The 66,038-nt window shown below is 41.5% G+C and overlaps 1 protein-coding gene across 2 annotated transcripts; it reads left to right on the top strand.

The window, feature by feature from the left end:
* Window positions 1–30,202: 30,202 nt before the first annotated feature.
* plekhb2 (pleckstrin homology domain containing, family B (evectins) member 2) lies at window positions 30,203–63,254 on the top strand. Of its 2 annotated transcripts, XM_072255647.1 has the most exons (8): window positions 30,203–30,300; window positions 32,798–32,853; window positions 33,647–33,799; window positions 34,638–34,740; window positions 36,001–36,040; window positions 37,976–38,068; window positions 50,968–51,088; window positions 61,364–63,254. In XM_072255647.1, exons 2-8 carry the CDS (start codon window positions 32,817–32,819, stop codon window positions 61,492–61,494), a joined length of 678 nt encoding a protein of 225 aa, XP_072111748.1. In that variant the 5' UTR covers window positions 30,203–30,300; window positions 32,798–32,816; the 3' UTR covers window positions 61,495–63,254. The 2 variants fall into 2 exon arrangements, with proteins under 2 accessions (XP_072111748.1, XP_072111750.1); XM_072255649.1 differs by lacking the exon at window positions 50,968–51,088.
* The last annotated feature ends 2,784 nt before the right edge of the window (window positions 63,255–66,038 follow it).

Raw genomic sequence — 66,038 nt, 5'->3', positions numbered from 1 at the left:
TTGGTAAAAGTTATCTGAGAGCTCAAATCTCTTGGGGTGCCTTGCATGGTGCTCCTTTCCTTTTTTCCACTCTAAAATTGTACAAAACAAAAATAATCTTGCTTAAAATGTTGAAAAGAATGTTTCATCTTTAACTTTATGACTTTTGGAGATCAGTTCATCTTCTACTCACTTAACTACTCACAGTAACAGAAATATTTGCATGCCACTATACCTTGGGACTCAGTGCAATCCATCGTGAAAAAGTGGAAAAAGTATGAAACTTTAGCCATACTACCTAGGCCAGGCCACCCCTGTAATCCTAATCACTGAAAAAGAATTGTATTTGTAGGAGGGGCTGATGTGACGACAACAGTCACTCTGAGTGAGCTGCTGAAGTCAGTGGCTACAACTGGAGATGAAGTTCATGACTCCACATTCTCTAGGGCCTGCACAAAAAGGGTATTTATGGAAGAGTGGTAAGAAAGAAGCCCTGGCTAAAACAAAAGCACATCTTTGCCTATAAAGACTTTGCAAAGAGTCACTTAGAAGATAATGTAAGGATGTGGAAGGTCTTGTGGTTGGATGAGACTAAAGCAGAACTTTTTGGCCTCAACACGCATATATGCTGTAAATCTAATATTGTGCAGCAACCAGGTAGCGCTATCCCTACTGTAAAGTCTGGTGGAGGTAACATCATGCTAAAGGGATGCTTTTCAGTAATAGGGACTGGAAATCTGGTCAGGATTGATGGGAAGATGAACGTTGCTAAATACAGAGAGATCCTGGATAAAAACATTCTAGCCTCTGCCAATAAGCATAAACTGGGGAGGAAATTTGTCTTTCAGCAGGACAATGACTCAAAGCACACTGTCAGAGCAAATGAAGAATACTGATGTCCTAGAGTGAGCCAGTCAGAGTCCTGACCTTAACCTGATTAAACATCTCCGGCAAGAACTCAAGACTGCTGTCCACTGCCAATCCCCAACTAGCCTAGCACAGCTTGAGCAATTTTGCAAGGAGGAATAGGCAAATCTTGCTCTATCACATTGCACAACACTAATAGAGACTTATCCAAAAAGACTACTGGCTGTAATAGCTGTGAGACGTGGTTCAACTAAGCACTGGTCAAAGGGGATGAATACTTCTGAACGGCTGAGGTTTCAGGTTTTGAATTTTTAGTTTTTCATGCTTTACAATTTTCCCTTTCTTGAGGAGCCCTACTGTGAAAAGAGGAGCATGTGAATTTTAAATAAAAATTCTCAGTTAAATAGATCAAATTCCCTGGTAACTCCATGTATATGAAAAAAGAATCGGTGGGTTAATACTTTTACAAGGTACTGTATCGTGAAAATCTGATGTCAGGCCATTTGAGACTCCATGCTCCATCACTGCATTCACCTCTGTGACCAACAGTGGAGAAGTGACTTGAACAGACAGTCAGGCCTCAGCTTTTCAATCAGTCCTGTCATAAGAAAGTGACCTGTTTATTTGAATAGGCTAATTTTATTTTATTGTAAAATGATAGATTTATTTATCTATGTTTTGATGTGGATTTAATGAACTTTATAAAATTAAAAACTATATGTCTTATATTTTATATATCTACATGAATACCTTTATCTCCACTCTCAACCTGGCAAAGCAAAACTAACTGGAGATCGCAGGTCAGTGAAATGGATCCACTCCAAAACCTTCCTCTTTGACCAAACTGAATACTTGTCTTTGGAAAATAATGGGAAGCTACCTTTCACTGAATGAATTTATAGATAATTGAGTGTTCTTCAGGAACGTAACCTTGTTAACTGAGAGGGAATTTCTTCCCCCTTTCCTTGAATGTCTCTGAAACTATGCCTCTGGCCCAAGTTTGAAACACATACCGTCATATTGTCATGGGGAGCGGACTGCAGAATTTTGGTGTGCTAGGGGTCATTTTAAAATGATGCTGTGGTATTCATGTTTAATATTTTTTACACAATCGACTTTGAAATGTAAACCATCGTGTTAGCCAACATTTTTAACCTCTTTTTGCCTGACCCCATTTAAACACTGGAAATATTTTGAAATCTCAAAATTACGTATGATTATCTTGCCAATTTGAAAAAAAAACTAACAGACTAAAATTATACTCTAATAACTTCAGAACATCATTTTTATCTTTACATTGCTCTACTGGGTTGTGAACGCCGCGTCAGATTTTACGTGGATAAGTAGTTCTCTGTTGGCATTTTGTCACTGTTTTCAATTCATTTTGTTTGTGCACTGATTATGGATATCACTTCGCCACAATGCCATATGCAGAAGAGTCCACTCAGCACAAATGGCAATGACAATAATATATGAGAAGTAGCATTCATAATCAGTAACAGTATGACTGATTACAAACCCAGATTAAAGGTTGTCAGCTAAATCTTTCTGAGAATATGAAACTCATAAAGATTTCTATTGTCTGACATACATGATTTTTTGTTTAAAGATTGCAACCTGTATTACATTTATTTATGGCACTCGAAAGTAACCATTTCTCCCCACAGGATTAAATTGTTAGATTTCACTTTTGATGACAACACTGAACAAATGCTTAATCTCTCTGCATAAGATTTCTCTCACTCATCCCTAAGACCACAAGGCACAGGAGCAGAATTAGGCCATTTGGCCCATCGAGTCTCTTCCACCATTCTTCCATGGCTGATTTATTTTCCCTCTCAAAACCAGATGTCTCCGTACATATTGGTACATAAGGAAGGAAAAGCAAAGAGGTCCTGAAGAGAGAATTTAGAGAGCTAGGTAGAAAGCTGTGAAGCAGGACCTCCAGGGTAGTAATTTCTCGATTGCTTCCTGCGCCACATGCCAGTGAGAGCAGAACCAGGATGATTTGGCAGATAAATGCATGGCTGAGAAGCTGGCGCAGGGGACAGGGCTTCAGGTTCTTAATCATTGGGATCTCTTCTGGGGAGGTATGACCTGTACAAAAGGGACTGGTTACATCTGAACTCAAAGGGGACCAACATTCTTGTGGGTAGGTTTGTTAGAGCTGTTGGGGAGGGTTTAAACTAATTTGTCAGGAGGATGGGAACCAGAGTGAAGAGACTCAGGTTAGGACGTATGGTGAAAAAGCAAAGAGAGTGTGTAGTCAGACTTAGGAAGGAGAGGCAGATGACAGGACAAAATTGCAGCCAGCAGGGTGAGTATCAGTGCACTAGGGATGCAAAATCAAAAAGGGTACAAATACAGTACTCAAAGTGTTATATCTCAATGCACGGAGTATAAGAAATAAGGTGGATGATCTTGTTGCACTATTGCAAGATTGTCAGGTATGATGTTGTGGCCATCACTGAATCGTAGCTGAAGGAGGGTTGCAGTTGGGAGCCGAATGTCCAAGGTGACACATTGTATCAGAGGGATAGGAAGGTAAGCAGAGGGGGTGGCATGGCTCTGCTGGTAAACAATGGCATCAAATCAGTAGAAAGATGTGACATGGAACTGGAAGATGTTGAATCCTTGTGGGTTGACTTAAGAAACTACAAAGGTAAAAAGGCCCTGATGGCATTTTATATATAGGCCTCCCAACAGTAGCTGGGATGTGGACCACAGATTACAACGGGAACTAGAAAAGGCATGACAAAAAGGCAATGTTATGATAGTCATGGGAGATTTTAACATGCAGGTAGATTGGGAAAATCAGGTTGGTAATAGATCTCAAGAGAGGGAATTTGTTGAATGTCTACAAGGTGGCTATTTAGAGCAGTTTGACGTTGAGCCTACGAGGGGAACAGTTATACTGGACTGGGTGTTATGTAATGAAATAGATGCGATTAGGGAGCTTAAGGTAAAGGAGCCCTTAGGAGACAGTGATCACAATGTGATTGAGTTCAACTTGAAATTTGATAGGGAGAAAGTAAATACTGAACTAGCAGTATTTCAGTGGAGTAAAGGAAATTACAGTGACATGAGAGAGGAATCGGCCAAGGTAAATTGGAAGGAGCTGCTGGCAAGAATGACAGCAGAGCAACAGTGGCTTGAGATTCTGGGACAAATGAGGAAAGTGCAGGACAGATGTATTCCAAAAACAAAGAAATACTCAAATGGCAAAATAGCACAACCGTGGCTAACAAGGGAAATCAAAGCTAATGTAAAAGCAAAAGAGAGAGCATACAACAAAGCAAAAATTAGCGGGAAGTTAAAGGATTGAGAAGCTTTTAAAGACATACAGAGAGCAAATAAAAAAAATCATTAGGAGGGAAAAGATGAAATATGAAAGCAAGCTAGAAAACAATATCAAGGAGAATAGAGAAGGCTTTTCAATTATATATAAAAAATAAGAGAAATGAGAGTGGAGATAGAACCACTAAAAATGAGACAGGAGAAAATAACAGGGGACAAGGAGATGGCGGATGAACTAAATGAGCATTTTGCATCAGTTTTCACTGTGGAAGACACTAGCAGTGTGCCAGTTTTTGAAGAGTGTGAGGGAAGAGAAGTGAGTGCAGTTACTATTACAAGGGAGAAGATGCTCAAAAAGCTGAAAGACCTGACCAGATGAACTGCACCCTAGGGCTCTGAAAGAGGTCACTCCACTCTTTAAGAAAGGAGGGAAGCAGCAGAAAGAAAAGTATAGACTGGTTAGCCTGACCTCAGTGGTTTGGAAGATGTTGTAGTCAATCGTTAAGGATGAGGTTATGGTGTACTTGATGACACAGGACAAGATAGGACAAAGTCAGCATGGTTTCCTTAAGGAAAAATCTTACCTGACGAACATGATGGAATTCTTTGAGGAGACTACAAGCAGGATAGATAAAGGGGATGTGGTGGATGTTATATATTTGGATTTTCAGAAAGCCTTTGACAAGGTGCCATATGTGAGACTGCTTGCCAAGTTAAGAGCCCATGGTATTACAGGAATAGTATTACTAAGATGGTTAGAGCATTGGCTGATTGGTATGAAGCAGTGAGTGGGAATAAAAGGATCCTTTCCTGGTTGGCTGCCAGTGACCAGTGATGTTCCACAGGGGTCGGTGTTGGGACTGCTTCTTTTTATCCTGTATATCAATGACTTAGATGGTAGAATAGATGGCTTTGTTGCCAAGTTTGCAGATGATATAAAGATTGATGGAGGGGTAGGGAGTGTTGAGGAAACGGGTAGGCTGCAGAAGGACGTAGACAGATTCGGAGAATGGGCAAGAAAGTGGCAAATGAAATACAAAGTTAAAAATGCATGGTCATGCACTTTAGTAAAAGAAATAAATGTGCAGACTATTTTCCAAGCAGGGAGAATATCCAAAAATCTGAGATACAAAGGGACTTGGGAGTCCTTATGCATCTAATTAGGAATAGGGATAGTCAGCATAGCTTTGTCAAGGGCAGGTCTTGCCTTACGAGCCTGATTGAATCCTTTGAGGATGTAACTAAACACACTGATTAAGTTAGAGCAGTGGATGTAGTGTATATGGTTTTCAGTAAGGCATTTAATAAGGTTCCCCATGCAAGGCTCCTTCAGAAAGTAAGGAGGCATGGGGTCCAAGGAGATCTTCCTTTGTGGATCCAGAATGGGCTTGCCCACAGAAGGTTGTAGATGGTTTGTATTCTGAATGGAGGTTGGTGACCGGTGGTGCTCTGCAGGGATCTGTTCTGGGACCCCTCTTCTTTGTGATTTTTATAAATGACCTGGATGAAGAAGTAGAACGGTTAGTAAGTTTGCTGATGACACGAAGGTTGGGGGTGTTGTGGCTAGTCTGGAGGGTTGTCAGTGGTTACAGTGGGACATCGATTGGATTCAGAACTGGTTTGAGAAGTGGCAGATGAACTTCAACCCAGATAAGTGTGAAGTGTGAAGTGGCTCATTTTGCTAGGTCCAATTCGAAGACAGAATATAATATAAATAGTAAGACTCTTGGCAGTGTGGAGGATCTGAGAGACCTTGCGGTCTGTGTCAATAGGACACTCAAAGCTGCTGCGCAGGTTGACAGTGTTGTTAAGAAGATGTATGATGTGTTGGCATTCATCAACCATGGGATTGAGTTCAAGAGCCTTGAGGTAATGTTACAGCTATGTAAGATCTTGGTCAGACCCCACTTGGAGTACTGTGTTCAGTTCTGGTCACCTCACTACAGAAAGGATGTGCATTCTATAGAGAAGATTTACAAGGATGTTGCCTGGATTGGGGAGCGTGCCTTATGAGAATAGGTTGGTGAACTTGGCCTTTTCTCCTTGGAGCGACTGAAAATGAGAGGTGACCTGATAGGGGTGTATAAGATGATGAGGGGCATTGATTGTGTGGACAGTCAGAGGCTGAAATGGCTAACACAAGGGGGATATTTTTAAGGTGCTTGTAAATAGGTACCGAGGGGATGTCAGGGGTAAGTTTTTCCACACAGAGAGTGGTAGGTGCGTGGAATGCACTGTCGGCGGCGGTGGTGGAAGTGGATACGATAGGGTCTTTTAAGATCCTCTTAGATAGGTGTGGTAAACCATATATATATGTTGTAACTGGGTTACCTATCTGGACACGCCCCTCTGCTGACTGCTCCTGTGGCTCCTCCCACAGACTCCTGAATAAAGGCGATTGCGCCATTGCTCTTCCTCCTCAGTCCAGGGCAGATACGCAGCATGATGGAGGTCACATTTTACTGCTGATAAAAGCCTTTCAGTATTTACTCTACCTCCAGTCTTTTGGAGTAATTGATGGTGCAACAATAGGTACATGGGACTTAGAAAAATAGAGGGCTATGCGCTAGGGAAATTCTAGGCAGTTTCTAGAGTACGTTACATGGCTGGCACAACACTGTGGGCCAAAGGGCCTGTAATATGCTGTAAATTTCTATGTTCTATGTTCTAACACCTTAAGGTTAACTTGCAGTTAAATTGGTGGTGAGGAAGGCACATGCAACGTTAGCATTAATTTCAAATAGTCTAGAATATAAGAGCAGAGATGTGATGCTAAGTCTTTATAAGGCACTGGTGAGGCCTCACCTTAAGTAATATGAACAGTTTTGGGCCCCTCATCCTAAAAAAGATATGCTGGTATTGGAGAGGGTTCGGAGGAAATCCACAAGGATGATTCTGAGAATGAAAGGACTATCATATGAAGAACATTTGATGGCTCAGAGCCTGTACTTACTGGAATTTAGAAGAAAGAGGGGAGTTTATTGAAACCTTGCAAATGTTGAAAGGTCTAGACAGAGTAGATGGGGAAAAGACGTTTCCCATGGTGGAGGAGTCTAGGACAAGAGGGTGCAGCCTCAGGATAGAGGGGTGTCCATTTAAAACAGAGATCCAGAGATATTTCTTTAGTCAAAGCATGGCGAATTTGTGGAATTTATTACCACAGGCAGCAGAGGAGGCCAGGTCATTAAGTGTATTTAGGCAGAGATTGATAGGTTCTTGATTGGACATGGCATCAAAGGCTACGGGGAGAAGACCAGGGAGCGGAGTTGACAAGGGGAAAAAGGATCAGCCATGATGGAATGGCAGAGCAGGCTGGATGGGCCAGATGGCCTAATTCTGCTCCTATGTCTTATGATCGGTCTTCTGGTCCAGGTTCTATTCAAGAAGTGTTCACTTTCCCTTTAAGTACACACAATGACTTGGCCTCCACAGCCATCTGTGGCAATGAATTCCACAAATTCACCACCTTCTGGCTAAGGAAATTCCTTCTCATCTCTGTTCTAAAGAGGCACCTTTTTAATCTGAAGCTGCACTCTCTGTTCCTAGACTCTCCCATTATTGGAAACATCCTCCTTACATCCACTCTATATAGGTCTTTCAGTATTCATCAGTTTTCAATGAGATGCCCCTCATTCTTCTGAACCCCAGCGAGTACAGGTCTAGAGCCAAAAATAATCATACATTAACCATTTCATTCCCTGGATCATCTGTCCAGCTTCTATTAAAATAGGAAAAGAAGGAACATCATACCACCCATGAATCACACACTTGCTAATCTGAGCAACTGGAATTCCTTGCTTCATCTACACTAGGGTTTTATGAGACATAAAATATTTGAAATTCACTACAGATTGACCAGGAGAGAAAAAAAAAACATGACATATTAAAGTATAGCATAAGAACAGGCCTTCAGCCCACATCTGTACCGAGCATCATGCCAATCTAACAAATCCCATCTGCCTGCACCTGGCCCATATTTCTCAACTCCCTGTCCAGCAGATATGAAAATGATACTTAGAAAGACACAGCTTACCATGTGTCTCTCTAAACATCGCTTTCATATCTGCTGCCACCTTTCAGAATCGGAATCAGGTTTAATATCACTGTACATATCGTGAAATTTGTTGTTTTGCGGTAGTTGTGCGTTGCAATACATAACAATAAAAAGATCTGTAAATAACAATGGGAAATATATATAGAACTAAATTCAATAAGTAGTACAAAGTAGTATTCCGCATTAAGGTGTTGGAGCTGGAACTGGATGAACTCCGGATCATTCGGGAGGATGAGGGGGTGATAGACACGACATCTAGAGAGGTAGTTACACTGGAGGAAGCAGGAAACTGGGTGACATTCAGGAGGGTAAAAGGGTTTAAACAGCCAGTGCAGAGTATCCCTGTGGCCATCCCTCTCAACAAGTATACCTTTTGGATATTGTTGGGGGTGACCCACCAGAGGAAAGTCTCTGGCACGGAGTCTGACTCTGTAGCTCAGAAGGGAAGAGGGAGAAGGAGCGAGCAGTAGTGATAGGTTTGTTAGTGAGTGGAGCAGAAGGGAGGTTCTGTGGATGAGAATGAGGTTCTTGGAAAGTATGTTGCCTCCTGGGTGCCAGGGTCTGGAACATAACGGATTGAGTCCTCAGCATTCTTAAGTGGGAGGGTGACTAGCCAGAAGTTGTGGTCTATGTAGGTGCCAATGTCAGAGGTAGGAAGAGGGATGAGGTTCTGCAAAATGAGTTCAGGGAGCTAGGTGTTAAGTTAAAGGACAGGACCTCCAGGGTTGTGATCTCAGGTTTGCTTCCTGTGCCACGTGTCAGTGGGGCCAGGAATAGGAAAGCAATGGAGTTTAACATGTGGCAATGGAGTTGGTATAGGAGGGAGGAGTTCAGATTTTTGGAACATTTGGCTCTCTTCCAGGAAAGGTGGGACCTGTACAGAAGAGATGGTTTGCACTTGAACAGGAGAGGGACTAATATACTAGTGGGAAGGTTCGTTTGTGCTGCACGGTGGGGGTGGGGGAGTCGGGGAGCTGGGAGCTTAAACTAGAGTTGCTAGGGGATGGGAACCAGAGTGCCAGAACAGATAGTGGAGAGGTAGTGGAAAGAGATGTTGTTAAGACCTCAGACAAAGTCAAGAATCAAAAGGTTGAGCATGAAGGGATTAATGTTCTGAGTTGTGCATATTTCAGTGCAGAAGTATGGTAGGAAAGACAGATGAGCTCAAGGCATGGAGCAACACCTGGAATTATAATATTGTAGCCATTAGTGAGACTGGGTTATAGGAGGGGTAGGACTGGCACTCAGTATTCCAGGGTTCTGCTGTTTCAGGTATGATAGAGTGGGAGAAATTAAAGGGGGAAGGGTGGCATTACTAGTCTAGGAAAATGCCTAGACTATTCAGTGCTCAATTATGACAGACTAGAGAACTCATTTACGTGAGGTTCTACGAGTAGAACTGAGTAAAGAAGGTATGACCATGTTAATGGAGCTACATTATAGACCACCCAACAGTCCACAGGATTTAGAGGTACAAATTTGCAGAGGGATTGCAAACTGTTACAAGAAACATAAGGTTGTGATAGTAGGTGACTGGGACTCCCATATTGTAAAAGGACTAGATGGGATAGTTTGTCAAATGTACTCAGGAAAGTTTCCTTAATCAGTACATAGAGGTCCCATGAGAGAGTGTGTGATTCTTGATCTCCTATTAGGGAGTGAAACAGGGCAGATGACAGAAGTTTGTGTAGGAGAATACTTTGCATCTAGTGATCACGATGCCATTAGTTTCTTGGTAATTATGGAGAAAGAATAGGACTGGTCCTCAGGTTGAGAAAGGCCAATTTTGTTGGTATCAGAAAGGATCTGGCACGTGTGGATTGGGACAGGCTGTTTTCTAGCAAAGGTGTACTTGGTAAGTGTGGAGGCCTTCAAGAGTGAAATTTTGAGAGTACAACACTTGTATGTGCCTGCCAAGAAGCAGGTTAAAAGGTTTAGTGAACCTTGGTTTTCAAGACATATTGAGGCCATGGTTAAGAAAAAAAGGAGGTGCATAGCAGGTATGCGCATGTAGGAACAAATAATATGCTTTTGGAGTATAAAAAATGCAAGAGAACACCTAAGAAAGAAATCATGAGGGCTAAAAGAAGGCATGAGGTTGCTGTGGCAGACAAGGTGAAGGAGAATACTAAGGGCATCTACAGATATTTTAAGAGTAAAAAGGATTGCAAGCGACAAAATTGGTCCTCTGGAAGAGCAGAATGGTAACCTATCCATGGAGCTAAAAGAGATGGGGAAGATCATAATTGGATTTATTGCATCTGTATTTACTTAGGAGATGGACAGAGAGTCTATAGAAGTGAGGCAAAGCAGCAGTGAAGTCATGGACCCAATACAGATCAGAGATTAAATCCCCAGGGCCTGACAAGGTGTTCCCTAGGGCCTTGTGTGATGCTATTGCAGAGGCCGAACAGAGATATTTAAATCATCCTTAGCAACAGGTGAGGATAACTAATGTTGTTTCGTTGTTTAAGAAAGCCTCTAAGAATAAACAAGGAAATTTTAGGTTGTTGAACCTGACATCAGCAGTGGGAAAGTTATTGGAAAGTATTCTAAGGGACTGGATATATGAGTATTTGGATAGTGACTGATTAGGGATAGTCAGCATGATTTTGTGTGTGGTAGGTCGTATTATAGAGTTTTCAAGGAAGTTAGCAGGAAAGTTGTTGAAGGTAAGGCAGTTGATGTTGTCTACATGAACTTCAGCAAAGCACATGACAAGGTACCGCATGGGAGGTCGGTCAAGATGGTCCAAGATGACCTGGCATTCAAGATGAGGTAGTAAATTGGATTAGACATTGGTCTTACAGGAGAAGCCATAGAGTGGTAGTAGATGGTTGCCTCTCTGACTGGAGGCCTGTGACTACTGGAGTACTGCAGGGATCTGTGTTGAATCCCTTGTTATTTGTCATCTATATCAACAATCTGGATGATAATGTGGTTAACTGGATCAGCAAATTTGCGGATGACACCAAAACTGGGGGTGTAGTGGACAGCAAGGAATACTATCAAAGCTTGCAGTGGGATTTGGACCAACCGGAAGAACTGGCTGAAAATGGCAGATGGAATTAAATGCAGATAAATGAGAGGTGTTGCACTTTGGGAGGACCAACCAGGATAACTTTTACACAGCACAGTAATCAGTAGGGCACCGAGGAGTGCAGTAGAATAAAAAGTTCTGGGAATACAGGTCCATAATTCATTTAAAGCAGTGTCACAGGTAGATAGGGTCATGAAGACTGTCTTTGGCACATTGGCCGTCATAGATCAAAGTATTGAGTAGAGGAGTTGGAATGTTATGTTGAAGATTTATAAGATGTTTGCAAGGCCTAATTTGGGAGTATTGTGTGCAGTTTTGTTCACCTACCCACAGGAAAGATGTAATTAAGATTGAAAGAATATAGAGAAAATTCACAAGGATGTTAGCAGGATTGGAGGACCTGAGTTATAAGGAAGAATTGAATATTTAGTACTTTATTCCTTGGAACATAGAAAATTGAGGGGAGATTTGATAGAGGTATACAAAATTATGAGGAGTATAGATAGGGTAAATGCAAACCGTTTTTTTCCAGTGAGGTTGGGAGAGACTACAACTAGAGGTTATTGGTTAAGGGTGAAAGGTAAAATGATGGGAAGGGTATGGAAGGCTACATGAGATGCAGTTCAATAGGACTAGACAGTTTAAATGGGTCAACATGGACTAGATGGGCCTCTGTGCTGCAGTTTTCTATGATTCTATGAATCTAAAATGACAGTTAAAAATGGAAAAAAAAAAGTGAGGTAGTATACTCGGGTTCATTGTCCATTTAAAAATCTGATGGTGGTGGGGTAGAAGCTGTTCCGAAACATTGAGTGTGTGTCTTTGAGCTCCTGTACCTCCTCCTTGAGGCAGCAATGAGAAGAGGGTTTGTCCCAGGTGATGGAGGTCCTATATGATGGTTGCTGCCTTTTTGAGGGACAGCTGTTTGAAGATGTCCTCACTGCTGGGGAAGCTCGTGCCCAAAATGGAGCTGGCTGAGTTTACAACTTTCTGCAGGTTTTTGTGATGCATACAAAATCCTCCAAACTCCTAATGAAATATAGGCACTGTCATGTGTTCTTTGTCATTGCATCAATATGTTGAGCCCAGTGTAGATCTTTCCGCTGCTGATCCCTCAATGAGGACTGGTATGTTTTCCTTGACTTCCCCTTCCTGAAGTCCACAATCAATTCCTTGTTTTTTCTGACACTGAATGTCAGATTGCTATGCCACCACTTAACCAGCTGATCTCTCTCACTTCTGTCCACCTCCTCATCACCATCTGAAATTCTGTCAACAATAGATGTGTCACAAGCAAGTTTATAGATAGCACTTGTGATGTGCCTAGCCACACAGACGTGGGTGTAGATAGACTAGAGCAGTGGTCTAAGTACGCATCTCGAGGTGTGCCAATGTTGATAATATTGTTGTGTTCTTGCGGGCATGTTCTGGGCTCCCACCACTCTGTGTCAAAAAACATGCCTTGTAAGTGTCCTTTAAACTTTCCTCCTCTCAGTCTCTAGTACTTGACATTTTCCCCTGTAAAAGGATTGACTAGGCCTCCCATAATTTTGTATACTGAAATCAGGTCACCCCTTGGCCTTCAGTTCTCCACAGAAGACAAGGTGATATTATCTGAACAATGCGATTATGAACCTGCTGTTAGTAAAATGGAAGTTCATGTAATTAATAGGTCAGCAGCAAAGTGGCTGGGAAACTGACTTAAAGGTAGACAAGAGTGGTGGTTGTTTGCAAGGTTGGGGTATTTAAAGGATAGTGGCTACTGCTGGGATGGATTATCTTTTTGTTGATGTAGTACAATATATGGAATAAAATTTCTAAATCTATGCAAGATGTGGTGTGGATGCATGTGTGGAAAGTGAGTGAGGCCTCATTCGGTCAGGGTCGACAATGGATTTTGCATCCTAGCTGTCCAGATATGCAAGCCTGGGCACTACGATATGGAGAGCAAGCTGTTGTCCATGTTACAAGTTCCCCCTCTCCACGCATCTGATGAACCCAAAAGAATGGTAGAGACTGATAGAGTTTGGTACCAGCAGCATCGCAGGAGTTGCCAGTCAGCGTTGAACTCCATGTAGGACTGCCTTAGGGACTCCAGCTCGGCAGTTTTTCTCAAGATTTACTCCCGAAGCCTTCCCCATGAGCGGGTACAGATGCAAGGCTGCAGAGGTTTGAGATTAGAGTTTTCCTTCTCCTAGATCAGCTGCCAACCACGGCTGACAACCCCCATCTCTCTGAAGCAACTGGTTTTAAGGTGCCAGTAACCACTTTGCCCTTTCTCCTGTCAGTAGAAATGGTTCCACTGGGCTTACTAGCGAAGCCACATGTGAAGGCCAGGAGCTGGAATTGGTTCTCAGAGGCTATTTGAGGTGCACGCCATTGGGAGTATTTAATAGGTAGTGAGAGCTTGTCCCCATTACCACCCCCAGCTATAACAACCTTAAGGAACCTGTGGTAAGGAGTGAGGAAGATTTTTAGGCACTGCAATAGCGGAAAATAATAACTAATTTAGATTGGCTCCACCGAGGGTAGCTGTTCCCATTAGCAAATAGTTCAAAGATCAAAGAGACATGCTTAAATTTTTGGGCAAAAGATACAAAAGGAATATGAGGACAAATACTTTTTACTCCAAGATTTCTCACCATCTGCAAATTAATGCTCATAGAGGTGATGGAAATAAATTGCTGCCTTCAAGTACAAATTGGACCATGGGAAAGAGGAGGGAATAGTATTGCACTAGTAAGGGCTGACACAGTCTCAGTGGGTTGAATGGCCTTCTTTATGTTGTATTGATTCTGTAATATGCAAACACTATTGAAATGGATGCAAAGAATTTCACATCTTTCTATAGTGGAGTAGTAGGTGAGCCTTAAGGTTTCTGACATGTAGAACATTTTAGTGGATGTGATGTTCGAACTGCATTATTTTCTTTTTGCCACCAAGGATGAACCTGGACATATTTAATTTTGGGTTATAGATAGGATTGACCATGCATCATTTCAGAGACATCTAAGTAGTGTGGACTCACAAAGGAAAGGTGCAAGGTGATCGTGGCTGCTTCTCAGTTACTGTGTACTTTCTTCTATTTCTGTAATGTGAAGCACAGATGGATCAAGATTAATTTTCTCTATGCAGTTATGTCATTTGGGATTGTACATTTGCACTCTCTGCCCCGAGTGACTGGGAAGATATCTGTGGTTTTCCTCCATTCGAGAGGTCTGAGCATAATGTTTAGCCTAATTCTCCAATGCAAACGAGAAACTGTCTTTGGATGAAGTGCTAAAAAGCAGCCACCTGAAATTGATGTAAAAACTCCCACAGCTCTATTTGAAAAAGAATAATGGTTGTTCCTCCTGCTCTGGCCAAAGTTTACTTATCAACCAATAACACAAATGATCTGATATTTGGCAAGTTGTGAAGCGTACGGTGCAAATATCATTTGCCACTCTTCTTGTGTTACAAGTCAGAACACTTTAGAAATTTTAAAATGCTTGGGAGGGTAGTGAAAGGTCCTTTTGGAGAAGTAAAATTATCTTAAATAATGGACCTGATTGATGCACATATAAATGTAAAGAGATTAAACAGATTTCTTGAGTTTTATCCAGGTGATTGCATCGAATAGAATTACACACAACTTACAATTCTGTGGTGATGACTGTGCTCTGCAAGAGCCCCCTCTTTCCTCATCAGCATGCTTTTTAATTTATCCAAGTTGATCTTTTTTGCCTCTACTCTTCTTTTTAATCATAAATTTCACAATTTACAGGATTAATTCCTCTCAAAATGCTCTTTGAATTTACTAGTGATTATCTGATACTTAAAGTACTGTGTTTTGGCCTCCCTGACAATCTTCTCTATCTCTAACGTTTCAAGAAAAAAAAAATAATTTTATGGATTAACTAGTTAACAGTTTATTTCTTACTGTTTTGTAATCCGTATTAATGATTTGAGTGACAATGTGGTTTGAATTTAATATGGTTAGTATTAAGTTGGTAGTGTAGTTGTCAGTGAAGAAAGTTACAACAGGATCTAAATTAACTAGCAAAGCAGGCCAAGGAGTGGCAGGTGGAATTCAGCTCAGATAAATATTGAGGAGTTTCATTTTGATCATTGAAATACGTACAAGCTTGCACAATAAATGGTAGTGCTCTGGGAGTGTTGTAGAACAAAGAGGCAAGGGTTACACGTGCCTAATTCACTCAAAATGGCCAACATAGGTAGATAGGATGGTAAAGTACTTGGCACATCTGCCTTCCTCTGTCAGAGTACAGAATACAGGAATTGGGACGTTATGTCACAACTGTTTAAGGTGTTGATGAGACCAGTCTTGGAGAATCATGTACAGTTCAGATTGTCCAGCTACACAAAGGATGTCATTAAGCTGGAAAGGGTCCCAAAAAGACTCACAATGATTTTAACAGGGCTGGAGTGCTTGAGTTATACAGAGAGGCTGGATAGGCGGGAGTGTAGGAGATTGAGGGGTGACCTTATAAAGGTGCATTCAATAGGGGCACAGATAAAGTCACAATCTCTTTCCCAGGATATTGGAGTCCAAAACTAAAAGGCATACATTTAAAGAGAAAGAAGGAAAATTTTTTAAAGGCACCTGAGAGACAACATTTTCACGTGGAGCGTGGTTAGCACATGGAACAAGCTGCCAGTGATGGCTGTGGAGGTGAGTATCATTTGATGGATAAATGGATAGAAAGGACCCAGAGTGATATGGTTCAAATGCAGGCAAATGGGAGTAGCTCTGATAGACAACATGGTTAGAATGGACAAGTTGGGCTGAAGGGCCTGTTTCCATGCTGTTTGACTCTATGACTAATACATTTGTCATTTTTAATCTTTTTAGAATTTTTAAGTATCTCTTGATAGATTGTAAAAACCAAAGAGATCAGAAATTCAACTTTGTAACTGCATGAAAGAGGAGGAATACAAAGTTAGAGCTATGAAAAGTCTTAAATAGTTTCATTAAAGTAAAATAATTACAAGCTAGATTTGAGCAACATTTCAAATCATGAGGGGCTTGGACAAACCAGACATAAATTGGCTGCTTCCAGTATTTGAAGGATTTAAAGAGAGCAGACTTTGATATAAGGTTAAATTTAACGGATTTGTATTAAAGTGGAATTGCAGCCAAATTGGATCTGTTTTTTTTCCTGGTGTCCACTCTTTCAGTAATGATGAAACATAAAATGCTTGGCATACCTTTCCTCCCAAACCCTTGAGTTTCAGGCCAATTCTGAACCCCCTCAAACCCAGATGAAATTAACTAAAACAGAACACATCAAAGAGCAAACCTACAGATTACATGGGAATGGGGCTCAGTACCAGAAGCACAGCGTGAAGATGGGAACAAATGTTACAGAAAGAATCTGTATTTACTGACAAGTACCTTTTATTTGCTCAGTTGGCAAACACATGAATTTACAAAACTAAGTGCCTGCGTGTACACTCACTAGGTTTCCCTGAGCCTCCATGAACACTCCAAGAAGGGACAAGGTAATACCCAGGAAAAGGAGTCTAGGCAGGCCAGGCATTCTTCTTGATCCTGATGCAGTCCCTACATCTCTGGTGTGGGATCATCCACTTCATGATGGTTAGTCTCCACAGAACTGTCACTGCCTGTATTCCCGAGATCTTCCATTCTTTAATATTTTGTACTTGGAGAGTCTCCTCGAAGAAATAAGACGATTATGCACGATGTTCCTACAGAATGGCTAGAAGGTGAAGGAAATCAATTAGGCTCTTAAAAGGGCCGACGGGAAAACCAAGCAACCTAACAATGAGGAGGAACCCATCGCTACTGCCTGTTTCCCTATATTTCCACTGTTTCTGGAAGGATCACCAGGATTAATACTATCCACAAATCTGTAAAGAAGCTCAAGTCACAGCTTAAGCAGGTCAAAGATGACCTGGGACTCAGAACAGCTGGCATTTACAGGATTCCCTGTGAATGCAAAGCAGTGTATATCGGCCAGATGGGACACACTGTGGAAATCCGCATTAAGGAGCACAGGAGGTATTTCGTTTGGGTTACCTGGAGAAATCAGTGATAGGAGGACATTGCATTCACAATGGCCATAAGATTGACTTTGATGGCACAAACTATTGTGCCGCTCTAATGGCTTTTGGGACCACCAGGTGAAGGAAGCCATTGAAATAAAACTAGAGGAAAAGAATTTTAACAAAGATGAAGGTCTCACTCAAAGCAAGAACTGGAATTTGATTGTAAGGAAGGTGAGACAGCAGAAACCTGATTGGATGAGGGCTAACCAATCAGAAGGGATGAACAATGGTTGTATAAATACCATCAGACTGCACATACCAGGCATCATCCCTGATGAAGATAGCACAGGTTGTCATCCAAATGTCAGTTTAAATCAATCCGGGTGGAAGCCTGAGACTTTATTTGTCATATACGCCAGGAAAGCACAAGATCCTTCTTCCATTCTTATTCTTGTCCTTATACGATTAATCTATAATATTTCAATTTTGTTGGCTCAAGGTCACCTGACTGACCAGTGGCTGATTCTCATTTTTAGTGACCCAAGGCTACAAGTGGTATTGCATTCTGGTTCTCCCTACAGCCTTGTGCCTTAGCTAATGTCTTTTATTCTGTCCAACTCAGACTGATTCAAAACCAGCCAAACTCTGGGCCCAGACAACCAGATGCCTGCTGCAAGCCTGCATTTTAGTAATAAAGAGCTTCTTATCTGAAGATGGTCACAGCAGAAAACTCATTGTGTCCATGTTCAGTTGCTCCGATTAAGATATCCCAGAACAAGAATCAGTTCACAAAATGGCAGCTCTAAGGACAGTCTTGTAAAATGGCTGCCTCCATTCTTGCAACCACATGGCAAGAACAGAGACTTTTGTTTGCTTCCATCGCCCTTGCCTCTTTCTTGTTCACTGATTTGTGGATTGTAGTTTGTTCTGGCCAACAGTATGATCATCTATGTTGACCTCAACGCCTCTTGATTCTGGCATGGTCCTGGAGGACTGGGAGATTGCAAATGTCACTCTACTGATTGATTATGAATATGGGATACCGTGATTGTATCAGTGTGATTTATATATAGTGCATTTTGTGCTACATTATTTTGATTTATAATAGGTATCCTTATGAATTCTGTACTTGTGTATATGAACTTTAATAAAAATATTGGAAAAAGAAAGAAAGGAAAGTGTTGGAATCTATTATTAAGGGTGAGATTTCGAGGTACTTGGAGACTAATGACAAAATATGTCAAAGTCAGCATGGTTTCTGTAAAGGGAAATCTTCAGAGTCCTGTGAGGAAGTAACAAGCAGGATGGACAAGGGAGAAGCTGTGGATGTCATTTACTTGATTTTCAGAAGGCATTTGATAAGGTGCCATACATAAGGCTGCTTAACAAGATAAAATCCTATGGCATTACAGGAAAGATACTGGCATGGATAGTGCATGGCTGACAGGCAGGAGGCAGTGAGTGGGAATAAAGGGGGCCTTTTCTGGTTGGCTAGTGGTGTTCCTCGGGGTCAGTATAGGGGCCATTACTTTTCACAATGTTTGTCAATGATTTGGATAATGGAATTGATGGCTTTTGGCAAAGTTTGTGGATGATGTGAAGATAGGTGGAGGGGTGGGTAGTGCCGAGGAAGCAATGCGATTGCAACAGGACTTAGACATATTGGAAGAATAGGCAACAAAGTGGCTGATGGAATACAGTGTTAGGAAATGTATGATGATGCATTTTGGTAAAAAGAACAATAGTGTGGACTATTATCTAAACGGGGAAAAGGTTCAAACATTAGAAGTACAGAGGGACTTAGGAGTTCTCATGCAAGATTCCTCGAAGGTTAATTTACAGGTTGAGTCTGTGGAAAAGAAGGCAAATGCAATGTTGGCATTTATTTCAAGGGGAATAGAATATAAAAGCAAGGAGATAATGCTGAGCTTTTATAAGACACTAGTCAGGCCACACTTACGAGTATTGTCAACAATTTTGGGCCCCATATCTCGGAAAGGATGTGTTGCCATTGGAAAGAGTCCAGAGGAGGTTCACAACGATGATTCCAGGAATGAAGGGGTTAACATATGAGAAGCATTTGGCAGTTTTGGTACTAAATGGAATTTAAAAGAATGCATGGGGATCTCTTTGAAACCCACTGAATGCTGAAAGGACTAGATAGCGTGGATGTGGAGAGGATGTTTCTTATGGTGGGGGTATCTAGAACTAGAGGGCACAGCCTCAAAACTGAGGGCCGAGATAAGGAGGATTTTATTTTTAGCTAGAGAGTAGTAAATCTGTGGAATGCTCTGCTACAGACTGCAGTGAAGGCCAAGACCGTGGGTATATTTAAGGCGAAGTTGATCATTTCCTGATCAGTAAGTGCATCAAATTATATGGCGAGATGGCAGGTGTATGGGGTTGAGTGGGATCCAGAATCAGCCATGATGGAAGGGCAGAGTGGACTTGATGGGCTGAATGGCCTAATTCTGCTCCTATGTCTTATGGTCTTATGGATCTGACCTCCACCACAGAGAGTTCCAGAGATTCACGTTACACTGCAACAAGACTTAGTCTTTGGCTGCTTGTTCAAAACAGACTTCATATTCCTCTTCCATTGACTGACATAAAACCAGGAAGCCTATTTGAAGGGCAAAGTCAAAGTCATGCAGCATGCTACTATATTCCTACATACACTTAATGGCCACTGTAATAGGTGACTCCTGTACCTAAAAGAGGCTACTGAGTGTATGTACCTAATAAAGAGGCTACTGAGGGACTTCTGCTGCTGTAGCCCATCCATTTCAAGGTTCCACATGTTGTGCATTCAGAGATGCTCTTCTGCACATGACTGTTGTAACATGTGGTTATTTGAGTTCCAGTCACTTCCTGTCAGCCACTGAGTGTATTTTGGCTGGGTTATGATTAGACAGTTTGCAAAAATCTACAATAGCAGTTGAAACAGGCCATCAGAACATAGTTTTAACCACTCCACATGATTCTGACAAGATAATAAATCATATTATCGGTGTCATGAGAAACTGAACACTGGAAAAAGTCTGCAGATGCTGGAAATCCAAAGCAACACACACAAAATGCTGGAGGAACTCAGATCTCAGCCTGAAACATCAACTATGTATTTATTTCTGTAGATGTTTCCTGACCTGCTGAGTTCCTCCAGCATTTTGTGTGTGTCGTGATGGAGATCAAAGAGTGCAATGCAGAATAGCCTTGATCTCTGAAACACCCAAACAGCTGTTACCGATGTTTCATTGCACCTAAACAAAATAATTACTTCAGAGTTCTGCAAGAAAAGATACTTATGTAACACAGTTAATAAATAAGGGCTACTGGCAGTATTCCCTAATTCCAATTGATCACTCATGAGCAAAATTAAATGATGGGTTGAAACAGGCTTTGATAAAATCAGAATGTAAATCATTGCCAGACAAATACTTTAGAAACTTCAGAGTTTGTGCGTCATGATGTATGATGAAACTAAGCTCAGTATCACATAATTTTCTTGCATTTTGTGTTGAATGTTCCATTTATTAAAGCCCTATAGCAATTAATCAAAAATTTACCAGAACAAACAGAAATTGAGGTTTAACAGCTGTAATCTTTCAGTAACCAGGCTGTCATCTGGAATTATTTCAGTCTCGGATGCAATGATCAAATGTGATGTGATCTGCTTAATAATATTTAATTGAAGAGACAGGATTAGAGTCCTGCTTTAACTATTCATCTCCTTTAAATGTGCGGCTTTTCTTTACTTTTAATCATTGGGTGCGGCTATCATGGGCAAGACAAACATTTTTTTTAACCTTTAAGTGCCTTTAAGAAGGTGAGCTACTGTTTCACTGTGGCATTCTATGTATTAAGCAACTCATTATCATGGGGTGGCAAGTTCCAAGATTTTAACACATCAACAGTGAAGAAATTGATAATCATACTTTTCCAAGTCAGGAGAGTTGAGGAGGGGACAAATTTCGAGGCGTAGGTGTCTCCATGTGCCCACTGGTGTCGCAGTAGATGTGTGCGTTTCTGCACTGCATCTTATAGATATTACAGGCTGCCATTCTGGTGTATGGGGGTGGAGGGAATAAATTTTTAACATGGGTACAGTGAACTACTAAGGTTAAAAATTGTATGAAGGTTTTTGGGCGATTATGGAGCAGAACTTCTTCAAGAATGTGGGAAATATTTTGGAGAACTGATTTGTCATTGTAAATGCCAGGAAAGGTCTGTGGGAGTCAGGGCACCGTTGACCTGCCCTTATAACCATAGTGCTCAAACAAAAAGTCGAGATAAGATTTGGTCAATAGTGGCCCCAAGGGTGTTGATGGTGGAGAATTCAACACTTTAAATGGCAAACTGTTATGTTAAATTCTCTAATGATGATATTATGGGCTGTCCCTTGTTAATATCAAACATTACTTGTAAACCATCAGGTGAAGTGTGGATGTGATTTAATTCTGGCTTGACATGGATGCAAACTGTACACTGTCAACATTAGAAAACATCCACAATTCTGATCTTCAGATGCTTGAAAAGTTATTGACGAATTGCTGAAGACGCTTGATACAAGGACACTCCTCTGAGCAATTCCTGCAGCAATATCCCAGGGCAAAGATGATTGGCTTCTGATAACCACATATCTCTTTCTAGGTGATTGGTATGACTCAAGCTATTGGTAAGTTTTCCCCATGATTCTCAAGGCCATTTATTTTGACACCTTAATTTCATGTTTATATTCTATTATGAAATACAAAATAGAAAGAAGCCAGACAGCCCACTTGGTCTATGTTAGCTCTCAGAGCACTCTCATCATAGGACCATAAGATACAGTATACTGTAGGAGCAGAATTAGATAATTTAGCTCATCTAGTCTGTCTCACCATTCAATCATTTTCTTAATCGCTCTCAGCTTCTCCCCATAATTTTTAACCCCCTTACCAATGAAGAATCTATCAATCTTTGCCTTCAATACACTCAATGGCTTGGCTTCCATAGTCCTCTGTAGCAACTAATTCAGCAAATGGCTGAAGAACTTCTTCCTCATTCATCTTTATTCTGAGGCCAAGCCGACAGATGGAAAGTATTTAGTAGTTTCCAGTGAGATTTCCCATGCCTCTCCCCCCCATTTTTCTGAACTCCACCAAGCATAGGCCCAACCCTTCAAATGTTAAGTTTTTCATTCCCAGGATCATTCTTGTGAACCTCTTCTGAACCCTCCCTGGATCATCACATCCTTCCTTAGATACGGGGCCAGAAATTGCTCACAATACTCCAAATACAACTTGAACAACACCTGATAAAGCCTCTGCAGTATATTGTTGTTTTTATATTCCAGTCCTCTCAAAATGAATGCTTACCACTGCATTTCTACCTTCCTTGTTACCAACTCTACTTGCAAGTTAACCTTAAGGAAACCCAAGTTGTTTTGCACTCCGATTTTGGAATTCTCTCTCATTTAGAAAATAGTCTAAGTAGAAAATAGTTTTAAAAATGGCGCCTGCATACAACGCTCCTTCATTTGGCATCTTCTGGATAGATCCTGAAATCATCTATTTCACTTCTTTTATGTCTTATATGTTTGATTTTCATCTTGAATGTGATTCTGGCACTGTGCTGCTGGAGAGGGGAGACTACCTTTTTATTGCTTGTGAGATTGCTCTATTACGGAGAGGGAGAATGTTGTCCAGGTTGTCTGCATTTTGGATGTATATTGGACATTTTCTCAGCCTTATGGTTTTTTGTATTCTGTGTTTTTCGCCCGACCTTTCTAATTTTTTTGGAGTGTGGGGAGGGGAATTTGGGGGTTGATATGCCTGTTCCATTTTGGTTCATTTTTTGTGGGGGGGGGCAGGATTTTGGGGTTGATGATCATGCTGACTTTCTTTTCTTTCTTGATTTTATGGCTATCTGGAAAAGAAGAATTTCAGAGTTGTATATTTTGATAATAAATGAACCTTTGCTCTTTTGTTCTTCTTTATGCAGTATTTCATTTTCCACCTTTTGCCCACTCTTCTAAGCTGTCCAAGTGCTTCTGCAGAATCCCTGCCTTCACAATACTACCTGTCCGTCAAACTATCAAAGATTATCTGCAAATTTAGCCACCGTGTCTTCAGTTCATCCAGATCATTAAAATATAAAGTGAAATGCTATGGTCCCCCATTGCCCCCAGTGGAATTCCACCAGTCACTGCAGCCGTCTGAATTGGACTCCTTTCTCTCCCCCCAGCCTTCTGCCAGTCAGCCAATCCTCTTTCCATGTTAATACCTTGCCTTTAGCACTAATGGCTCGTATCTTGTTTAGCAGTCTTGTGTGCAGCACCCAGTCAAAAATCTCCTGAAACTCCAATATTGTCTTCTAGGTCTTGTTACCTCTTCAAGGAATTCTAACAGATCTCCTCCTAATGAAACCATGCTGATTTTTCTTTATTTTACCACATCTTCCAAGCACTCCAAAATTTCACTAGTAACGGACTCCAGAATTTTACCTACCACTGAGGTCTGGCTCCTTCCTGAAACAGGTGTGTTGTATTTGCGCCTTTCCAGTCTTCTGGGATCCTCCCTGACTCTAGTGATTCTTGAAAGTTCACTACTAATGCCACTATAATCTCATCAACTATCTTTGTCTGAACTCTGGGGTGTAGTCCTACTGGTCCAGGCAATTTATCCAACTTCAGACCTTTTAGCTCACACTGTACCTTCTCCTTAATAATGGCTCTGCACGCAGATCTGCCCCCTGAATTTCTGGCATGTTACTGGTGTCTTCCGTTATGAAGAGTGATAAATCTTCCCTGTAATCTGTCAACAGAGAAAGCATTGTAACAGCTGCTTTGGCCCTACCCACCCATATCAACCAATGTGCCCTCCTAAGCCAGTCCCATTTGCCTGTTTTTGTTTATAACCCTCATAATATTTTCTATCCATGTACCGTGTAAATGTCTTCTAAACATTGGCATTATATCACTTCTTTTGGCAGCTGGTGTTGGGGGGGGGGGGTATAATTACAATATTTAAAAGACATTTGGACAGGTAGATGAATACGAAATATTTAGATGGGTATGGGTGAAATGCAACAGATTCTCCATCCACTCACATACAATGGAAACATTTTCCAGTAACCAAAGAACTTTACAACCAGCACAACTCGATCACTGGAAAAATACACAAACTCCTCCTAGGCAAGAATAAGGCCATAAGACCATAAGACATAGGAGCAGAATTAGGCCATTTGGCCCATTTTGTCTGCCCCGCCATGTCCTTTGATGCCGAACTCAAACAAGAAGCTATCAAATTCCGCCTTAAATACACCCAACAACCTGGCCTCCACTGCTGCCTGTGGTAATAAATTCCACAAATTCGCCATGCTCTGGCTAAAGAAATATCTCTGGATCTCTGTTTTAAATGGACGTCCCTCTACCCAGAGGCTGTGCCCTCTTGTCCTAGACTCCCCCACTATGGAAAGCATCCTTTCCACATCTATTCTGTCTAGGCCTTTCAACATTTGAAAACTTTCAATGAAATCCCCTCCCCCATCCTTCTAAATTCCAGTGAGTACAGACCCAGAGCTGTCAAATGTTCTTTGTATGATAACCCTTTCATTCCTGGAATCATCTTTGTGAACCTCCTCTGAACCTTCTCCAATGCCAGCACATCTTTTCTTAGATGAGGAGCTCAAAACTGTTCACAATACCTAAGGTGAGGGCTCACAGGTGCCTTATAAAGCCTCAGTATCATATCCCTGCTCTTGTATTCCAGACATCTTGAAATGAATGCTAACATTACATTTGCTTTCCTCACCATTGACTCCACCTGCAAGCTAACCTTTAGGGTGTTCTGCACGAGGACTCCTAAGTGCCTTTTCATCTCAGAATTTTGGATTTTCTCCCCACTTAGAATATAGTCTGCACATTTATTTTTTATACCGAAGTGCATGACCATGCATTTTCCAACATTGTTTTTCATTTGGCACTCTCTTGCCCATTCTCCTAATCTGTCTAAGTCCTTCTGAAGCCTACCTGTTTCTTCAACACTACCTGCCCCTGCACCAATCTTCATATCAAACACGGCAACGAAGCCACCTATTCCATCATTTAAATCACTGATATGCAACATAAAAAGAAGCAGTCTCCACACTGATCCCTGCGGAACACCACTAGTCACAGGCAGCCAACCAGAAAAGGATCCTTTTATTCCCACTCACTGCCTCCAACCAATCAGCCAGATGTTCGAACCATGCCAGCAACTTTCCTGTTATACCATGGGCTCTTATCTTGGTAAGGCCTTCTGAAAGTCCAAATATACAACACCCACTGCATCCCCTTTATCTATCCTACTTGTAATCTCCTCAAAGAATTCCAACAGGACTTTCCCCTAAGGACACCATGCTAACTTTGTCCTATCTTATCCTGTGTCACTGATATATGATTTACTTTCTGCTGCTTTTCCCCTTTCTTATAGAGTGGAGTGACATCCGTAATTTTCCAGTCCTCTCGCACAATGCTGGAGTCCACTGATTTTCGAAAGATCATTACTAATGCTTCCACAATCTCTACTGCTACCTCTTTCAGAACCCTAGGGTGCAGTTCATCTGGTTTGGATGACTTCTGCACCTTTAGGTTTTTCAGCTTTTGAGCACCTTCTCCCTTGTAATAGTAACTGCACCCACTTCTCTTCCCTCGCACCTTCACCATCTGACATACTGCTAGTGTCTTCCACAGGGAAGACTGATGCAAAATATTCATTTAGTTTATCTGCTATCTCCTTGTCCTCCGTTATTATTTCCCTGGCCTCATTTTCTAGTGGTCCTGTATCCAATCCTATCTCTCTTTTAATTTTTACATATTTGAAAAAGCTTTTACTATCCACTTTGATATTGCTTGCAAGCATGTTTTCATATTTCATCTTATCCCTCCTAATGGTTCTTCTAGTTGCTCTCTGTTGATTGTTAAAAGCTTCCCAATCATCTGTCTTCCCACTAGATTTTGCTTTGCTGTCTGCCCCTTCTTTTGCTTTTACATTAGTTTTGATTTCCCTTGTCAGCCATAGTTGTACTATTTTGCCATTTGAGTATTTCTTTGTTTTTTGGAATATATCTATCCTGCAACTTCCTCATTTTTCCCCAAACTCATGGCATCTCTGCTCTGCTGTCACCCCTGCCAGCAGCTTCTTCCAATTTACTTTGGCCAACTGCTCTCTCATACCAATGCAATTTCCTTTACTCCACTGAAATACAGTTAGGTCAGACTTTACTTTCTCCCTACCAAATTTCAAGTTGAACTCAATCATATTGTGATCACTGGTTCCAAATAGTTCTTTTACCTTTAGCTCCCTAATATCCTCTGTTTCATTACATAACACCCAATCCAGTATAGCTGATCCCCCTAGGAGGCTCAGCGACAAACTGCTCTAAAAAGCCATCTCATAGGCATTCAACAGATTCACTCTCTTGACATCCATTACCAACCTGATTTTCACAATTGACCTGCATGTTAAAATCTCCCATAACATTGCCCTTTTGACATGCTTTTTCTACTTCCTGTTTTAATCTGTGGTCCACATTCCAGCTACTGTTGGGAGGCCTGTATATAACTACCATCAGGTCCTTTTACCCTTGCAGTTTCTTTACTCAACTGAGAAAGATTCAACATCTTCTGATCCTATGTCACAACTTTCTCCTATTTGATGCCATTCTTTACTAGCAGAACCACGCCACCCCCTTTCTTCCTATCCTCTGATACAGCATGTAACCTTGGTCATTCAGCTCCCAACTACAACCATCCTTCAGCCACAATTCAGTGATGATCACATCATACCTGAAAATCTGTAAAAGTGCAACAAGATCATCCACCTTATTTCTTATACTCTGTGCATTGAGATATAACAATTTGAGTACTGTATTTTCTGCCCTTTTTGATTCTGCATCCCTAATGGACCGATACTCACCCTGCTAGCTGCAATTTTGAATTACAATCTGCCTGCCCTTCCTGATAGGTTGATTGTTCGCTATCTTTGCTCTTTTACCAGAAATCCTATCCTGAGTCCTTTCACTCAGTTCCCACTCTCCTGCCAAATTAGTTTAAATCCTCCCCAACAGCTCTAACAAACCTACCTTTGAGGATATTGGTTCCCCCTTGGGTTCAGGTGCAAGCTGCTCCGGCCTATGGTCAGGCCACACTTAGATCCCCTCCAGTTCGCCTACCAGCCCCAACTAGGAGTTGAGGATGCCATCGTCTACCTGCTGAACCATGTCTACGCCTACCTGGACAAGCCAGTGAGCACTGTGAGGGTCATGTTTTTTGACTTCTCCAATGCGTTCAACACCATCCGCCCTGCTCTGCTGGGGGAGAAGCTGACAGCGATGCAGGTGGATGCTTCCCTGGTGTCATGGATTCTTGATTACCTGACTGGCAGACCACAGTACGTGTGCTTGCCACACTGTGTGTCCGACAGAGTGATCAGCAGCACTGGGGCTCCACAGGGGACTGCCTTGTCTCCCTTTCTCTTCACCATTTACACCTCGGACTTCAACTACTGCACAGAGTCTTGTCATCTTCAGAAGTTTTCTGATGACTCTGCCATAGTTGGATACATCAGCAAGGGAGATGAGGCTGAGTACAAGGCTACGGTAGGAAACTTTGTCACATGGTGTGAGCAGAATTATCTGCAGCTTAATGTGAAAAAGACTAAGGAGCTGGTGGTAGACCTGAGGAGAGCTAAGGTACCTGTGACCCCTGTTTCCATCCAGGGGGTCAGTGTGGACATGGTGGAGGATTACAAATACCAGGAGATACAAATTGACAATAAACTGGACTGGTCAAAGAACACTGAGGCTGTCTACAAGAAGGGTCAGAGCTATCTCTATTTCCTGAGGAGACTGAGGTCCTTTAACATCTGCTAGACGATGCTAAGGATGTTCCACGAGCCTGTGGTGGCCAGTGCGATCATGTTTGCTGCTGTGTGCTGGGGCAGCAGGCTGAGGGTAGCAGACACCAACAGAATCAACAAACTCATTCGTAAGGCCAGTGATGTTGTGGGGATGGAACTGGACTCTCTCACGGTGGTGTCTGAAAACTTGATGCTGTCTAAGTTGCATGCCATCTTGGACAATGTCTCCCATCCACTACATAATGTACTGAGTGGGCACAGGAGTACATTCAGCCAGAGACTCATTCCACCGAGATGCAGCACAGAGCGTCATAGGAAGTCATTCCTGCCTGTGGCCATCAAACTTCACAACTCCTCCCTTGGAGGGTCAGACACCCTGAGCCGATAGGCTGGTCCTGGACTTATTTCATAATTTACTGGCATAATTTACATATTACTATTTAACTATTTATGGTTCTATTACTATTTATTATTGATGGTGCAACTGTAATGAAAACCAATTTCCCCTAGGATCAATAAAGTATGACTATGACTATGACTATGACTAACGTTTGAACAGGTCATACCTCCCCCAGAAGAGATCCCAATGATCCAAGAACCTGAAGCCCTGCATTACTGTGCCAAATCATCCTGTTTCTACCCTCACTGGTGCCGTAGCACAGGTAACAATCCAGAAATTACTACTCTGGAGGTCCTGCTTCTCAGCTTTCTACCTAGCTCTCTAAATTCTCTTTTCAGGACATCTTTGCTTTTCTTTCCTATGTCATTGGTACCAACATGTACCAAGACATCTGACTGCTCTCCCACCCTCCTTGGCAACGGCAGCCGTAAGTTAAAATGTTATCTTCGATCCTTGATCACGTCAGCAGTGTAATTTTGCAGGTCTGTAAAAGACTGAAGATATGCTGATACAGAGGGAGGGAGAACAGGTTGCTGACAATCCCATGTTAGTAAGGATGCTCTATACTTAAATGGGAAATTGGCTTCCCCATTCAGTTTTGTGTGCAGAATAATATTTGCCCATATACTTGGCTACTAGGCACATAATCTTACAAGAATTGAGTCTTGACCATCCCAGCTGTTGACTTGCTTATCAATCACAAGAGATATTACTGTTAACACTGCCAATCTGTCACTCATCTCTGAAACAAATTGCTCCTTACCTCAGAAAGATCCTTCCAGTGGATTTTTCCAGAAATGGTCTGATCCTTCTGAGAAGGTGGAACAGGCCTTTCCTCCCCCTTCCCCCAGAAATCCCTTAGGATTTAACTTCCTAAACCCCTAATGGAAAGCATTGGTGAGATTTACTGAGCTGAATAATCACGAGGAGTACCAAAATGAATCTCACGAAGAGATTATAAATGCCAAGTGTAGCACGGTCCAGATTTTTACCACTTATGATTAGGACTGGAATGCTGGTTTAATTACCTAGGATGGAGCTGCCTTACTTTTTAGATTGGATAATAGAGAATACATGAAGTAATAAGAGCATTTGATTTCACCGACATCTGCCAGTACTTACATTTTCTCTTGGTCTCTTAAATTTATAAACAATCTTTGGCTTAGGGTCTCGGACTTAAAACATGAATTCTGCTTCTCTTTCCACAGGACTGTCTGATCTGTTCAGTATTTCCAGTATTACTGTTATATACATATATTTCCTTCTACCTCATAGGCTTGCCCAATCTCCCCTTAGTTGCATCTAAAATTCGCTAGTTGACCATTCCACACGCACACAGCTCTCGGCGTAAATAATTTGCTTTTAAATTCCTTAATGCTGGAGGGCTGACTTTTTAAAGGTTTCAAGTTATGCTCTCAATCATCGGTAGTAAAATTTTGCCGGTACAGTACTCGTCACTAAAACAGTGGCAGATTATTTTTGGGGGGATAGAGTCGCTGAAATAGAAACATTTAACTTTGGGGAGGAGCTATTTGCTGTTTGTATCAGACTCATCTGATCAGACCAGGGAAGAGACGCCGCTCTGCCTCCTAGGATTTGTAGTGTCGTTTACCCGAGGGGCACGGCGAGGCTGGGCTGAATTCACTACAACGCCCAGAAGACATTGCGAAGGGGCGGGGTGGGACGTGGACGTGACTTGTCAGGAGTGAAACGTTTTCTGTTGTAGTGCGGTTGCTTTTTGGTGTTTGTGTTGACGGGAGCCCGTCTGCCGGTAAGTTAGATGTTTTGTTGAATAAAGGGTCGGTAGCGGATGGATGAGATGGAATGTAAAGAGTTACATGGCGTTCTGGTTCCAGTTCTGCGCCGTGTCGGGATTGCAGTCAGTTCAGGCCCGGACTCGAGCCTTCGGCGGGTTCGGGGGTCACGGTGGAGTAGAGTTTGGCACGTTACCAATGTTTACAGATAAGGTGGAGCAGCCCCTGTGTCTGCAACTAAGCTCTGGCTAACTCACACAGTAAATATAATCCCCCTTTTCGGTTCTTGCACTTTCTATCTGGTCTGCATTGCTTAGAATCGGGCTTTGTAATATCAGTCAGGCTGCAAGGGATTGTGGCTCATTAAGTTTCAAAATAAAATACTGCATAGGGTTAATTGGTCTTGGTGTATTCCTTCAGTAGTGTTATCGTTATCGGTGATAACTCGTAGAAGCAAACATTTTTTTCTCTATTTCCGTTTTTGGTTTGCTTCCGCCTTCCACCAAAAACTTGCTTAGTCCGCTCTTCGATACAACATTACAGTGCCGTTCTGAAAGCATCTTTATATTTCAATAAATTGATGTTAAAATAGAGTTTGCTCTCATATGCACAAGCACGCGTTTGTACAGCAGCATCACAAGCACATATAAAAGCTGCATTCACAAAAAAACCCAAACAATTTATCCAAATATTAAAAAAATTAAAACAGTCTATCATAGTTCCAGTGATCCAAGTGGTCATAGCATTGTAATTTTTAATATAATGTTTTTGTTGTATGTTTCACCCTGACCAACGCACTCCACAGCAAATTCCTAATACAGGTATATGGCGAATAAAGTTGATCCCTGATCCTTAAACTCCACACTTGTGATCTAGGGCTTTGCTGGTTGGTTTAAAAACTGAATGGTTGAAGGGAAGTGGCTGTTCTTGAACGGTGGCGGGGGGGGGGGAACTTCAGGCTTATGTACCTTTTGCCAAGAATCCTATGCATTTTGTAAGGAATATACATTATACATCGATGTCATTGGTTTAGTTTAATTCCCAGAAAGCGTTGTGCCTTTAACTTTTTCTGACAGTTGAAGGAACTTGCCTATCATTAGTTTGGGGAGGGGACAGGGAAAATGGAAATTTTCCCTGAGTCAGGTTTGGTATGACTGATCCTTTGTCCAAGCAGGTCACCTGGGAGATTCCAGAAAAGGTGAGATCTTCTGTTGGTACTGCATTGCAAGCAATATGCTTTGTCCCCCTCAGCATAAAACCTTCCGGAAAGGGGCAACAGAAGCAGCAGCTTTGAAAATTCTTACGACACTGATAAATAAGTTTCTAGTAAATAAGTTATAAGGAAACGCAAACATGAGGAAATCTGCAGATGCTGGAATTTCAAGCAATGCACATAAAAGTTGCTGGTGAACGCAGCATCTCTAGGAAGAGGTACGGTTGATGTTTCGGGCCGAGACCCTTCGTCAGGACTAACTGAAAGAAGAGCTAGTAAGAGATTAGTCATACTAATTGAGGGGAGTCTTCTTCACTCAGAAGATCATGAGTGTGAACGAGCTGCCAGTACAAGTGGAGCATGTGAGCCTTATTTCAACATCTTAAGAGAGCTTTGGATAGGTACGTGGATGGTAGGGGTATGGAGGGCTACGGTCCTGGTGCAGGTCGATGGGAGTAGGCTGTTTAAATGGTTTGTCATGGGCCGAAGGGCCTGTTTCTGTGCTGTACTTTTCTATTACTCTAATTGAATCTCAGGGTAGTATATGTTGACAATAAATTTACTTTAAAAATTTGAAACAAGAGGAAAACAAGTTACCATGGGAAGATGAGAATGTGTTGATATAATGGTCAGAGCAGTATGAAGGTTTTGAATGCTACGGTAAGTTTGAGTGCTTGAGCGCTTACCCCAGCTAGTTTGCATACTTGTGCTTATGGTTGCCAGCATTGGCAGTGAAGGGGAAATGTAGAAGCGTTGTAATTAATATGCTTTCAGTCAGGAAATGTTTTGAGACACAAGCCACTTTTTCAAGAGATTGCAAATAGGAAAGAGGAAGAGCTTAAAGAAGATTGAAAATGGCAACATTTTAAAATCAAAATATTATACAGTATGCTCACTATTTGTGTCTGTAGAATCTTTGAATTCTTTTCATTTCTAATACTTCGAGCTTTGTCACCACTCCTATTGACTTAGGTTGAATCTATAAATCATTGGTTAAAATATGACATGCATTATGAATAAACTCTTCTCGGGCTTCCAGCTGGGTACAAGTGCCAATTATAACTGACAATTCAGTGATAAATTCTGCCATGGCAGAGTTTGTCATCGTAACGTCAGTTATAATCGATAACTGTACCCGGCTGGAAGCCCAAGAAGACTTTATTTATCACATTAACTGGGAAAGCACTAGATCGTTTTTCAAGACATGCATTGTCCCTAATTCCGTATGCCTGTAATGCGTAATATTGTAGTTTGTGGGCCTTTGATTTTGGCTTTTTTAAAATGCCTTTTTCTTTCCTCAGACCTTTTGTTGTCACAAGCATGGCCTACATTAAAAGTGGATGGCTGCATCGGCAGAGTAAGTTGTACAATCTTCAAGTAGGAACTGTGATATTATTAAGAGCAATTGTAAGGAGAGAGTTTATGTGGTCATAAAGTACAATATTTTCCTGATATGAATCATTGTACACCAAATAAATAAAAAATTCCAATCTAGACCTGAATCTGCTTAGTTGGACACCAGCAAGAAGTGACAAGAATGTTAATCCTTTGCTCCCCACTGCCACTAATTACAAACTAATGTCACCCTCTGCTAACTACTGCTCCCTTCTCTTAACTGGTATGCTAGTCTCTTCCTTATGGTTTAATTGGAACATGCTGGGAACCCACCTGCTTTCACACAACTTTCAGTCATCTTGCTTGAAATTCATGGGAAGTTATTTTGTGCCAACATTACATTTTCCAGATGCATTTGCGTGATGCATCTGATGCTAAAAAAATATCTTTAAGACAATTAACTTATACCCAGGAGGTCTGTTGGCCTGCTCATGCAGAAGTACACTAATGAACCATTGGGCTGCTGATATTTAGCAATGTGACGCAATTTTATTAGATGTGCTCTTTCTGTGGAAAAAAAATTGAAGGGTGCGGGTGTGATTGAGGATATTCATAAATGTTTTTGCTGTGTTTCGGGTCATTACTTTTGTTTGTAATGTTCGACAGCTTCATTAATTATCTTCTGTTTCGTGGCCTCCTTCTTCTGAGCGAGGAGCTGTGGACTTTGTACTGATGGGAAAAGCTTCATGTTTTGAATGCTTTGTTTTGCATGTTAGGTTCAGCTTTCTTTCCCTCACAAATTTGAACTGTTTCAGGTACTATTTTAAAACGATGGAAGAACAACTGGTTTGACTTGTGGTCGAGTGGTCATCTCTTTTACTATGATGATCAGTTGCGAGTGGACATGGAAGATAAAATCCACATGAAAGTGGACTGTGTTAACATCCGATCTGGATATGAGTGCAGAGGTATTATTCTGATTATTTTTTGACCTTCATAGGTGTTTAGTCAAATCTTTGACAAGGCTGTACTTGGTTAAATTTAATGCTTTTTAAAATTATGTCCTGACATGTTTGTATTACATTTCAAAAGCTTATAATGCAACTAATAGTCCAGTAGGGTTGGTCAGTACCATCTGAAGGGAATAATGCTTTAGTGATTTTTGGCAAGGTATACATCTCTAGAGTTAGAAAATATGTGATAGCATTGCACCAGTGGTAGCTTTATTACTTCAAATAAGTAATCACTTTTTGTGTATATTCCATATTAACATCAGTACAGCAGAAAATGTTACTCCACCCCCCCAAAAGGTAAAAAAAACCTTCATTTGGAGAGATTTCTGGAGTTTTATCAATGTCATGAAATTTTCCATATTGTTGTATCAGATCAAAACAATCTTAAGCTTTTGTCATAGCATATAGAATAACAGTACAATAATTCAAATGTGGGGTTCCACACAGCCATAACCTAGGCCCCATTTGGTTGTAAAATGAATATATTTAATCAACGACTGCTTTCCATACTTCCATAACCTATTAATAATCATAATAATTTTCCAAGTCTTCCACATCTTCATCTGATCTTTCATCTAGCCTGAAATTCTAGCTGAATGTTGCAACAAGTAGGACTTCTATTGTGCATTTTCTGCAGGTTTGCCGTGCAGTCATGCTTAAAGCTATAGTGCAATCAGTTAAAAGATAACTAGGCACCAGGCTGGGAAAAGCTTTGAACTGGCCTAGTAGCTTGAGTGTAATACATCCTTTCAAACTTTATGTTGGTTTTCGCTTTTTTCCCCCAACAAATTAGATTTCCAGCCTCCAGAAGGAAAATCCAAAGATTGTTTACTCCAGATTGTGTGCAGAGATGGAAGAACCATTAATCTCTGTGCTGAAAGCCCTGATGATTCCTTGTAAGTATTTTCTACCTTTCCCTTAGTTTTCAACATTTTTACAAAAAGTTACATTTGTTCTGAGTGAAGGAGTCAAAAATATATTGTAAAAATATAGGAGGCTATTTTGTTGGCCTTAATTTCATTGGGTTTCAAATAGAACTGTTCTCCAAACGGTTTTGTTGCAGAAATTAGGCTGTAGAACTACAAAGGGAAAGACCTGAGTTTAAAAAGGAATACGTTGCACTGAAAGGCATTATGTTACTATTTTGTTAAACAGCATATTTTTCTGACTAATTTTGAGCTACTGTACACCATAAGAGATTTGCAAGTTCTAAACATTAAACAAGAGGTTCTTCAGACATATTTGCAGTTTTGGTCACCTACCTACAGGAAAGATGTAAATAAGATAGAAAGAATACAGAGAAAATTACCAAGGATGTTGTCAGGTCTATAAGACCTGAGTTACAAGGAAAGATTGAATAGGTTAGGACTTTATTCCTTGGAATATAGAAGATTGAGTGGAGATTTGATAGAGGTATACAAAAATTGAGGGGTATAGATAGGGCAAGCAGGCTTTTTCCACTGAGATTGGGTGGGACTACAACCGAAGATCATGGGTTAAGGGTGAGAGGTGAAAAGTTTAAGGGCTCCTTATTTTAGAAAGGATACACTGACATTGGAGAGGGTTCAGAGAAGATTCACAAGAATGATTCTAGGAATGAAGGGGTTACCGAATGAGGAACATCTGGCAGGTCTTGGGCTGTATTCTCTGGAATTCAGGAGAATGGGGGGATCTCATAGAAACGTTCCAACTTTTAAAAGGCCTGAACAGATTAGATATGGGAAAGTTATTTCCCATGGTAGGGGAGTCCAGGACAAGAGGACACAGCTTCAGAATTGAGGGACGTCCATTTAGAAGAGAGATGTGGGGAAATTACTTTAATCTTAAGGTGGTAACTCCTGTGGAATTTGTTGCCACGAGCGGCTGTGGGGGCCAAGTCATTGGGTGCATTTAAGGCAGAGATAGATACGTTCTTGATTAGCCAGGGCATCGAAGGGTATGGAGAGAAGGCAGGAGAGTGGGATGACTGGAAGAATTGGATCAACACATGATTGAATGGCAGAACAGACTCTAAAGGCCGAATGGCCTACTTCTGCTCGTATATCTTATGGTCTTATGACATCAGTTTCTTGGCATTCGATGTACAAATCGGATATGAATTCATTTTGGACACCTGAGTGCTCCCAGATAAGTGTCTGCTTTTACTCTTTATGCAGGGCTTGGAAAATTGCTCTTCAAGATGCACGGACCAACTCAGTAAGTAGACTGTCTTTTGGCTGGTATAAATCTTTTTCTATTTGAATGTTTTCATATCTCACCTGCTAAAGCTTGCTGATGAGTCGGGGAGTTTCAGGGATGCTTTTCATCACTTTGTTTCTGACAATGATTCTGAGATGTGTATTCATTAACAGCGACACCCTAACCTCCCCTTTCCCTGCCCCCACGCTCACCTTCCAAATCCTCAATGCTTCGTACCTCCAGGAGATCAGGTCTGGTGGGTAAATTTCGATGTTGAGTGCTAGCCTGTCCTTTCATCATGTCACTGAATGCAATTGTGTTATGCAATCTTTGTGGGTAGAAACCTCGGTATCTTCACCTCCTCAGCATATGTATCAAAATTAGTTCTAGTCCGAACTTAGTTTTTCAACTAAGAAAGTTCTGAGTTTTTGATGAAGTGACAAGGATGATTGAAGATAGAGCTGTGGATGTTGTCTATGTGGATTTTAGAAAGGTGTTTGTCAAGGTCTCTTGTGGGAGGCTCATCCAGAAGGTTAAGATCCATGGTGAATTAGCTGTTTGGATTCAGAGCTGGCTTGCCCATAGAAGACAGAGGGTAGTGGTTGAAGGGATTTATTCGAGCTGGAGGTCTGTGATCAAGTGATGTTTCTTAGGCATCTATGCTGAGACCTCTGCTGTTTGTGATGTATGTAAATGGTCTGGATGAAAATACAGATGGGTAGGTTAATAAGTTTGCAGATGATATGAAGATTGCTGGTGTTGTGGAAAGTGTAGAAATCTGGCAAAGAATACAGTGAGATATAGATCAGTTGCAGATGTGGACAGGGAAATGGCAGATGGAGTTTAGCTCCACCAGATGCGAAGTGTTTCACCATGGTAGGTCATAGAAAGAGACAGTATACTGTTCAAGGCAAAATCCTTAACAGTGTTGATGAACAGAGGGATCTTAGCATCCAAGTTCATTGCTCCCTAAAAATGGCTACACAGGTTGTTAGGGTTGTTAAGAAGGCTTATGACATGGTTGCATTTATTAGTTGAGGCACTGAGTTCAAAAGTCAGGAAGGTATGTTGCAGGCTTTATAAAACTCTAGTTGGGCTGCATCTGGACTATTGCTGGCCCCACTATAAGAAGGATGTAAAAGCTTTGGAGAGGATGCGAAAGAGGTTTATTAGAATGCTGCCTGAATTGGAGGACTTGTGCTATAACAAGAGGTTAAGAAAAATCTGTTGGGTTTTCTCCGGAGTAGAGGACGCTGAAGGGAGATATAGTACAGATTTATAAGATTGTGAGAGGCATCGAAAGAGTAGACAGTATCTTTTTCCCAGCGATGAAGTGTGTGATACCAGAGGGCATGCATTTAAAGTGAGAGTGGTTCGTTTCAAAGGAGATGTGAGGGCCCACTTTTGCTTTTTTTAAATGATGGATGTCTGGAATGTGCTGCCTGGCGTGCTGGTAGAGGCAGATTCATTATGGACATTTAAGAGACATTTAGATGGCACATGAATGTGAGGAAAACGGAAGAATGGATTCATTTAGTTGGCCATTTTGATTACTAATTTATTTGATTCTCCACAATGTGGACTGAAGGGCCTGTTTCTGTGCTGTACTGATCTATGATCTGTGAACAAGATTTGTTAATGTATCCTGTTCTTCATTAACAGTATAACAAATGACCTCCACGATGTCTATTGTCATAACACTCCTAATACATCATGATCATTCTAGTGTGTTGATTACAATGTATTTATGCTGTGTTTCATATATGAAGACATATATGTAAATGAGTGAATGCTCAGCATGCAGAGCATTGTGTTGGCTGCTGCTGATTTCAAGAAGATCATATTAATATAAAACCAGAGCTTATATTACTAAATTTTCTTTATATAATTGTTAATTAAATTTTTACTAAGTTCTAATAACAAACTTGTGTTCATATATTTGACTCATTGCAGAACATTGCTGTTGGTCCTGAAGTTCTCGGAGATAATGCTGCTTTTGACTCTGCACCTCCACCGTACACGGCTTATCCCACAGCACCAGCACAGGTAGATACTAGCCATTACTTTGCAAGCATTTATTTGTTTTCACGTGGGATTGTTCTTGGGTAATTTCTTTGTTTTGCTGAAGTATACAATTCCATCCCCTGTGAGTTGCAGATAGGGAAACAAAGCGAGTGCATTATTTGGGTCAAGAAGGAGACAGAAGGATGATGATGGGAAGAGTGCAGTAGATGAAAAGGTAGCTGGAGTGGACCTAGGCACGGAATAATAGTGAAAGGTGTGTGGGAATTGGATGGTAAAGGTACACACATGAGAAGATGTAAAAGTGAGGAGCTTGGGAGTGGTGGAGGAAAGGGGAGAAAAATGACAGACTTTGTAAGGTTTGACCTTTTTATGAGTGAAGGATTAGTCAGTTTTGTCCACTGTACCCGCCCTGAATTTCCTCATGGGGTGTGATGCAGGCATATTGCGGTTGGATTGTCTTCTCTACCAAGACAGAAGTTTTATACTGCTTAGGATCTGGCTTTTGTTTTCTTGGAGGTGCCCAGGACTTAGTTTCCCTTTCCTTATTGGCCTATCTTGTGTAGCACATGTAAAATGCTGCAGAAACTCAGCAGTACAGGCACCATCTATGGAAATGAATAAACAATCGATGCCTCAGGCCAAAACTCTTCTATCTTGTGTGTTTGTTTGAAGGGTAATGAGAAATTATCATTGTGTTCTCTCTGTCTCTCTAATAAATATACAGATGGTGAAGAATTTACTTTCTTTTGATTAATTTACTTTGTGATTTTCATAAGTGGTAAATTTGGGCCATTCAGCACATTCTCTTCTCCAGGCACAATTTTAATAGCTTTCTATTCCCTCCCAGGATCCATCCCAGGCTACAAGGAGAGGGCAAAGTTGGGGATGGGGCAGTGGTGTCACGCTTAAACTTTCCATTCCATAGTGCCAATGTTGTCACAGTAAACTGAAATGTACATCTGTCATCAAATCCTCATCAAATTTGTTTTCTTGTTGGCAGTCATGGCATGTAGAGTGATTTCATTTTGTACAGATATTGTTTGAGGATACTGCTTTGTTACAGAGTTGCACTAACTTGCTTGGGGGGAGGGGTTTGTCGGTGGTGCATTTGGTTTAGGTCAGATCAGAGGTGGATTCCCCAGTGAAGGGTTTAGTTTCTTTTGTGTTTACTAGCTTGCAAATTTCCTGAGTCACCATTCTTTTCACCTCTTCTGTTATCCAGTATGATGAACATTATGTTGACTTTGTGGAGTAAACTATAATTCCATTGCTAGGTTTAAAGCTAAAGTTACTTCAGATCATTCAGCATTGCAGGTAGTTATTGTGCCACGGTTGCAGTAGACAGGCTTTGCAACTTTTAAAATGGTTTATAACATAGGGTATAACCGTGGGTATAAGATTTCCCAGTCCACTTTGAGTTGGAATGCTATGACCCAACAAGTTTTCTTTGCTTGGTGAAATATTTTTAAGGACTAAGTTTGAGAATTTAATTTGAAATCTAGACACATTATTTGCGTGCATATAAACGCATCCACACATACCACTGATTGTGTAATTTTTAATGGAAGCTGGCAATAATTGCCGAGGCCCTCCTTATCTCTCCTGGGCGATCTGACCACCATCATCTCTGTCCTAATTGTCCACCTCAGGTAGCTGACATCTGAAGCTTGTATTGTTTGTCCCATATCCAGCCTGCTAGTCGTGCTCTACCATGTAGTGCTTGAACAAAATCTACTCCAAGATGGCACTACTGTTTCCCATGGTGGTTCCTGTGAGAGATCAGAGACGGTATTTGAGCAAGGTTTTGGACTGACCATGTGCCTTATTTGATTGTTTTTTTAAATAAATTTGGACACATATAGCTAACCACTGATACCATTAAACAGGTTACCGGTAAGTGCAGATAAGAGAAAATGTACAGATGCTGGAAATCCAAACAACAAACACAAAATACTAGAGGAGCTCAGAAAGCCAGGCAGCATCTATGGGAAAAAGTACAGTCGCCGTTTCTGGTCTCTGAAACATCGACTGTACTTTTTCCCATAGATGCTGCCTGACCTGCTGAGTTCCTCCAGCATTTTATGTGTGTTACCAATAAGTGCTGTCATTATATAGGTATAACACTTGTGTTCTAACAGAAATTTGTAGTAAACTACAAATTTAAACAAGAAAATGAATAGATAATATTTGTTTTTAAACATAAATCCCAATGAAACGTTTTACAGCCTTTAACCCACATTACAGTTTCTAGCCTTAGGGTGGCTAATGTCTGTTTCTGGAAGTCTGCTTCTTAGCATTTGGAGTGTGATCTAATGGCTCTGCTGATACCGGGGGTGGAGGATGGTAGTGGCTGTCTGACTTCAGTCTACCGCCCACAGCCAGTTGAGGGATTGTCTGGGAGGGCTGCCGGGATTGGGTGAGTTGAGCCTGAGAGAGCATTGTACCAGTTGATGTTTCATGGAGAGTGAGAAGACATCAATGTCCTGAATCTTCACACCAGGCAACCTCATGGGAGACTGGGTGGGGAATTGTTGTGAAGGTCAGACAGCAATTGGTCCACCTCATCATTCTACTCCACATTGGTGCTGACCCTCATGGGTCCAGACATCCCTGTTGCTCTGCTGCCTTCATTCCTTGGAGATCACCTTCATGCAGTGAGAGGAGAACAGTGCTCATATTTAAAGTATGTGCATTGAGGGTGTATATTCTGCTCTTGATTCTGAGGGAATATCTCTGGTATCCCAGAGCTGCTGTGCTGCATGAGAGCAGTCAGTTTGTGGGTTTGTTTTCCTGTAAGCTACTTGTGTGCAACATCACTGTGGGGAGGATGACTCAGACTTGCTCATAAGTTACTCTATTATGGCTCAGCACAGTCCACTATAAGATATAGAGAGGTGCTCCTTCATCCTGCTTATCAAATCCCACTACCGGTCACCTTTACCTTCTCCAGAGGCATCCCTGTCCTGTTACTCACGTGAGGCATTATAGATGTTTGAATTTTTTTCCCCAGGCGAGCTCTCACACTTCGTTTCCAAACTGCGGACTGATGGTGTCTGTTGCAATGTGACACACCCAGTAACATTGTGATCTCTTTATGGTACTGATGACTGGCTATGTGTGACACACTGACAAGAGTGTACAAACCTTCAGGGCTGTCCTTTTTTTTTCAGGTTTCTTTTACTCCCTTGAGCATCTCACCTGCCTGTTCCTGGTCCATTAGTTCTTCCTCTTCTAGGAGAAGGATACCTCAAGCCTCCAATAATAACCTGCAAGGGCAGGAGCAGCTATGAAGGCTTAGATGCTGAATCTTCTGTTAATATAGCAGTGGTGAATTATTTGATGGTGTGCATGCTGAAGCATACGAGAATCTGGGGCATGTAGTGTTTTATGATCCATCTGCTCTATTAGATGCCTGCAGCTCTTGTTTTTTGGCTGCATAATTGTTCCTGCCTTTTCCTGGCAGGTTTTGCTTAAGTGGTAAAGGAATATGAGTATTAACAGACAACGTATCTGTTTAAATGCCTGTTCCTTGAATGGAATCTGTTGTGGCAGGGGCAGGTGCTACTGTAAAAGAGAGGAGTCTAGTTGAGGGAGAATAAATGTCAGTAAGCGTCACATCTTTTATGGTTGTACACATTTCACCTTGACATTTCAGCTCAGATCATGGAACTACTTGTAACATAGTTCCATGATTGTTACTGTGATGAGGCACTATCCTAGCAACCTCCCAGACTTTTCTAATGATGCCCCTACAGGTTCTCTTTGCAACAAAGGACCGCCTTCCTCTCATTTATGACATCAGTCAGCACTTACAAATCTGGCAAATGAAAATTGGTTCTCTCTCCCTTTCCCCAGAAACCCCTTTGTCCTTTGCTTGACACTGTCAGCGCAAGCTCGGTGATCAGCATCCTAAGGGATCACACTATTGTGTGCGGTTCATGTCTCTGCTTGTTGTGTGCTGTGCCTTTTGGGGACTGTCTCCCTGGCCAGTTTAGTACTCAGCAAGGTGTGCCGTTATCGTTTAAATTGAGTTGGATACTTTGTGAAATAGTGCAAGTCCCAAATTACAGCATTATTCCAAGTGAAAAGGTTCAAGTGCTTTTTTTGTTTAAAGCTGTTAGTATATTTTGTCTTTTCTGGAGAAAATATTGAAGTGTTAGTGTTTTGTAGCCAGTCGGTGGTGTAGTGGCATCTGTGCTGGACTTCAAGGCTAGTGCTCCCGGATTTGAGTTCAGCTGGCTCCTGGCGCACTTTCCATCTGTGCTGGGTTGTGCGTCGAGCTAGCAACTTGACTTCCTTTTTTTAAAAAAAAGCAGACCAAAAAAAAACTGAACCAACAGCAAGGCGCTGTTGCGCTGCAAGGCTTGGAAAGGAACAACAGTATCTCCAGTTAAAACACAAAAATAAAAATTTAATTTATAGAATTATCCAATATTTTATATGTTATATCTGATTCTAACCGCAGTATTGTAAGAACGTCAAGAAACAGTCCATTTGAATACTCTAGTTTGAGGTTTTTGCCTTGAATTTGTCCACAAGAACCTCTTCTTTCTTTTTCTCTCCTGCTGAATTTCTGCACCATTCTCTCTGTATAGGGTCATGGAACAATACAGCGTGGATACAGGACCTTTGGCCTAACGAGTTCATGCCAACCACAGTGCCCACCTAGCTAGACCCAATTTTCTGCATCCAGCCCATATCCCTCTAAGGCCCAACGCTCCATGTACCTGTACCTTTCTAAGTGTTTCTAAATGATACATTTTACCTGTCTCAGCCACTTCCTCTGGTAGCTTGTTCCATATATTCATCCTCTGCACAGAATACATTGTCCCTTAGTTCCCTTTTAACCTTTTCCTCCTCACCCTAAATTTATGGCTGCTCGTTTTGGACTCCCCTACCATGGGGAAGATTCTGTCACCATCCATCTTATCTATGCCTCTTACAATTTTAAACATTTCTATAAGATTGTCCCTCATTCTCCTACATTCCAAGGAATTAAGATGTAGCTTGGCAACCTATCCCCATAACTCACGCCCTCTAGTTCTGGCAACGTCCTTGTAAATCTTTTCTGTGCTCTTTAATCACATCATTCTTACAATGGGTTGACCAAAACTATACAATATTCCAAGTGCAGCCTCACTGACACATGTACAACTGCAAATTGATGTCTAAGTTCCTATACTCAGCACCATGGCCTTCATTAATCAGGGCAAAGTGCCTTTTCTCACTGCCTGTGGTGTCTCTTTCAATGAGCTGTGCACTTGTTCTCCAAGGTTCCTGTGTTCCTTTACACTCCCTGATACCCTACCAATCATAGAACAATTCCTGTGCTAATCTGAATTTCCAAGAAGCGTCACCCACATTTATGTGTTGAAACCCATTTGCCACTGCACTCCTTGGCCCACTTCCCCAAATGATCAACATTCCCCTGCAACTCTTATAATTCTCTTCACTCTCTGCAAACTTACTTAATAAGATTTGTGCTTTCGCACCCAAATCATTTATAAATAATGACTGACAAAGATTCTAACACTGATCTTTGCGGCACACTGCTTCTGTTCCAAGAAACAACCTGTAACCACCACCCTCTGCTTCCTATCTCAATCCACCTAGCCAGCTCTCTCTGGATTCCATTGGACTTAAGCTTCCAGAATAGTCTACGATACAGAACTTTGCCGAAGGCCTTGCTGAAGTCCAAGTAGACAACACCCACTATCCTGTCCTTATCTACCTTTTCAGTTATCTCTTCAAAGCAATCTAGAAGTTTTTTGTCAAGTCTGACATTCCACGCACAGAGCCATGCTGACTCCTAATCAGATGCTCTATCCAAATGGTGGTCGATCCTATTCTTCAGAATTCCTTCTTCACTGCTGATGACAAGCCTGTAATTCCCTGGTTTGTCCTTTCTACCCTTTCTAAACAGAACAACTTTAGGCACCTTCTAGTCATCAGACACTTCAAGAGCTAATAATCAATCAAGTATCTCTGTAAGGGCCTTCACAATTTATTCTCTAGCCTTTCACAAAGCCCAAGGAACATTGGATCAGTCCTTGGGAATCTGTCCACCTTGATCTGCTGTAAGGTTCCAAAACACATCCACTTCTGTTGAGCAATTACTGTTTTCTCATCAGTATATACAGAAGAGCAGTACTCATTAAGAAATCTCTCATCCCCACCCCAATCTCCTGTGGTTAGGGCAAAGGCAGCCCTTCTGATCTCTAAGGGGACTTGTTCTCTCCCTAGCCACCTTTTTATTAATATATTTATAAGACCAAAACGCAAGATATTTTGCAGATGCTGGAAATCCAAGCAACACACACAAAATGCTGGAGGAACTCAGCAGGGCAGGCAGCATCTATGAAGGGAAATGAAGAGTCGACATTTTGGGCGAAGACCCTTCATCAGGACTCTTGTGAGCCCTGACAAAGTGTCTCAGACCAAAACATCTCTTCATTCTTGTCTATTGAGGCTTCCTGACCTACTGAGTTCCTCCAGCATTTTGAATCAATAAGGATCTTCCTTGACTTTACTTCCCAGATCCATTTCATACCCTCTTTGCCCTCCTGATTTCCCTCCTTAGTGTATTCCTAATTTTTTGTAATCCTCACAGGATTCTTGACCTCCTAAACCTCATGCATGCTTTACTTTTCTTGACCAGAACCTCAGTATCTCTCAAGCCAAGGTTCACTGAACTTTCCAGGTTTAGCCTTCACCCCAAGACAGGGGTTCCCAACCTGGCGTCCACAGACCCCTCGGTAAATGGTAGGGGTCCATGGCATAAAAAAGGCTGGGAACCCCTGCCCTAAAGAGGAACATACTACTCCTGGGCTCTTGGTATCACAATCTCAAAAGCCTTCCACTTGCTATTTGTTCCTCCTCCTTCAAGCAGAATCGTCCATTCGACCTCTGCTAGGATCTGTCCTATTCCACCAAAATTAGCCCTGCTTCAGTGTAGGACCAGCCTCTGGGCATGCCCTGTCCTGTCCTTTTCTATCAATATCTGAAAATCAATAGAATAATGGTCATTAGAGCCTAGGTGCTCACTGACAACTGCTTCAGTTACCTCCCTGTCTTGTTCCCTAAGACAAGTTCGGGTATTGCACCCTCCTGAGTTGGGCCCTCCATGTACTGACTTGGGGAAACTTTCCTGGGCACGTTTCACAAATTCCAGCATGTCCAGATCTCTAATGCTCTGGGTAGTCCAGTCAATACCAGGGAAATTAAAATCTCCTGCTAATACAATCCTATTATTTTTGCAGCTATGAGCATTTTTCATATGCACCTGCTCTTCCAAGTTCTTACTGACTATTGGGCAGTTTATAATACAGCCCCACTACAGTGACCCTCTCCTTGTTTTTACCTACCCTGCCTCACTGAGCAATCCCTCAAGATTGTCATCTCTAAGTACTGCTATTAGGTCCTCCCTTACCTGTGTCTTTGTCATACCTGTAACATCAGTATCCTGGAAAATTGAGTTGCCATTGTCTGTCCATCTCTCAGCCACATTTCTGTTACGACTAACGTGCTAATCCTCTGTCAATCCATGCTCTCAGTCCGTCTTGCATGCTAAACCTTGAGCACTGAAATAAATGCAGTTTAACAGGGTATTTATTTCCCTGTGTTTACTGTGCCTTTGGCTATCCTGATTTCTGGCTACTGCTTTATCCTATGACTTGAACCTGCCAATCTAGTTTCAGCACTACTGTGTAGCACTGGCAAATTTTGTTGTAAGTTCAAGTGCAACCTGTCCTTCTGCCCAATAGATGGCAGTCACCAACTGTTGGAAAGGTATTTGGAGGACACAGCTGTTGTAGAAGACGGTGTAACACTTTACTTGCAGAGGAAGTAATTTATTTTTCTTCTGAAAGAGCCAAAGAGTGGAGGAGTAGGCATAGACCTACTTTGATGGGCTTTAAGAAGGCAGCACAAATGTTGTTGAATGTTGGGTTGAATTTTGGGATGTGGTCTTTCTTTGAGAAGCTGCCTCTTGCTAATTGGCTTGACATAGCACAGAATTATGCAGAATAGGGGTTTAACATCAGCACTCGCAGAACGACTGGTTGCCAGTGAGAACCTCATCCCAATGCTTTCCCATAATCTGGAGAGAATCAAACAGGAGAAAGTCTGCAGTTGCTGGAAATCCAAAGCAACACACACAAAATGCTGGAGGAACTCAGCAGGCCAGGCAGCATCAATGGAAAAGACTGAAAAGTCCTGATGAAGGGTCTTAGCCCAAAACGTCAACTGTATTCTCTTTTCCATAGATGCTGCCTGGACTGCTGAGTTCCTCCAACATTATGTGTGTGTTGCTATTATTTAAACTCTGCTTTTGTCCATAGATATCTCTGTTAATAGTTTGCAGAAAAAACTAGGAGATAATCAATTTTAAAATTACTGAATAATTACACTAAATTGTGCTTAAATGTCCTTCAGATAATGTAAATTAAAATATGCCGGTATGTGTGCTGATCAGTAACCATCCCTATTGCACTCTTTCTTCCTGCTGCCACACCCCCCCACCCCACCTGTCTTTTTGAGCTCTGATATTATGGTCTCCATGCGAGTCTAGCTATTGTGCAACACATCAAACGTTGATTACACCATCTTCGAGAAACAGCACTACATCCTTCATTAGGGAGGGGAAAGTGCCGTAGGTATACAAAGCTGAGAGGATAGTAAGAAACTTTACCCCAAGGAAAACGTGTCTAGAATGAAAGGATATAGATTTAAAGTGTGGTGAAAGAAGTTTATATGGGATCAGATTAATTTTGTTTTCACTCAGAAGCAGGTGCTGTAGGCAAGTACTCTCAGAACATTTAAGAAGCATTGGAACGAGTCTCTTCCCCCCCCCTCCCCCATTTAATAATTCTGCTACCCACCTGGATTGAGATTCACTTATAACACACAATGAGCCTGTCAACCAACATATATTTGGACAAGGGCAGAAGCTGGAATCTACAGAAGACTCCCACAGACTTGAGGAGAGAATTTGCACACCGAGCATTGGAGGTCAAGATCGAGCTTTAGTTGCTGCAGCTGTGTGTCACGAGCACAAACGCAGTCCTACTAGTCAGATTTGCCTTCAACAAATTGTTAAGTTCTTCCTTTTGGGGTGATGGGGGGAAGCAGTGATTAAATTTGTTCTTGACTGTGAGTTCTTTGCACCACTCGTGAGCTACCCTTTAGGTACTAACTAGGGTCACTTAGTAATTTTTTGATGCGAATGATAGTTTTTTGTTAATTAAAGGGATCAAAGTATATAAGATAGTTTCCTGAATTGGAACACTTGCTAATCTTTTAATCTACTTTGGCTTTACAGTGTCTTAAAGGGTATGGGAAAGGCACTACTTAAATGAAGCTGCTGCTCTTTAAATCTTTTGGCTAGGATGATGAGTACAGATTGGTGGCAAACAGAATTGTGTTCATAGTTATTAATGCAAAGGAATAGCTAAAGGTACCTTCGGAAGATTAGTATTTGTGAAACATCATCCTAGATATGGCTCTTTTCTCTAAAGTTGCCTAGGCTTTGTATCCAACAGGCTGTTGGCCAGTTTCAGTTATGTTGATTTCAAGACAAAGGCAAAAGTCCTTCCAGCATGTGTACAAAGACATTACCAGCCAGCATTGACAGCTTGTTGATCCATAGGAAAACATGACTCTCTATCTACTTTTTAATGCTACGGGCGCACATGCACTGAAATTGTGAATAATATCTGACCTGATTTGCACAAAATATTACATCCCATCCATGGCTATATATCCAGAGTGATTCTAACTTCATAATTGGCATGTTGATGACTTGGTGCAAAACTTACTTGACATCAATCCTAAAATTATCTTTTCTAGCTTGGAGCCATCTCATTCAAAATTTTAATCAACTTGGTCTTGCCACCCCTACTTCTCAATACTGCTGCCCACTCTCCACCCAGGCCTGCACTTTGATCTCTCTCCCCCCCCCCCCTCCCCACCCCCAGCCTACTGCATTCTGGAATGTTGAAACATGGACGTCACATTGTGTAGTGTAGAGATCCCACAATGGTGAAGCCCCAGCCAGAGAGTAAAATTTGGGCATGGGGCACAGACATTCAGATAATTTTAAACTATGAAAATTGAAGTGAATTACCAAATGCTCTTCAAAACACTTGAAATACTATATATATCAATAAGGCATTGAACTAAAGCTAAGTAACTTTGCTGAAGTCCCTATTTAAATCTGTGCAGTCCTAGCATTTGTGCCAGATGTGATGGGAGGGGTTGTTCATCTTCCTCCTTCCACTTTCCTGGCTAATTTTGGAGAGAGAAGAGCAGGTTTTGCTGCCAGCTCTCAGTGCAAAGCAACTGAGGACACGTTTTGACATCCAGCTACTGACTCAGTCTTCCACTCCCATCTGTAAATACCTGATATTTGCATCTCACTCGTATTTGTGAAACTCCATTGACTTATTTTAATTTTGAATGATGGCTGATCACGTATGATCTGCCTGCTTCAATGAACACAATCTGGCTGTGAGATTTCCCATCAACACTTAGTTGATGCTTAGGTATTCTGATAACAGACTGTCTGTTCTTGTCTTGAGTGGTGGGTTTCTAGACAGGAGTTGTAAGATTTTGACCTGGCAACAATGATGCAAGGCCAAGTTGAAATGAGATACAAGTTGGAGGTGATTGTGTCCCTGGGCATCCCATGACCGTCTTCTTGATCGAGGTCAGTGTGTTTGGAGGATGGGATGCCTGTGTCCTCCACAGCATTGAGGTCATCTTCCATCACCTCGGTCTCCGATCCCACCCTTCACTGATGAACCTTATCACATCTCCAACCCTCCTCTTCTTGGACACCCCGCTTTGGTTTCTTGCCTACTCTCAATCTTTTCATCTCTTAATTGCTGACGAGACATCAAGCAGCTCGACTTCAGCACTCCTCTCTCATCCTTGAACTGTACCCCCTCTAAACGCACAGCCTTCCACTCTGTCCACATGAATCCCAACCTTACCATCAAACCCACATTCAAAGGGGCTGCTGTTGTAGTCTGGCGGTCTTTCTTCTACCTTGCTGAGACCAGACAGCAACTCTCAGGCACCTCCCCGTACTTAACCCTGAAAAGGTCCTTACTCTGAACTATCAGAAACTATCTCCAACACCATCACTAACCCTGGAGAACTCCCGTTCACTGTCACCAAACTGACTTCCCTTACCCTGTACTGCTCATTCCCACCTCCTACCAAAGATCCACAAACCTGACTGTCTGGGTGGCTCCGTTGTCTCTGCCTGCTTCTGCCTCAATGAACTCGTACCTGCATAGCTTGACTCCGTTCTATCCACCTTGGTTCAGTCCCTTTGCACCTACATCTAAGACAATTTGCATGCTCTCGATCTCCTCTTATGGACTTTCTGTGTTACTTGCAGTACACCTCTGGCTACAAATTTTTTGTAAAGATAGATACTATTTGAAAAAACACACAAAATGGAGTCATATACTGTGTCCAGTGCTCTCAGTGTGGCCTCCTGTATATCGGTGAGAGCCGACATAGATTGGCAGACCGTTTTGCCGAGCACCTACACTCCATCTACAAGAAGAAATGGGATCTCCCAATCGCCACCCATTTCAATTCCACTTCCCATTCCCATTCCGTGGCCTGCTCCAGTGTCATGATGAGGCCACGCTCAGGTTGGAGGAACAACACCTTATATTCCGTCTGGCATCCAACCCACTGGCACGAGCATCGAATTCTCGAACCTCCGGTAATGTTCTCTTCTCCCCCCCCCCCCCCGCCCTCCCCACTCCTTCACCATTCCCCATCCCCTTTTTCCCCTCTAGCCTTATCTCCTTGCCTGCCTATCACATCCCTTGTTTTCTTTCTTCCGTGGCCTTCTGTCCTCTCCTATTAGATTCCCCCTTCTCCAACCCTGTATCTCTTTCACTCATCTACTTCCCAGCACTTTACTTCACTCCTCTCCCTCCCAGTTTCACCTATCACTTTGAGTTCCTCCTGCCCCTCCCTCAACTTTTAACTCTACTCCTAATTTTTTTTTCCCTCCAGTCCTGCTGAAGGTTTTCGGCCTGAAACGTCAATGTACTCTTTCCCATAGATGTTGCCTGGCCTGCTGAATTCCTCCAGTATTTTGTGTGTGTTGCTTGGATTTGCAGATTTTCCCTTGTTTGTAATAGTTGAAAAAGCTCTGAATTGTCACTCAAAGGCAATAATATTTGCTTAACCATTTTGCCTCTAGTGTTTGAGTGGAGCAAAAGAAATAAGTGCTAGTTTTGCAACTGACACCTAGCAGTTCACTTGGGAGCTGCCTTCTACGGTTATTGTGTGCTGAAGATGCTTAGTGGGAAGAAATGCTCATATTAATGTAAGGGACTGACTGGTTGAGAACAACAAGTAGCTTTACAATAACCTATAGCCTTGAGGGCACGTGGCCAAGTGGTTAAGGCATTGGACTAGCTACCTGAAGTTCGTGAGTTTGAGCTCCAGCCGAGGGAACGTGTTGTGTCTTTGAGCAAGGCACTTAGTCACACATTGCTCTGCGACGACACTGGTGCCAAGCTGTATGGGTCCTAATGCCCTTCCCTTGGACTACATTGGTGTCGTGGAGAGGGGAGACTTGCAGCATGGGCAACTGCCGGACTTCCATACAACCTTGCCCAGGCCTGCGCCCTGGAGAGTGAAGACTTTCCAGGTGCAGATCCATGGTCTCGCAAGACTAACGGATGCCTTTAATAGCCTTGAGGATGGCAATTGGGAGAGAAAGAAGATGCATGTTCTTTCATCTTCGCTACAAATGCAAAAAGCACATTGCTAGGTAAAGATTTAAAGTACATTTGTCTTCTACTTAGTATGTAGATGTAATCATCTTAAAGCAGTATTCTGAAGTATTAAATGTTTTGAGTGCTTAAAATTGATATGAAATTTTTCAGATCTATAGCTATGATTCATACAGTGGTACCTACACTCCACAGACGCCCACTGCATCACAGCAAGTGATCTACACAACCAATGGTCAGCCTTATGCTGTGGCCTATCAATATCCCTACCAAGGTGAGTGTTTGTATCAGCCTGCCTTTTCAATATTTCATAAAGTCTATTGACTGAAAGGTGATCTGAAAGCAGCAATCCAAATTACAGGCTGAAAGTGTAGCTTCCCATTTGGAAGATCTAATCCTCGTTCGTTATAACTTTTTATGACATCTACCTTTCAGGAGAATAAACATTTTGATTGGTTGCTTTTAGTAGTTTGATGAAGTTGCTTGATCATCATTCTTTAGCTGACTATATTTTCTGGCCATCCTCTGAATCATCGAATACCGTGTTGCCCCAAAAAGAGATGACTTGTTTACTGAGGCTCTCTTCATATGGACTCTGCCTGCAGTATCAGCAGGGAGGATGTTGGCACTAAAACCGCAGGCATATGGCAGAGCCCTGGCAGCTTTGTTTGATGTATTCTGATAATTAGAGAAAAAAACCTTTACAACCAGGCCTTAAAGCTGCAGAATACATCAGGAGAAGCAGTATGGTATGCCCCATTCTACACAAAACTCCATTAACAAGCTGCTTTATCATTTGACATTGAACATTTGCATTCATAATGTTATGTATATGAAGGGCTGGAAACATTGTTGACGATTCCTACCAGCCATCCCACAATCTCTCTGACCCACTACCATCAGGAAGGAGATACTGGAGCATTGAGACTAGGACTGCCAGACTGGGTAACAGCTTCTTCCCCCCAGACAGTGAAACAGATAAATCCCTTGCCACCACCAAGGTCTGTCACTAGGGCAGTGAGCTGTTTGCTGTTTACCTGTACTGCACACACTGCATGCATTTTGAATTATATTTTATAAACTTATTTGTGGTGATATTTTGTTTATTATGCTGTGCCTAATATACGTGTTGGTGCACAGCAGTCTGGAGTAATATTTTTTTGGTTGAATATATGTGCAGTCGGATTACAATAAACTCGAACTTAAACTTGGCTAACTGTAGCAGTATGATTTAAAGGGACTCTGGAAATAAGCCCACTTAGAACTCTGGTCATTTTTGACTGAATTGAAATTGGTAAGCAGAAAAAGATGTACGATTGATTTAAGTGTCGTGCCAAATTGGAACGGTCAAGCACAGGCCAATTTGAGGCGAAGTATTCCAGGCCCCAAGAGTGTACGAAAGCAACTGAACCTGATGGTTGGTCAATGACTTGGGCGCTGGGTCAGATTGAAAAGGTCAGGGTGTTGGGGCCTGAGGTGAGCAATGGGCCAATTCAGCTCACTGCTCTACTCTGCAGGACAGACTCTCTTTGTGGACTTCAGTTCAGAATGCTATTTGTTTGCCTTTATTGTTCACATGATTTGTTTTTTTTTCTCTCTGCACATTGGGTGTTTGATGTTTTATTTTAATGGGTTCTTTTGGGAATCTTTGCTTTGTGACTGCCTGTTAGGAGACACATTTCAAGGTTGTATAATGTATACATACTTTGAAAATAAATGTACTTTGAGATGGTCTCTAACTTCAAGACAACAGATTCCCACAACTTAACTGTTACTGAAGTGAAAAGTATGGGTCAAGGTGATTGTCGGGTTTGATCGTATAAAAGTCGATACAGAAGTCTGATGTGTGTAATTAATCTTCCATGAGGTGCATACTGCTAGATCATGAAGTATACTTGTTATCAACAATTTTAAGAGGCATCTCGCAGCCGTATTTGCTGGTAAGGATAGATTTGGAGAAGTTGAAATGAAATGATGTCTTATTCAGTTTTCCCATTGACTGGCCAGATGGTGGCAGTGTTAAGCTAGTTTCAGAACTCTGAAGTCATCTTCTAGGGAAAATGAACTTGTATTTGTTCACTGACCTTGAATAATGACTGGTTCATTATTTTACAAAGACTTGGCATTGTTGGGTCAATGTGATAATGATTAATGGACAATAACTGTTCTCAAAGAGTTAGAGGAGATTTGTCTACATGTGCTAAGCATCTGCTAATGATTGCTGAATTTGGGACTGCCCTTTGAAAATTGTATCAGATTATAATTATCCAAGTAATTGCCCCCCCCCCCCGATCTCAGTGCTGTGGCATGACGTTCTAAAATATCCCTGATTTTGTTCACATTCTCATGCAGGCCTTGCACGAGACCTGATCCTTCCCAATTGCACAGAATCAGGTTTGCACTGACAAAACTGCCAATGTGAAATTATCCCGGACAGCATTTATTTTGGAGAAGAGCTGACACAACAATCCATTAACCTCCGATGTACCTCATTACCAGGGGGCATTTGCTAATGTCATCTTTAGTTTAGCTTTCAGAAATGCTAGCACTAATTTAAAATGCTTGTTTACTGTTTGAAAGCTTTCTGCCCAATGTCAGAGATAGGCAGTTAATCTCTTTCCCTTTCCCATTCCTTCTGCCTGTTTTTATCTTTTCCAGCTTATTTTTTGAAAGTGGATTCAACTCCACATTCTTAACAGGATATTCTAGATCATTGCAACCTATTGTAGGAATATATTTTTGCCTCCTTGGCTTTATTTTTCAGTTGTTAATTATATAACCATTTCCTCTCCTCAACAACCCCTTTGCCAATGGAAGCAGTTCTGCTTTTTGACATAATTTCATCCATCACTAAATGGTGTAGTTTTTGAATACCTGTAAAATCTTCCCTTAACCCTCCCTGCTCTAAAAGTAACAATTCCAACTTGCATTGCCAACTGGCGGTCCCACTGCCAGCACAATTCTGCGATGCTGACAGTTTAGCTTTGCTGCAACAATTGCTGATGAGTACTTACTGCCACGACATCGAAACAAAGTGCTTTTGTGACACTTGGTGCTCATTCTGTGCTTGCCTTGTCATTCATTGCAATGGCACCTCCCCAGGTGCTCCAGGTCATGTCTTTCTAGAAAAAACTTGTGCAGATTCTTCTAACACTGCCTTTGAAGTCAGAGTCAGAATCAGGTTTAACTATCACTGGCATATGTCGCAAAATTTGTTGTCTTTGCGGCAGCAGTATGTAATCATAGAAAGAAACAAAACTGAGTTACAGTAAGTATATATGTTAAATAGTTAAATGATACAAAAATAAAAATTATAAAATATGTAGTGAGGTAATGTTTATGGGTTCAATGTCCATTAAGAAATCAGTGGGGGGGAAGAAGCTGTTCCTGAATCGCTGAGTGTGTGCTTTCAGGCCTCTGTATCTCCATCCTGATGGTAATAAGGAGAATGGGTTCATTAATGATGGACGCCGCCTTTCTGAGGCATCGCTCCATGAAGATGTCCTGGATACTGTGGAGGCTAATGCCCATGATGGAGCTGAAAGAGTTCACAGGTCTCTGCAGCTTCTTTCTATCCCCCCCCACCCCGAAACCAGCCAGTGATGCAGCCAGTTCAGCCAGTTAGATGCTCTCCACATTACACTGTAGAATTTTGCCACGCAGCTGGTCTGTATTTTGTTGGTGATGCACCAATGTAGTACAACTGCTGCCTTATAGCTCCAGTGACCTGGGTAAGATGTTGGTCTCTGATCCTGTCTGCGTGTTCTCACTTTGGCCGTTGACTTTGCTGGGGTGCCCTCATTTCCTCCTGCCTGTGTGTTGCAGTTTAATTAACCACTGTAAATTGCCTCTGCTGTGCGTGTGCGTGGTGGAATGTGGGCCGGTTAGTTCACAGAGAAAATGAATGAGGGACTGGCATTACTCTGAGACAACGTGGCCAGATGCAAGTCAGAGAGGCATTTGCCATTGGGGAATGCACTCATGAATCTAAATTTTTCACCCAGCCAAGTAGAATAACCGCTGTGCATGTTGATTTTAAACAACTAAATAAGGTTATGGAAAACATAGTCCATGTACTGCATAGAAAACCCAAGATAAATTTTGAATGCGATGGCATAATGATTACCATTGGGTTCACAATTAATTTGTCATATTGTTAATATAATTGATTAATCCTGGAAACTCAGCCACTATTACATTCAAATCCATGTTTTAATCTATCCAATATGTGTCCCAACCTTTTCCAGCCAAGGACACTTGGTTGAATAAAACTTCCCTGCAGAGCGTGCACGTATCCACGCAATTTGCATTCCTCATGCAGCACGTTTAGGAACTTTTAAATAAAGTGTAGCTTTGTTATTAAAGCTGGACTCTATCCTGCCAGAAGTGGTTGATCAGGCGCAGTTTTGTGACATTTCTCCATTCAGAATTGGGTTTATTGTCGCTGATGTTAGTCATGAAATTAGTTGTTTTGTGGCAGCAGTACAGTGTTACGGTTATACCAACTTTACTATAACAATAAATAGTGCAAAAGAGGAATAGTGAGGTAGTGTTCATGGACTGTTCAGAAACCTGATGGCAGAGGGAAAGAAGCTATTCCTAAAATGTTCAGTGCGGGTCTTCAGGCTCCTGTACCACCTTCCTCAAAATGGGGACATATCCCGGATGGTGAGGATCTTTAATAATGGCTGCCGACTTCGTGAGGCACCGCCGTTTTGAAGGTGTCCTCAGTGGTGGGGAGGCTTGTGATTGTGATGGAACTGGCTGAGTCTGCAACCTCACTGATGCTTCTTGCGATCCTGTGCATTGGTGCATTTATATGAGACTATAATGCAGACGATCAGAATGCTCTCTGTGGTACAAATGCAGAATTTTTTTTTTGAGAAACTTCAGCGGCATACCACATTTCCTGAAACTCCTAATGAAGTGTTGCTGTTGGTATACCTTCTTTGTGATTGCAACAATGTGTATAGCCTCTGAGATGACGATGCCCCGGAGTCACTAACCCCTCAATATGGACTGGTGTGTGTTCTCCCAACTTCCCCTTCCTGAAGGCCGTAGTCAGTTTCTTTGTCTTGGTGACATTGAGTGCAAAGCTGCTGTCGTGGGGCTGCTTTACCAGCTTGTGTATCTCACTCCTGTTCGGTTCCTAGTCACTGTCTGCCAACAAGAGTGGTGCCATCGTTGCATTTGTAGATGGCTCACACAGTCACAAGTGGAGATAGAGTAGAGCAATAGGCTAAGCAAGCATCCTTGTGGTGCTCTTGTGTTGATTGTCTGCGAGGAAATGTTATCAGCAATTCATTCTGACTGTAGTCTCCCAATGAGGATGTCAAGAATGCAGGTGCAGGTTTGGAAAGCTGCTGGATATATATTGTTAAAAATGGCACCAAAACTGAGATTGTGGATTTTGACAGCACTGGATATTCACTTGCGGCAGCCAACTGGATCAGTGTGCCCTCGAGTGCTGGAAAATTGCATTGGCTGGGCCGGGTGGTGGCGCAATGACATCGGCGCCAGACCTGGGAGTGGAGGTTCCTGGGATCGAAACCAGTTGGGTCCGCTTCCGAGTATGCTTTCCATCCATGCGGGGTTGGTTGTCAAGATCGCAACTTGACCTCGTAAAACAAAGGGAAAATACTACGAAAATGTCTGTGTGAGGAGTGGCGTGCCACACAGTCTCTCTTACGTTCCACGCCTTGTAAAAAAAAAAAGCCATGAAAAACATAATCATCACGGACGCATGCAGGCGCACACATACAGACTCGCGTGCACGCAGGCACACGCCAAAAAAAAGAGAAAATTACATTGACAATGACACCGTTAAAATGTTGCTAGTAGGAATATTTCAAAGCTGCCTCTTGCTTCATTGTAAGCCTGAATATGGCTTGCATCTAAACCTGTGCAATTTATCGGGGCTGGTAAGAAGTTTTCAGATCACTGAGGTGTCACTTGGGTAGGAGGCTTTGCACGACGTGATGTATTAGCAAGCAGACTGCTGTTTGCAAATGGCTGTGATATTGAGGAGTTTTACTTCCCCTCTTGGGTAATATAAATGTAATGGGACTTTTTCAATAAAAAGCCAGCATATTACTTTGTGCAGCAGCACTCTCTGATGTTGTGCTCTCATATCCTTGCACAACAATGAGAAAAGACAGCTTCAGAAACCATGGTTCATTGGGAATTGCTTCATCCAATACTGAGAAGGGTACTCGTCTTAACGCTTTGCATGTGAGAGCTTGCAGTGTTGCAGGGAGTAAGTAGTGAATTAGCAGCATATCTTGCATAAAAGTTATTTGGAAAATATATCCATTCCAAAGATGGATTCATTTTCCAACTGGAAAAATGGGCTGAAAAATAGCAGGTGGAATTTAATAGAGATAAATGCGAGGTGTTGGACTTTGGTAGGACCAACAAGGGTAGGTCCTGCACTGTGCACAGTAGGGCACTTTGGAGTGTGATAGAACAAAGGGATCTGGGCAAACAAGTCCAAAGTTCTTTGGAAATGGTGTCACAGGTAGATAAGGCAGTAAAGAAAGCTATGGGCACATTGGTTTCCCATGGTGGGAGAGTCGAGGACAAAAGGGCACAGCCACAGGATAGAGATGCGAAGAAATTTCTTTCACCAAAGGGTGGTGAATGTGTGGAATATGTTGCCATTTGCAGCTGTAGAGGCCAGGTCATTGGGTGTATTTAAGGCAGAAATTGATAGGTTCTTGATTGGACATGACATCAAAGGTTATGGGGAGAAGGCCAGGAAATGGGGTTGAGGAGGAGATTTTTTTAAAAAAAAGGTCAATCATGATTGGTGGAGCAGACTCGATGGGCCAGATGGCCTAATTCTGCTCCTATGTCTTATGGCCTTCATAAATCAAAGTATTGAGTCCAGGATGTTATGTTGAAGTTGTATAAGATGTTGGTGAGGCCTAATTTGGACCATTGTGGTTAGCTGCCTACAGGAAAGGTGTAAATAAGGTTGAAAGAATACAGAGAAAATCTGCAAGGATGTTGCCGGATCTGAAAGACCCGAGTTATAAGGAAAGATTGAAAAGGTTAGGACTGTATTCCTTGGAATGTAGAAGATTGAGAGAAGATATGATAAAGGCATACAAAATTTATGAGTGATATAAATAAGCTAAATGCAAGCAGGGTTTTTCCACTGAGGTTGGGTGGGACTACAACCAGAGGTTATGGGTGAGAGGTGAAAAGTGAGAAGTTTAAGGGGAACGGAAGTGGAAACTTCTTCACTCAGAGGGTCATGAGAGAGTGTGGAATGAGTTGCCAGCACAAATGGTGCATGCAAGCTTGATTTCAACATTTAAGAGAAGTTTGGATAGGTACATGGATGGTAAGGGTATGATCTTGGTTCAGGCCGATGGGAGTAGGCAGCTTAAATGGTTCAGCAAGGACTGGATGGACAGAAGGGCCTGTTTCTGTGCTGTACTTTTCTATAACTACAGTCAAAGTACATTTATTATCAAAGTATGTGTACAGAATACAACCCTGAGATTTGTCTTCCCACAGACAGCCACAAAACAAAGAACACCATGGAACCCCTTCAAAAGAAAAACATTAAAACCCCCAACACACAAACACAACAATTGCGCAAATGGCAAAACAAAAAACAAGCAGTAAACACAGAATATAAAGCACTATACCGCCAAAGTCATCAGAAAAGTCCAGGCATATTCGTCCAGCCCAGCTCAACCCAACGCAGCACTGTGTCGTCTATTATCTTCAAAATCCTCGATCAAAAACGCACAAAATAGCAACAAACAAGGAGTGACCAGAAACGCATTATAACATGAACTACTGAGTCCATTCCACAAATGGCATCATTTAAACCTTGCCCAAGACCCAGGACTCTAGCATAATCCTCTGGCAGCATCGAGTGAGAAGGAGAGAGAGACCATTTGAATATAGAGACCTTCCCCTGGAAGCAGCAGACGAGAGATAGAGACCGTCACATACAGACACGTTCGGCAGCAGTGAGTGAGTGGCTTTTGGAAGACACTGAACACCTGCTCACCTTGCGCTCTTGCCTTGATGATTTCAGTGTTCCTCGATGCTTTAATTGGCGAGGTCAGCAAGAAATGGACTTAATTATGGACTCACCCTGTCTCCAGGATCCTTGCTTCACTTGAAACATCACCAAAAACCCTCAGAGACAGCAGAGCACCAGATCGCTCAATTGGCCCAAAAACATGCCAGCAAAATGTAGATCACAGGCTCCAACGATAGCAGAACCACATTTAAAAGAACGAAGTGAAAATAGTTTTATGAACCATCTGGAGGATGTTGCCCTTCATTGCTTTGTTTGCTGGCACCATCTTCTTCCCTGTTTTCATTTGTCCATTCTCAAACTATGCATGGTCAGTGTAATTATATTCTCTTGAATCATATTACCTTTTGCAAAATATATTTTCTTTACTATCTTTGTTGGTGCACCTGATGTTAATCTAGAGTTGAGCATGATCATTGATGCCTGTTCACCTGCCAAGCTGTAAACAATTTCACTGTCAGCAGGTATATTTTCTTTATGGCAACTTATTTTTGAAAGAGGAGCCATTTTATTGATACCTAGTGTACAGTTGCACTCCCACCGTTTTTAAATGTTGGTAAAAAATGTAAATGCATGCAGCAATGTTATCTGTTTAGTAAGCTGTGATCCAAATAGCTTGTAGCCTGTGCTTTATCAGGACACTGTTAAATTCCTGCAGAATCAACACTTGTTCTTTTGTTGTGGGGGGGGGGGCACAAAATTATTGAAGATGAGAGTCAGGTGTTTGGTTGTAAGATGTCATTTCAGAATAATTGGCAGGGAGAGGTTGACATAATTTTCTTCTCTACCAATTTACAAAGTTAAAACCACTTCTTATCACTATAAAATGTGCTGCAAATTAAGTGGGAAGCTGATTGGAAGTACTTTTGAGGTCAAGCTGCTGCGTAGGCAAACTCAGAAAGGTCCCAAGCTAATCAAATTTTTTCCATCTTAATGTTAGTCTAATGCTTATTTCTCATTCTCCTCCCCCACCTTTTCTAATCTGTCTCCTGGAGCATCAGCATTTAAATGGCTAGTTGGATTTTCATGCCTGTCATATGGAATCTGCAACAGTTATTGTTAATTGTACCCTGTACTTACCACCAATATGTAGCATTTTTTATTAAGTTTTGGCTGCTGTGTGATTTTCACACACCTTTCATCAACACTTCTTTATCAGCCCATTCTTCTCCCATTTTTGTTTATTATGTATTGCATGTACGTTTAGAAAATGTGTTCTGTTCCCTTAAGTCCAAGTTATTTAAATATATTAAGAAAAATAGTGATCCCACTATCTCCTGGGAACCCACACTATGCATTTCTGTCCAGTCTGAACAGCAAACTTTCCCTAACATTTTCTGTTACGAGGTAACTTTCCTACCCGTCTGCCACAGACCCTTTTGTGCCCTTCAGTCTTGATAACAAGCTTATAATTGACACCTTTATGAAATGCTCTTTAGAGTTCCACATACAATATATCAACTTCAACCTGGAATCACTTGTGATCATAATTCTCCCTCTCTTTCCCAAAATATAAAATCCCCTGTAGCAAGTTCTCAGTCAACTGTTCCCTCATTCCCCGTGTAGCAGAGTTGACCGTGGTGCCAAGTTCTGGAACCTGGCTGTACTCCCATAAGGAGCCGTCTTAACCCATTGGTATTCAAAATTTTATACAGGTTCAAGAAGAAGATGCCTTCAGGAGTGTCTTGAATTACTTGCCTATTTGCTGTTCCTCTGCCTATCATTCACTCCCCCTTTGTTTGCATGCTCTTTATAGGGTGTATCCACAATATCCTGAACCTTGCCAAAACACCATAGTGACATCAGCCTTCGTTTAAACTCTGCAACCCAGAACTCGAGCTCTTGCAGCTAGCCACATTTCATGTATTTGAAAGCATCCTAAGGGACGTGAGTTCTCTGACTCTGAGGTGCCCTTCCATCATTTTTGTTTCAACTCCAGAATTTAAACTGAACAGATTTAAAATTCTCTCTCCAGTTCCTGCTTTTTATGATGGTTGACTCATTTTCTCTGCCGGAGGTAGTAGAGGATATTGCTTCTGATGTGATGTTCAAAAGGGGAGCATTCCTTGTTGAAGACCTCTTGTATGATACCTCAGTGTACTGATGTGATGAAATAATAGGTACGGACGGTATGCAAAACAAAGTTTTTCACTGTAACTTGGGACTTTTGACAATAAATAGATTTGCCAATTTGCAGCATTTGGAACTGACATATACTTGCCATCAACAATTTTGCTGGATTTCTTTTTTACATGGTCCTTGGCTGTCGATACTTAATGATCTGGATGCAGAGAGCTGATCTGATTTGGTTTCCACACCCTGGATTTGGGTGGCTAGAGTTGTGTCAGTAGTTGAGTCCACTCTTAGCTAATTATATTCCAGTAGAGTGATCTGGGATGTTTTCTGTGTTTAAGGTAAGTACTAAATCTGTGCTTTTAAAAACCATGTTCATCTCAAAGATTAACTTCTCACATTCATAACCCACAGGTCCTTACCCCCCGGCAACCAATCACGTTATCATTCAAGACCGGCGACGTGATGATGGAGACCTGGCATTGGGTATGGTGGCAGGAGCTGCCACTGGTATGGCACTGGGATCATTGTTCTGGGCATTCTAAAGCTCTGAACGGCTGAAACAGTCTGCTGCTTCCCTAGTCTTCACTTCCTGCCTGGAGCCACTCCTTGCAATTTGCACCCTTCGTATAATTCCCTAGCACATGCTGCCCTCAGCACTTGTCTAGAATCCACATTGCACCTTAACCGTGTTGAAACAATTCCTGAGATCTACAGTGATGTTTCTATAGCAAAATGAAAATGTGTTTATAATATATATATATATTGCAAGACTATAATTAACTTATTTCAGAATTGCTAAGAATAACAATATCATGTGTTTCTCTAATCCTAATTTTATAACTTCCAAAAATATTGTTGATTGTATAAAAGAAAAGAATGATTTATGCTGGTGTGATGTGATGCAGTTCCCTTGGGCGCCTCTTTTTTTTTCAAATTCTGCTTAAGATGTTATAATGAAGATTCTTGCTTATCCTTTCTGAAGTGTTCCTTTTGGTGTGCAGTTAAAGCTCTTAATAATTATGTAAATTTAAGATAGAAGTGTGTCTTTTTCACAGAATCTGAACTGTGCCCATTCTAGCTGCAGGTAAGACAGGTGGAAATTGATGCTCTGGAGTAAAGTGAAGTCTCAGGCTATGTTACCAGATTGTTCAATAGTGAGTTAACTAGGCTCCTCTGTTTTCACTCTGAAGTATTGAAGAGTTACTGCCACAGTCACAAAATGGGTTTTCAATGCTCATTTATTTGAGTTGGAGGTGTTTGATATCCACATGCGTTTTGGATAAGGAAGGTCCCAGATCAATCTGTTTGCTTGCTTTCTGTTACTTTGACCTCTCTGTGACTGTGGATTCACAGATTTCCATTGCCTATAGCTTTAAATGATTGATTCACCAGTTGTGGTGCAATGTTTTGGAGCCTGAAATTCTGGCGTTTCACTTTTCAGTAAGTACCGGTTTGTTTCCTATTTTTAATTTATTGCTTTGCTTACAGAATCCCTGTATAGATATTCTGCCAATCTTTATCTCTCATCACTTGTGACCAACTCTTTGCTCCTTTTTGTGCAATACTGTCCATAACATCATCATCAAATCCTCATGCCTTTGGCCAATGCTTCAACCTGACAGAGTGATTTGTGCTCAACTTGTCCTTGAGGGCGCAGAAACAGTAAATACAGAAGTGAACTTAGCAGGAATCAATAGGGCTGACAACAAAATTGAAAGATTAGTGTAGGGCAGGATACAGAAGCTGTGAATACTTAATCTGGGTGGTGAGGTATTGATTTCATAAGTGTTTGAGTTAAGAAAACTTACTTTGAAATGAAGGAACCACTTAAAATGTGTCGCTGCTGTAAGCAGTTTCATACATTGGCTGTGGAATACCAAACAACATTGTTTCAATTATTGAGTTAATAACTTCAAATTTATTTGAAGTACTTAATTGCAGTCCCATCTGGTCTAAATGCAGTTCAGAGCTGTAATGACAATACACATCCATGCTTAATATTTTCTTTGTGAGCTCTGAAATACAAGTCTTTACCTCTCCACCCCCACCCCCGAGAAAGTAAAGCTGAGATCACTGACGTATTAGACGATATCTGTACATGGCTTACTAGAGTACTGTTGCAAAAAGTGCTTGAAGAAAAACTTTTAATTGAAAGAGGAGAGGGAGAAAATTGTTTTCAATTTATCTTGCCCTGTATTGACAACTTTAAATTGCTTTTGGGTAATTTGTGCCTTTAGTTTTAACCTCTTTGTCAAAATCAAAGTTTTAGTGTAAATGTTACAATAAACTGTTTTTCTCCAAAGCAGCCTGCAAATTCCAATTAATCAATAGACCAGTATAATTATAGTTGCAGTTTCAATTTGAGCGCCACCAGCTGTTACAGTACATTATCCTCTTTAGGTGTACTGATTTCACAAAAGGCTGACAAGTTGGAGACTCGCATGTGGCCTTAGGCCTGCAATTGTCTTCAGTGTCCTTGTGTTTATAATGTGAAGATGTAGGATAAAGGCTAAATATTGATCCAGTCCACTGTTCCTTCATTGACGGGAAGATGGGACCTATATAGTCATTAATCCTTGTGCAACCTGATAGTTTTGTGCAAGGTTTCCTGGAATTTTGGTTGAACCGTGTGGAGAGGTCTTTAAGTCCATTGTCAAGCTTACATAGAGGCACTGTATCTAGCCTGAAGCACAGAACTTCAAATCACTCTCAATGATGTCCTGAGCATTTTCTAACCAAAGTAACCATATCAGCTTCCCCTCAAAACATCAGTTTTTTAGAGTATAAATGATTCTTCATAGCCTGAGAAGATTTAAAACAAAAAGTAGACAACTTTCAGGTGAAGGAAGAAAATAACAAATCAAGAGAGAACAGTCAAATCTGAAGCGCTGAATTAATGGAAGTAAAGTGGTAGGTCAGGTGCAAGAATTTAAAATATCGCAAGATGGTGAAAGAATGAAGGAAGGCACTGGAAATCCAAGTAGATATTCAGTTTTGATTGAGGACACGCGTTAGGTGCCACAGTGACAGGCAGTTTATCGGAAAATTTATGAGTGGGCTTTAAATGGTTTAACCTTGTAGCTGCTGGTTATGATTTTTATTTTATTACTCACATTTACCATATAGATACTTGGCAAAGCATCTTGTCCTTTGAAGTTACAATGTCTCTGTGCAGATTTAAAATTTACACTTCAATCATTTGATCTGCTGAATATGCTTTAGAAATTGCTCAATCAGTTTCAGTAGAGTAATTTATAAAGTTTATTGTGGAATTTAAGTTTGTGTAATTAAATAAACAAATATAATTGCATGTACAGTTGTCTGATTTTTAAGACCAGTGATCTAGTTAATAACTTTGTGGTGTGAGGTTGTTTACTCATAGTGTGTATCCACTGCTGTATGACAATCCATGCAACATCTGATACAAACATTTTGTTTGGATAGTGATGAGAAGGACTACAACAGAATACAGGAGGATATTACAGGACGGATTAATATATCTGTGTAGGTATTTCCTACCAAAGTATGTAGTCAAGTCAAGGTGGGGTAGAATACTAATGGGACCTGAGGACAAGTACTTATTTGATACAAGGCTTTTTTGCCCTAATACTTGGTTTTCCGTTTTTCAAATTCTGGAGAGAGGGGGTGAAAAAGTAGGAAGTTATGCTTAGCCATATTAATCTCTGGTTGCTACATTATAGGAAGGATTAGCCTTATTTGTTACATATACATTGAAACATATTGTAAAGTGTTAGTTAAAGTTAAAATCTGTCCCGAGCCTTATAGGCTCATCAGGCCGGTGCTTATACTGGTTTCTGTGGCGTGAAGCGACTCAGCGCCAATGAGCTTATGTATGGGTGTGCCTAATAAAATGGCATCTGTTTATCAGGGAAGGATACACAGTGCTTTGAGAAAAGAAGGCTGAGAGGTAATTTAAAGGTTTTAAAAATTATATTTTTGATAAAGCAGTGGCAGAAAGTGTTTCTTCTTGAGAAGAATGCAGAGGCCATTGTTATAAGATGTACACAAAGCAATCCAATACAGAATTCAGAAGAGTGTATTTAACTGCTCACTCCCCTCCACCCCATCCTGAAGAGAATGTGGGATTAGCTACCTCTGGAATTGGTTGAGACTAATAATCTAGGGAGGCTAGGCAAGCATATGAGAGAGAGGACAACACTGAAGAAGTTTTTGAGCAAAAATCATAGGTGGATCATCAGTGCTGACATGGACTGGTTGCACTGAACGCTGTTTTTGTGCCGTACAGCAGTAAGCAAGATCATGGCCCTCCTCAAACTTTAATTTCATTCTTTTCCTTGAAGACCTGAACACTGAAGTTCATTACAATTTCAACTCTATCATTGAACACATTCAGGATTGATGTAAAACTAACTTCTGAGATCATTCAGCTACCTCCCCAAATCATCAGGGATTTTGCACTATTTCAAGTGGATTGCTAAAAGTAAACTATTCCCAAAGAAACACTGAATGAATGGAAAAGTTGAAGGTGTTAAAAGCATCCGTAAAGTCTTTAGTTTGAATTATTCATTGTTTCTGCTATTATACAATTATAGCTTACATTTTTCATTACTGTAGCTTGAACATGTGTTCTGTTTGTGTTTATTAACCCGTGGGCTTTCGTATTGACTTTCAATACTAACTCTGGACTTGGCCTAATGAAAGAAATTAGGTCTCCAAGTAATTGTACTTTATCGAAATAGCCAAGCAGACAACATGAGTGATCACCTATTTAAAAATTGCAACACCCATCCCTTTTTGCTATTTCAAGAAAGCTAAATATGTATATCATATCTCCACCATCCAGGCTCTGCCTGCTTCTCACTACTACCATTGGCAGGAGGTACAAAATCCTTAACCCACAGCATTGGGTTCAGGAACGGTTATTACTCTTCTTGCCAATGATCCTGAACCAATATGGAGATCTACAATCACCACTATTCTGTGAACTGATTCTGTAACCTACTCTCTCACATTCGTGGAATCGTTATAACTCATTCTCAGTATTATTTTTTATTTGCATAGTTCATCTTTTGCACATTGATTGCTTGTCAATTTTTGTACATAG

The sequence above is a fragment of the Mobula birostris genome, chromosome 4, assembly GCF_030028105.1.
Source record: "Mobula birostris isolate sMobBir1 chromosome 4, sMobBir1.hap1, whole genome shotgun sequence".
Taxonomy (NCBI): Eukaryota; Metazoa; Chordata; class Chondrichthyes; order Myliobatiformes; family Myliobatidae; genus Mobula; species Mobula birostris.
This window is presented reverse-complemented; position numbering and strand designations above follow the sequence as displayed.

What these genes read in the sequence shown, in the direction of transcription:
- plekhb2 (XM_072255647.1), top strand. Translation starts at nt 32,817, where the DNA reads ATGGCCTACATTAAAAGTGGATGGCTGCATCGGCAGA. An exon ending in AAGATGCACGGACCAACTCA is followed by an intron (nt 36,041 to 37,975) that starts GTAAGTAGACTG and finishes GACTCATTGCAG; the next exon opens with AACATTGCTGTTGGTCCTGA. An exon ending in ATCCCACAGCACCAGCACAG is followed by an intron (nt 38,069 to 50,967) that starts GTAGATACTAGC and finishes GAAATTTTTCAG; the next exon opens with ATCTATAGCTATGATTCATA.